The 70,206-nt window shown below is 37.5% G+C and overlaps 6 protein-coding genes and 1 long non-coding RNA gene across 9 annotated transcripts in view; 5 read left to right on the top strand and 2 right to left on the bottom strand.

Moving 5' to 3' along the window:
• Positions 1-10,880: 10,880 nt before the first annotated feature.
• LOC126700807 (uncharacterized) lies at positions 10,881-12,900 on the top strand. The gene is made up of 4 exons (XM_050398991.1): positions 10,881-11,022; positions 11,725-11,817; positions 12,567-12,650; positions 12,779-12,900. Exons 1-4 carry the CDS (start codon positions 10,881-10,883, stop codon positions 12,898-12,900), a joined length of 441 nt encoding a protein of 146 aa, XP_050254948.1.
• A 2,293-nt stretch (positions 12,901-15,193) lies between these two features.
• Positions 15,194-18,423, top strand: LOC126699619 (uncharacterized). Its single transcript, XM_050397546.1, has 5 exons — positions 15,194-15,355; positions 16,354-16,419; positions 17,013-17,096; positions 17,219-17,397; positions 17,973-18,423. The coding sequence occupies exons 1-5, from the start codon at positions 15,325-15,327 to the stop codon at positions 18,066-18,068; spliced, it is 456 nt and encodes a 151-aa protein (XP_050253503.1). The 5' UTR covers positions 15,194-15,324; the 3' UTR covers positions 18,069-18,423.
• A 5,525-nt stretch (positions 18,424-23,948) lies between these two features.
• LOC126699530 (uncharacterized) lies at positions 23,949-27,265 on the top strand. The gene is made up of 5 exons (XM_050397415.1): positions 23,949-24,195; positions 24,391-24,417; positions 24,537-24,659; positions 25,071-25,317; positions 25,747-27,265. The coding sequence occupies exons 1-5, from the start codon at positions 24,140-24,142 to the stop codon at positions 26,533-26,535; spliced, it is 1,242 nt and encodes a 413-aa protein (XP_050253372.1). The 5' UTR covers positions 23,949-24,139; the 3' UTR covers positions 26,536-27,265.
• A 1,830-nt stretch (positions 27,266-29,095) lies between these two features.
• LOC126698420 (kinesin-like protein KIN-14R) lies at positions 29,096-36,293 on the top strand. Its single transcript, XM_050395628.1, has 19 exons — positions 29,096-29,392; positions 30,344-30,645; positions 30,763-30,934; positions 31,033-31,103; positions 31,186-31,369; positions 31,559-31,668; positions 31,750-31,849; positions 31,923-32,009; positions 32,107-32,283; positions 32,726-32,999; positions 33,137-33,298; positions 33,437-33,652; positions 33,729-33,766; positions 34,032-34,195; positions 34,362-34,613; positions 34,702-34,767; positions 35,105-35,179; positions 35,451-35,519; positions 35,641-36,293. Exons 1-19 carry the CDS (start codon positions 29,206-29,208, stop codon positions 36,121-36,123), a joined length of 3,189 nt encoding a protein of 1,062 aa, XP_050251585.1. The 5' UTR covers positions 29,096-29,205; the 3' UTR covers positions 36,124-36,293.
• Positions 36,294-38,229: 1,936 nt separating this feature from the next.
• Positions 38,230-45,431, bottom strand: LOC126698421 (putative pentatricopeptide repeat-containing protein At3g15200). Of its 3 annotated transcripts, none has more exons than XM_050395630.1 (2): positions 43,409-45,430; positions 38,230-38,568 (listed from the first exon to the last, which is right to left on the bottom strand). In XM_050395630.1, exon 1 carries the CDS (start codon positions 45,377-45,379, stop codon positions 43,742-43,744), a length of 1,638 nt encoding a protein of 545 aa, XP_050251587.1. In that variant the 5' UTR covers positions 45,380-45,430; the 3' UTR covers positions 38,230-38,568; positions 43,409-43,741. The 3 variants fall into 3 exon arrangements, with proteins under 3 accessions (XP_050251587.1, XP_050251586.1, XP_050251588.1); XM_050395629.1 differs by lacking the exon at positions 38,230-38,568 and adding an exon at positions 42,020-42,944 and having other exon boundaries at positions 43,687-45,430; XM_050395631.1 differs by lacking the exon at positions 38,230-38,568 and having other exon boundaries at positions 43,091-43,445; positions 43,687-45,431.
• Positions 45,432-46,807: 1,376 nt separating this feature from the next.
• Positions 46,808-47,648, bottom strand: LOC126698423 (uncharacterized). Its single transcript, XR_007646457.1, has 2 exons — positions 47,292-47,648; positions 46,808-47,093 (listed from the first exon to the last, which is right to left on the bottom strand). It is a non-coding gene; the product is annotated as an uncharacterized LOC126698423 (long non-coding RNA).
• A 21,686-nt stretch (positions 47,649-69,334) lies between these two features.
• Positions 69,335-70,206, top strand: part of LOC126700808 (probable leucine-rich repeat receptor-like protein kinase At1g35710) — a 3,618-nt gene continuing 2,746 nt past the window's right edge. Inside the window, exons 1-2 of the mRNA XM_050398992.1 lie at positions 69,335-69,440; positions 69,621-70,151. Of these exons, the coding sequence (XP_050254949.1) occupies positions 69,335-69,440; positions 69,621-70,151 (637 nt within the window). The remainder of the gene's footprint in view (positions 69,441-69,620; positions 70,152-70,206) is intronic.

Below are 70,206 nucleotides of genomic sequence, written 5' to 3' on the forward strand. Positions count from 1 at the left end.
TAATGTTAATCCGGCTATAACACCGAAGAAGCAACCTCCTCGGCGCCCGTCAAAGGAACATGCAGACGATGTGAGAGAGGAGGTCGCAAAATTGAAGAGAGCTGGGGCTATCAAGGAAGTATTCTACCCCGAATGGTTAGCAAACACAGTCGTGGTGAAGAAGAAGAGCGGGAAATGGCGGGTCTGCGTGGACTTCACGGACTTAAACAAGGCATGCCCGAAGGATCCTTTCCCAATGCCGCGGATAGACCGACTGGTAGATGCGATTGTCGGACATCCCCGAATGAGTTTTTTAGACGCTTTCCAAGACTACCATCAGATATCCCTGGCTACCGAAGACCAAGAAAAAACTGCTTTCGTCACCCCAGTTGGCAACTATCATTATAAGGTGATGCCCTTTGGCCTGAAGAATGCTGGGTCGACCTATCAGAGGATGATGACTAGGATGTTTGAACAGCAGATGGGCAAAACCGTTGAAGTGTACATAGACGACATGGTAGTAAAGAGCAAATTGGTGGTTGACCACATCAGAGACCTCGACGAAGTGTTTCAAATCCTGAGAAGATACAAGCTGCGACTGAACGCATCCAAATGTTCATTTGGGGTGGGATCAGGAAAATTCTTGGGCTATATGGTAACCCACCGAGGAATCGAGGTTAACCCTGACCAAATAAGAGCCATTCATAGCATGCAGCCTCCTCGGAATCCCAAAGAGGTCTAGAAGCTTACCGGCATGATAGCTGCTTTAAACCGTTTCATCTCCCGCTCAGCGGACAGATGCAGGCATTTTTTCCTCCTATTGCACAAGTGGAAGGGTTTCAAGTGGACTGAAGAGTGTGATTTAGCCTTCCAACAGCTCAAGGAATACCTCGCCTGACCACCGATCATGTCCAGTTCCGACGCCGACGAGGTGTTGTACGCATACATCGCAGTCGCCGCTCATGCGGTGAGCCTAGTGCTAATCCGAGAGGACAACGGCACGTAGCAGCCCGTGTATTACGTAAACAAATCGCTACAAGAGGCGGAGACCCGGTACCTCCCCCTCGAAAAGGCAATATTGGCCGTTGTGCAAGCCACACGGAAGCTCCCCCACTATTTTCAGGCACATACAGTAGTTGTGCTAACCCAACTTCCACTGAAATCAATCCTTCGTAGCGCCGACTACACAGGAAGAATAGCTAAATGGGGAACCATCTTGGGCGCCTTCGACATTAGATACATGCCTCGCACCGCCATAAAGGGTCAGGTCCTCGCTGATCTGGTAGCTGAATTCGCGGAGCCCACCCTAGAAGGGGTGGAAATGTCGGGATCACCAAGTGTCGATAGGAAACTGGTCGGCACGGTCTCTCAGCAAGAGCACGATAAGTGGAGAGCATACATCGATGGTGCAGCAAACCAAAGGGGCTCCGGGGTGGGACTCGTTCTAGTCTCTCCCGAAGGGATAACCGTAGAAAAGTCGTTGAGGCTCGGATTCTCGGCAACGAATAACGAAGCCGAGTATGAGGCACTGTTGGAGGGGATGTTTATGATCCGGAAATTGGGTGGGAAATGCGCGAGCATATTCTCGGATTCGAGACTCATAGTGGGACAAGTAAATGGGGAATTGGAGGCGAAGGATGAAAGAATGTGAGGGTACCTTACCTGGGCTAAACACCTACAGACCCATTTCGACGACTTCCGTTTAACGCATATACCCAGAAGTGGGAACACCCATGCCAATTCTCTTGCAACACTAGCCACCTCCTCAGCTCAGCCCCTTCTGCGGGTTATTTTAGTTGAAGACCTTTGCCACCCAACGGAAGAGGAGCCCAACGGTATTCGGGTACACAACATCGGGCCAGGACCTAACTGGATGGACCCTCTGGTGCTGTTCTTAAAGCACGACTCCTTACTAGACGATAAGGTTGAGGCTGACAAAATCAGAAGGAGAGCTTCTCGATTCTGGCTGTCTGAGGACTCCAAACTGTACAGATGCTCGTTCTCAGGGCCATACTTGCGGTGTGTGCACCTAGGGGCTACGGAACTCATCCTGGAAGAGTTACATGAAGGGGTTTGTGGAAGCCACACGGGGGGCCGGTTCCTCTCCCACAGGGCCATGACGCTGGGTTGCTGGTGGCCGAGCATGCATAAAGAGGCTCTGGAATATGTGAAGAAGTGTGACCAATGCCAAAGATTCGCCCCGAACATACATCAGCCGGGCGGAGTGCTTAACCCGTTGTCCAACCCTTGGCCATTCGCACAATGGGGCCTAGACATACTAGGGCCGTTCCCCAAAGCGGCCGGGAACAAGAAGTTTCTTCTCGTCGGCACCGATCACTTAACGAAATGGGTCAAAGCTGAGGCGCTGGCAAACATCAGGGACGTCGATGTCAAGAAATTTATCTGGAAAAATATTATCACTAGGTTCGGGACCCCGCACACCCTGATCTCGGACAACGGCCTCTAATTTGACAGCAAGGCTTTGAGAGAATATTGCAATGAACTGGGGATTGTCAACCGATACTCCACACCAGCCTACCCGCAGGGTAACGGACAGGCGGAAGCCATCAACAAAACCATAGTGAATGGACTGAAGAAGAGGTTGGACGACGCGAAAGGGAGGTGGGTTGAAAAGCTAGCCCACGTCTTGTGGGCGTACCGCACCATGCCTCGCAGATCCACGGGAGAAACCCCCTTTTCGTTGACCTACGGAGCCGAGGCCGTCATTCCGCTAGAAATAAACTTTCCCACCCAGAGGACTACTGCCTTCAACCCCATTGCTAACAATGACCTTCTAGAGAAAAGCCTGGACCTCCTCGAAGAGAGAAGGGAAAGTGCGATGGTGCACCTAGCTTATTATTAGCAAAAGCTTAAACAGGGCTACGACGCCAAGGTGAAGTCAAGGCCCTTGACGCCCGGGGATCAGTGCTGAGGAAAGTCCTGGGCACCGCGAGGAACCCTGCATGGGGAAAGCTTGGACCAAACTGGGAGGGCCCATACCGTATCACATCCGTGGCCGGCATTGGAGCGTACTTTTTGGAAGACTTGGACGAACATGTAGTGCCACGTCCGTGGAATGTAAATAACCTGAAAAGGTACTTTTATTAATGAAGGACACCATGCTTGATGCCGTGTTACTGTACAGCTATTTGGGATAAGCGTTAAACAGAACCCAAGTCCTGCATGGCTCCTCAAACCACAGGCTTAGGGGAAATTAACCACGATACGATTCTCCCTAAGTGTTAAACAGAACCCAAGTCCTGCATGGATCCCCGGACCACAGGCTTGGGGGAAATTAATCACGATACGATTCTCCCTAAGTGTTAAACAGAACCCAAGTCCTACATGACTCCTCGGACCACAGGTTTGGGGGAAATTAACCACGATACGATTCTCCCTAAGTGTTAAACAGAACCCAAGTCTTGCATGGCTCCTCGGACCACAGGCTTGGGAGAAATTAACCGGATACGATTCTCACTAAGAGTTAAACAGAACCCAAGTCCTGCATGGCTCATCGGACCACAGGCTTGGGGGAAATTAACCACGGTACGATTCTCACTAAGAGTTAAACAGAACCCAAGTCCTGCATGGATCCTCGGACCACAGGCTTGGGAGAAATTAACCACGGTACGATTCTCACTAAGAGTTAAACAGAACCCAAGTCCTGCATGGCTCCTCGGACCACAGGCTTGGGGGAAATTAACCACGGTACGATTCTCACTAAGAGTTAAACAGAACCCAAGTCCTGCATGGATCCCCGGACCACAAGGTTGGGGGAAATTAACCACGGTACGATTCTCACTAAGAGTTAAACAGAACCCAAGTCCTGCATGGCTCCTCGGACCACAGGCTTGGGGGAAATTAACCACGGTACGATTCTCACTAAGAGTTAAACAGAACCCAAGTCCTGCATGGCTCCTCGGACCACAGGCTTGGGGGAAATTAACCACGGTACGATTCTCACTAAGAGTTAAACAGAACCCAAGTCCTGCATGGCTCCTTGGACCACAGGCTTGGGGGAAATTAACCACGGTACGATTCTCACTAAGAGTTAAACAGAACCCAAGTCCTGCATGGCTCCTCGGACCATAGGCTTGGGGGAAATTAACTACGCCACGATTCTCACTAAGTGTTCAACAGAACCCAAGTCCTGCATGGCTTCTCGGCCACAGACTTGAGGGAAATTAATTTCGCAGTCATTTTTGTCTAATTATGAACTATCGTTATTTTCACGTATTCATTTATACTTAACTTTCAACAGTAAATGACAGAACTGATATCCATTCATGATGAAAACGAAAGAGAATAAAACAACGGTAGCTGAAAGGAAATAACCTTTATCATTCAATCTTAAAAGTGGTTCGGTTCGCAAACATTAACAATGCAAAACAAAACAAAACACGAAAAGCAAAACAAATAAATTCCTATACTACTTTCCTAAGAGCCCTGAGTCAGAGCGGGCTGATTATCTGCTGCTTGGTTCTCCAGGGCAATCTCCTTGGCCTGTGCAAGGATCTCGCTGATGAGAAGGCTGTCCTCGGGTGACTTGCCCTGCGTGGCCTGCTCCGTGCCCCCAGCCTCGGGAATAGTGGAGTCTGTTGGAAGAGGCTCTGTGGAGGCAACCTCGTCAGGAACCTCGCGCACGTCCTCCGGGAAAAATATGTTCTCAACTTTCCTGAGGTCAAAATCTGCTGGGACAGCTGCCTGATCCAGGGCTACACCCCAGGACATGGCGATGTATTCCCTGCAGACGGTGGCAACTTCCTCGGCCAGTCTAACCTCAGTATCATGGACTCCACGCTCATATGAAGCTGCCACAGCCTTCTCGGCAGCTTCCCTGGCCAAGCGAGCCTCCTCCTTGGTCCTTGCAAGCTCAGCCTTGAGCTTTGAAACTGCCTGCTGCTCCGCTGTCAGTTTCTCCTCAGATTGGCGGAGCTGTATACGCAGCTCGTCAGCTTGCTTTTCAGTATTTTTAAGGCCAGCTTCTGCACCCGCATGAGCCTTCTTCACCTCCTTTATTTCATTATTCTGACGATCAAAATCCCGTTTGAGATCGCCAGCGGCCTTCTCAGCAACAGAGCGGGACTGAGCCTCCCTATGCAAGTCCTCACGAGCCTTCTTGGCCCACTCCTCAACAACAAAAATTTGTTGAGTGACCTGCGTTCGGAAGGAAATAAAAACACTATTAAAACATGACGATAAGAAGGTACACAATATAGAGACGAGATAGAAGATTCCACTTACCATGGCCATATCCCTCTTCAGTGACATGAAAAGTTCTGGCTGACGAGTCTTTCTGAGACCCTCCATATCACGAGGCAAGAGAAGAGGCTGCTGCAGGGCCTCAGCCAAGAATGATGCCTGCCCTCGTTGGGATTCCCATAGGGTCGCATCCCAGGGGATTGGGGCGCCGTCTAATTCGATCCGAGGCGACCACGTACGTTGTTCCCTAAGAATGGCCGCCTCGTCTCGGCTATTAGTGGACCTAGTCCTCTTCTCTCGGGGCTCTTTCGTCTCCTTGCCCTTCTTTTTAGGCCCGGCCTTTTCACGGCCAATCTCTCCCTCCTCCGTTTCTTCTACAGGTCTTTTTCACCTTAAGTTAGGCATAGGCTGCAGCGCCGCATCCGACGAGGGAGGGAGAGGAGGAGCAGGAGCCTTAGGGGCAGTTTATCCCTTCGAGACGTCCTTGGAGGACTGCCCCTTGGTCCTGTTAGATAGAAGGCCCCTAAGGCCAATCCTTGGCTGCAAATCCATTCCTTCTTCTTCTGTCTCTTCGCTGATATCAGGTTGTGCGATGACTAAACCAGTATCAGGAGCCGCTGAGGCGCGGTCTAGATCGGCGTCGGAGTCCGAGAGCTCTACTACTCTGACCGACACCTCTCCTTCCTCGGTAAATTGGAACTGGTCTATTTGTTCCTCTAAGGATGAATGCGAAGAACCAGCCTCCTCCTCCGGGATAACCACTGGGGGAAAGGCACGTTGGGGAGACAGCTGAATAGGAGGTAAGTCTGTTGCAGCGAGGAACCCTGGTATGGATACGTCAATGCGTGCCAATCTCGGACTGCCAGCCCTTATAGCTTGGCCGACGTCTACCAAGGATCGAGTGAGGGGAATGTAGTCCAAAATCAAAGGAGCCGACCGTAGTTGTCCGTCCTCGCTTACGAAGATCTCAGACCTCAGGAGGTAATTTAGAGCCTGGATGTTGACCAAGCTCAGCCGAGGGGATGTTCGCTCCTTGTCTGCAAAGGCCGTTAAAGGGTTTATGTTAGTCCGAGGAGACATGCAACCAAACCAACAAGTTTAAAATAAAAAGAAAAAAGGGGGGAGGGGAGCTCGAAACTAAGGTCCTCCCCACGGAATCTAGTTCTATAACACCCCACCTGGCGTTCCCGCCCTAGTCGGACAGTGAAGGCCGTCATGCCATGGTCTGGAGACGATCAAATGGTCGTCCTTCAAGCCTTTGCTGGACTTGGGAAGGCAGGATATCAACCTCACTTCGTCAGTCCTGGACTTTAGGTAGTATGAGTCGCCGAGCTTATGGCATTCATAAAGATGAACCACGTCGTGCCATGAAAGGCCGAGGTTCATCTGGTCGTTTAAGGCGTCGGCACACCCCAGGATCCGGAACAGGTTCGTGGTGCATTGATGGGGGGCCAATCTATGACCACGTAGGTAGTCCCTAGTTATTCTCCCCATTGGAATTGTCATTCCTCCTTCCACGAAGGCTATCATTAGAATTACGACTTTCCCTGTTCTCCTCTTGAACAAAATGTCCTCCTGATGGCAATACTCTAAACCTACCTCCGGTGGAATACGATACTTCGCCCTGAAGCCTGCCATACCGGCCGGAGAATCTACCATTTTTTCAAGCCTACCCATCCCTTCTAATCCTAGACAACGTGAAGGCAGTTTGACTAATGAAGAGTAACGAAGAAGAAGCGCGCACTTACGGGTAAGAAGCTCAACGGAGTCTTCAAGAGAGTGGCGGCGAAAGTAAGAATGGGCTGAAGGAGAAGGCTCTGAGACGTTCTGGATACTGGAGTGTTCGTCAAAAATGAGGAATGAACGCTTTCAAAACATTATATACTCAGAGGGAGTGGGACAGACATACTCCCGTCCAGAGCAAATGAAACGTTGTCCACCGTTGATCCGGTTTCCAACCGTTGGATTGAAAGGGTGTAGAACCCCAAAATGCTGCAATTACCTTCCCCCGGGTCATTAAACGCCTTCAGCATTAATGAGGCACGTGAGGGCGCGCCCCCCCCACACGTGTGAAGCAGGAATCCACAACAAACTGTCCAGTAGGCATCAAAATCCCGTCTTTCCTCCTCGGACAAAGAAGAAAAAGCCGGAATTTTGAGGGGCTATTGTGGGGGTAAAATTCGCCAGTCAACGTTGGGCCATGATACTCGTACTAAGCCCAACCACAATAGGAAGCGAAGACACGGGCAAAGGACCCCCCAGCCCAATCATGTTGGGCCGGGCTTGCTTAAGGGGCGTCCGAGGAGGAGTACCTCCACGGACGCACCAAATGGGAGCCCGATTCACACCTTTTACACGGTGAAAGGTCATCCAAATATCAAAGGAAAATGCAGGACGTTCAGGGGGCAACCACAATTGCCGCATTAAATGCAAGGAAGCTACTTTTCCAGCCGTATTAATGTGGAAAGGACAGGAGAACAGAATTATCTTGGCCAGTGCAACTCACAAAAAAGATGGAGGATGTCCTATGGGACAGGCACTCAAGTAGAGGCCTAGATGATTAACAAGTGTAGAGTCATTATCGTTCGAAGGATGCTATATAAGAGAAGAAAATCCCCATGGCCAGGGGATCGGGAAAAAAGAGGAGAAAAAAGGGAGAAAGAGAAAGGAGTTCTGTGAACAAAGCATAAGATACAGCCCCACGGACTGTTATCCCAAGAAGCTTAAAGGAATATCCCCACGTCCAAATGGTTGCATGGCTTGCTTATAATTACGTTTACTCTGTCAAAACCTAGTTCTGTAACCTACTCTCTATAAATTCATTGTTGAGGGTCTTTTGGGCCAGAATCGCTTGCCTTTTGGGCCAGAATCGCTTGCCTGTTGGGCCTGAGCCCCAAAAACCGCCCTTACAATTATTATATCATAATTGTGTTAGAACATATAGACTAGTGTGTGTATCCAACTTACCAAAATTGACTCGATTCAACACAATTCGTTAGGTTGGGTTGGTTTCTAAGAGTTGGTGAGTTGGATTGGGTTGTGAATTTTTATTATTATTATTATTTACAGTGGGCCGTATTGAGTTTGGATCATAAAATTTTTAAATCTGCCTAATCTAACTTGACTCACCTATATTTAATATATATTTTAAGTTTAAAAATATACTATTATACAATTGTGTTATTCACTTTTTTATAATCCAAATCCTAAGTTCTCCTCATATAGTTTGTGTTGGTTTTGTGTTGGTTTTGTGTTATGCTCGGAATTATTTAGTAATAAATTTGCTCTTATTTGTGGGGTTTTTATTTTTTATTTTTTTTATAATGCTTAATTTAATAATAATAGTAATTTGTAATATAAAAAAACTATCCAACCCATGGATCCAACCTGATCCACTTGGGTTAGGTTCGATCCCTTAGATGGGTTGAATTTTTTTTTAATCCACCATAGTGGGTTGGGTAGAAAAAACCCTCAACTCAACTTATGCACACCCTTATAAATATAGATTAATTGATATGTAAGAGTCTTCTAAAAAAAAGGGTATTTAAGAGCAATAAGTCAATAACAAAGTCCTCCTTAATTTAGGATAAGACCCCAATTTTGGGAGGAAAACCCAAAAATTCTCACATTGGCTAGTTCTTTTTTTTAGAAAAGGGTTTTATCATCGCATGCACTTAGAGCATTAATTAGTAGACCATTTAAAGAAACTTTTTAATGGAAAAAAAAATGATAAGGTAATTAATTTTTTTGACAATTTTTTAAATTTTTTTATAAAATTGATGATTAATGCATGCCCTTAAAAAAATGTCTTAGTTTCTTTTTATCTATGGATAATATTATTTTTGCATTATTTATTTATTTATATTTCTCTCTTTTTGGGTTGCTCTTTTGGTAACAATGGTGCAAGGCACATCACAATCCCAATCATCATCCTCCTTGACCCCAAGACCTAGCGATATGGCTCCATGCAACTTAGTGGCTATTGTCGACTTGGTGGAGGGTCTAGTTTAATTCATAAGGCAATGTAAGCTTGGCGGGTTTTGAGCTTAGAAGAAAATAATAAAAAATAATTAAGAAATAATATTTAAATAAAATAAGGTGTAGAGTTTAGAATATGGAATAATGCAAGTGTTTTGAAAAATTAACAACTAAATTGTTAATGGATTTTGATTAAAAAAGAAAAAAGAAAAAATAATGTCATCGTTACAAACTATTTTATAATATTTTTACAAATTATTGATGTGACAAATTCTTATTAGTTCTAATATGAGTCTATCACTAACATCACATTGAGTAATACTACAGTCACAAACTATTTTACAACACTTTTACCACCTATTGATGTGACAAATTCTTATTAGCTTTAAAATGAGTCCATCACTTACATCACATTTATATTTGTTAATGATTATTTGAAAATTACTAAAACTACATTAGCAGTTTATAAAAATATTATAAAATAATTTGTATCTATAGTATTACTTAAAAAAAAAATGATTAATGAATGGTTTCTAAAAAAATAAAGGTCATTAGTAAATAATTTAAAGATAAACCTTTTAAAAAATAAATAATTAATAAATATCTTAATAGCAACTCATCTAAAAACTACGAATAAAAATTTAGAAAATAATAGGAGAAAAGTTATCCGAAACAAGTTTTGTAGTTACAAGCCAACTATTGTGAGCCACATAACTAATCCAAATTCCAATGTTTTTAGGAGATAGCCGTGAAAGTGCCCTATTTAAAAAAATCTTTTAGCTAAAAGCCTAAAAAGACAATTTCTAAGCGCCACATTTATAAATAAAGCAGAATCTTCTATATTTAATTAGTATTTTACTATTTATTTAGAAAGTAAAGCAGAATCTTCCAGAAGACTTCTTGTCCAAGCAGCTCACGCTCTAACTAAGTGGTCCTGTTTTGAAATTATCTTTTAAGGATGAGGATTTTGTATCCTTTTTGTTCTTCTGTTTTTGTATTGTGAATAAAATTCTTGTTCATCCCAAAAAAGAAGAAGAAGAAGACTTCTTGCCCACGCAAAAACAAACTCGTATATAAAGCAAACTTTCTCGCACTTTCATCACATCTGCGATTTTCTCACAAAAAATAAAAAATAAAAAAACGCTCACACTTTTATTGCTCTCAAACGCTTTTGCTTGCTTTCATACTCTCACAAAACAATGCCTCGCCGAAGCTCTGGTGGTCGTGTTGGTCGTGGTCCGTTTCGAAACCGTTTCTTTCTTTCATTTTTTTTTTTTTTTTTTTGGTGTTATATTTTCTCTTGGGTTGTGCTTGGATCTGACGATTTCTTGGTATAAATTTTCTGATGATATAAATTTTACTATACTGTGATGATTTGAGTTTTGAGGATTTTTTGTTCGAAGAAAAACACCTGATATAATCAAGATCAGCTCTATATTTAAATATCAATTAAATGAATTTATTTAATACTATCCCAATCAAGTTTAATTTGATGAATTAAATGTACAAATACTAACCAAATCAAGCTTTTAGATGTGGGAAAAAAAAAAATTTCTGTAATGAGAGCGGTGTCTTTTTATAAAAGGGATTGGGCTTTTTGCAATGGCAGCCTTAGGCCCAGGCCTAGAGCTGGTCTTGGATATTATAGATTTGTTGAGAATTATTTGGATATTATACATTTGAATTGATGTCTTAAAGTTAATAAATCTTAATAAATCTTGATGCGCTTGAAGCAAATCCCAAACAAACGTGTGCTTCATGTCTACCGTGAAACTCATCAATGTGTGGATGCTTTGACAAAGCTTGGAGCACAAACCGACTCTAATTTTGTAGTTTTTTGTAATCCACCGCCTGTGGTGGGAAGTTTGTTAGCTTTTGATAAAGCTAACATGTTTTGTAATAGACTTATTAATTACTCCCTCCGTCCCACTTTGTTTGTCCTATTTGAAAAGTCAAATTTTTTAAGGGAACATCATTTATTATCTTGTCTATTTTTTAAAAATGTATAAGTTTTCAAAACTACCCTTAAATAAATTTATCAAAAAATTGAATTAGTAAATTAATAGGGGTATAATAGGAACATTAGTAAATTAATAACTTTTATTTTTAGAAATGAGACAATATTTTGAGACATCCCAAAATGGAATAGAGGACAAACAAAGTGGGACGGAGGGAGTATTAGTTAATATTATATCATGGTTTACCGAAAAAAAAGAAAAAAAAAATCTTGATGTGCTCATCACCTGTGTCCTCAAATGTGTTGCGAGGATTTTTATTTTTTAAAATTTTCTTTGATTTTTTTATATGTTCTAAAATAATATGATAACTAGTTTTTTATTTTTTTTGATAACTTAATATTAAACATAAAAATGTCTATAATAATATGAAATATGCCTAAAGATTTGTATTAATAAATTTCTCATGTGTCATTGTTCATGTTCAAGCTTTTTAGATTTTAAATCAATTAATATATTTTTAAAGTTAAAATTTGTCCATGAGTTTTATTTTAAAAAAAGAAAAAAAGTCATTTTATACTAGCAGCTAATTTGTGTTCAAACTTCAAAGTCCAATCACAACATACATTGTATTGTTATTTTGCAGGAAGGTCAAGTTCCCGCCGTGCAGCCCGTGCCACGGCAAGTAATACTCCTAAGCGAGGTAAAATGATGTGTGGATTATGTGAACCTTCTATTGTGCATGACTTGTTTGCTTAGTTTTATAGAGGGTATTCCTTTCTTTCTTATGTTACTTTGTTTTTGCTTTTATAGCCCTTTCCTTTGGGTATGCCAAAATGTTTTGTTTTAGCATTTATATAAGGGTCCGGTTTTAGCATTTATAGCCCTTTTTCCAAAATTAACTATCCATTTTTGGAAATATTTTTTCGAGAATTGAAAAAGTTGTCAATACTTTTTTCAAATATTGAGAAAATTTTTTCCAAAAATGAAAATTATTATATGCCCTTATGACATACATTAGCAAAATCTTTTATATAATGTAATCCCAGTGACATCTTCTCATGGAAGTATTCACTAGTCACATAAAATAAGGAGAAGTCAGAATCTGTCTTTTGGGATCTTTAATTTGATTATTTTCTTTTATACCAAACACAATTTTTGTTTGTGTTTTCTGTCAATTCAGTGTGTTTGACAATATAGGGCGCTCAATCATTGTGTGGTGTGCTTTTATTGTCTTTACCTTGAACATTTGGGTAAGCACGTGCTATTCTTGGGAATGAGAGAATTCCTGTTTGAGTAGTTGGGTTTGGTGTTTTTGGTATAATGAGGTAGATGTCTAATATTGTCATATGTAAGACAATGAACATTCTTATCATTTTGATGGTATTACTTAGTGATATTGTCTTTCCTATTTAATTTTATCATAGTGTTTAAACTGTTTCGTTTCTACAGCGGCTGCTGCTCCTCCTCATACAGTGCCTGCACAAGGTCAAAGTGGGTCTGAAAAGGGATCACTTGGTGCCACTTTTGCAAGTGGTGAGTATTAAGTGTTTCTGAATGCCACAATTATCTCTCTTATGAATTGGGAGAGAGAGAGAGAGAGTGTGTGTATATATATTTATGAGTTCCTGGAATCTTATAGCACTTTATTTGTTGATGCATAGGCTTGGTCTGGGGTACTGGTGCTTATATTGCTTACAGTGCTGTAAATTCTTTGATGGGTCCTCGTGTCGATGAGCATAAGACTGTTTGTGCTAATCAATCCAAGGCCTTTATTGATGTATGATTCTCCTCCTCATACCACGTTGTCTATGATTTTTTTTTTTTAATAAATATAATTGTTTCTCTAATTGAACGATTTGGTTTCAAGTTGTTTTCCCTAGTTCTGAATAAATTCTTTTCTTTTCCTTTTGAGCCTTTTGGAAATGCTTTTGGTCTGAATGCGGATATCAATGCATTACAAAACAATTCCTGTTTATCTGCTATCTTCATTGTTTGACTATGCTACGAGAGTTATTTGAACTTGATGCTGAATTGGATCAAACTGCTCATATCTAATAATTTGTCTCTATCACACCTTCAGCACATATCCCATGATTTAGTCAATAAAATCTTTACTTACCTATCAAAATATATACAGGGCCGGCTCAATAAATTTAGGGGCCTTAGGCGAAATATTAAAATGGAGCCTTTTATTATATTTAATTATAAATTTATATATTTTTTTCAATTAAAATTTATTTTTCTTGCTTTTTGAGAGGCAAAATTACTAATTAAATTTTTGCATTCAAATTCCGCTAACATTTCCTTTTTAATTGGTAATATGGTTAATCCACTTAATTTTTCTTGTGACATAGTTGATCTTAAATATGATTTTATTAATTTTAATTTTGAAAAACTTATTTATGCGGAAGCAACTGTAACATGTATGGTTAGTAATATTCTGAAAGCAATACATGTATTTGGAAAAGATTCTAGCCTCTTTATATAATTTAGTACATTAATTAGAGAGTTTTCATTTATTTGCAAAACTTCTTTTAAAACTTTTAGTTTTGAAAATAAATCTAAACCATCAATATCGGAATAAGTTTCATATGTGAGAAAATATTCAATATTAAGACAATTTTTTTTCAAACTATACAATTTTTTGATGGGATATTATATAATATATTATTACTATTTGGGGGCCTCTTTATCGGTGGAGGCCTTAGGCCACTGCCTAAGTGGCCTATAGCTTCAGCCGGCCCTATATATATATATATATATAATTCTTCAAGTGCTTCCTTCTATGTTTCTCACCCTTTTTACCCATTCTCATTTTCTTTGCTACCTAGCTATTTAGGTATAACTTATTTATATATAAAAAAAAGAAGCTATTTGTGTTTAACATGTTTTTCAAACTGTTGGGTACTAGTTTCCGAACAGTTGGAAATCTTGGTGGTGGTATTGAGTGGCCATAGTTTCTTAGCAAGACTACAACATTTTTTTTTTGCCTTGCAGTGCCTGGAAGCTAACGGAAGCGACATAAGAAAGTGTCAGGGCTTCATGGACGTGCTGCGCCATTGCCGCCAAACTCAGGCACCTTGAGTGCTTGAACTTGATCATGATGAAATCTCCCTTTAAATCACTGAAGAATGCTAGTAGTGTCAGGTTATTTTGTGTGTTACAGTTAAGAGGATGGACCTGAATAATGAATATTCTCTGGTGGAACTTTATCATGTTCCGAAGAATAACTACCTAGAAACTCTTTTGAGTCTATTTAGTAGACTTTGCTTATGTGGTATTTCGCCTGAATTTTATGAATCTTGTCCAGCATGCCCAGCATAACATTTTTTAAGGGACCTACTTGATGTTGAGCTGAAAAGCAAAACTAGGAACTTGTTTACAGGAGGAAACAAGAGAGTAGTGAATGTTTTTAATAAATTTACACAACTTGATGAAAACACTTGCATTGGAAAATGTATTTTAGGACTAAGGAAGTTAGGCCTATTAGCTGTGAAGAGGCCAGAAATACTGCCTATATTGTTCTCTGTTTTGAATGAGGGTGAGGTTGCAATTTTTTCGTCACTGTTTCTGTCATGAAGAGAAAGGATTCCTCTCGAGTTAAAAAAAAAAAAAAAAAAAAAAAAAAAAAAAAAAAAAAGTTTTAAAGCCTCCTAAAATTATAGGTTGATGAGAGTTTAAAACGAAAGTGTCAAAAGCCTCCCTAAAGTTATAGGTTGATAGGATTACTGTAAGAGCAGTTATGCTCTAAGGTACATGATTATTTTATATTGAAACAAACGGAACGTAAAATAACTCATAATAAGCATTAGTAAAATCCATAAAAATTACCCCATAACTCATAAAAATTATGATAAAAATTTAGAAAACAATAGAAGAAAAGTTATACATAACAAGTTTTGTATTTACAAGCCAACTATTGTGGGCCACGTAACTGATCCAAATTCCAATGTTCTAGGAAATAGCTCTAAAGCGCCACGTTTAAAAAAAAATCTTTTTAGCTAAAAGCCTAAAAAGCCACATTTATAAATAAAGCAGAATCTTCCAGAAGACTTCTTGCCCACGCAAAAACAAACTCGTATATAAAGCCTAAACTTTCTCACATTTTCATTACATTGCTGTTCTCTCACCCAAAAAAAAAACTCTTCACACCTTCCACGTTATAGCTCTCTGACGCTCTTTGTTGCTTTCACACTCTCACAAAACAATGGCTCGCCGAAGCTCTGGCGGCGGTGGTGGTAAGTTTCGAAACCGTTTCTTTCTTTCATTTTTTTTTTTTTTTTTTTTTTTTTTGTGTTATATATTCTCTTGGGTTGTGCTTGGATCTGAGGATTTCTTGGTATAAATTTTCTGATGATATAAATTTTACTATACTGTGATGATTTGAGTTTTGGGGATTTTTTGTTCCAAAAAAAAAAAAACTTGATATAATCAAGATCAGCTTTATATTTATATATCAATTAAAATAAATTTATTTAATACTATCTGAATCAAGTTTGATTTGATAAATTAAACACATAACGTGATGTGTAGATAGTGATTTAGAAGAAATAGTGCACAAACTTTTTATATAATGAGAGTGGAGCCTTTTTTATAAGAGGGATTGGGCTTTTTGTAATGGGAGCCTTAGGCCCAGGCCTAGAGCTGGTCTTTGGATATTATAGATTTGTTGAGAATTATATGGATATTATAGATTTGTTGAGAATTATATGGATATTATAGATTTGTTGTGATGGTTTTTATTTTTGTAAATTTTCTTTGATTTTTTTTTTTTATATGTTCTAAAATAATATGATAATTAGTTTTTTATTTTGATAACTTAATATTAAAAATAAAAATGTCTATAATAATATGAAATATGCCTAAAGATTTATATTAATAAATTTCTCGTGTCCTTATTTTTTAAGAAATGTTGTGTCTCGTGTCATTGTTCATGTTCACGCTTTTTAGATTTTAAATCAAATGTATTTTTAAAGTAAAAATTTGTCAATGAGTTTCATTTAAAAAAAAAAAAAAAAAACAAAAGGCATTTTATACTAGCAGCTACATTGTGTTCAATCTTCAAAGTCCAATCACAATTAACCAATTGTTTCTTGAATTATGTATTGTATGAATGCTCCTCTCGTCTTTGTTTTGTCCATATGAATAGATTTATTTTAGATTTGTAATATCATTAGCTAGCTGTTCACCAAGTGATCTGAAACTCTAAAACATACATTGTATTGTTATTTTGTAGGAAGGTCAAGTTCCCGAAGCTCCCGCCCTGCAGCCCGTGCTGCACCAAGTAATACTCCTAAGCCAGGTAAAATGATGTGTGGATTATGTGAACCTTTTATTGTGCATGACTTGTTTGCTTAGTTTTCTAGAGGGTATTCCTTTCTTTCTTATGTTGCTTTGTGTTTCCTTTTATAGATCTCTTCCTTTGGGTATGCTAAACGTTTTGTTTTTAGCATTTATAAAATGTAATCCCAGTGACATCTTCCCATGGAAGTGTTCACTAGTTACATAAAATAAGAAGTCAGAATTTGTCTTTTGGGATCTTTGATCTGATTATTTTCTTTTATGCCAAACACAATTTTAGCTTGTATTTTCTATCAATTTGGTGTTTTTGGCAATTTAGAGCACTCGATTATTGTGTGGTGTGCTTTTATTGTCTTTACCTTGAACATTTGGGTAAGCACGTGCTATTCTTGGGAATGAGAGAATTCCTGTTTGAGAAGTTGGATTTGGTGTTTGTGGTATTGACTTTGCACTGGGGGTTAGAAAATGAGGTAGATGTCTAATATTGTCATATGTAAGACAATGATATTCTTTATCATTTTGATTGTATTACTTAGTGATATTTTCTTGCCTATTTTATTTTATCATAGTGTTTAAACTGTTTTGTTTCTACAGCGGCTGCTGCTCCTCCTCGTCCAGTGCCTGCACAAGGTCAAAGTGGATCTGTAATGGGATCACTTGGTGCCACTATTGCAGATGGTGAGTATTAAGTGTTTCTGAATGCCACAATTATCTCTCTTATGAGTTGAGAGAGAGAGAGAGAGAGTGTGTGTGTGTCTGAGTTCCTGGAATCTTACAGCACTTTATTTGTTGATGCATAGGCTTGGCCTGGGGTACTGGTACTTCTATTGCTCACAGAGCCATGGATGCTCTGATGGGTCCTCGTGTCATTAAGCATGAGACTGTTGCTTCATCAGCTTCTGATGTTCCACCAGCTCCAAACACAAACGGTGTTGGAAGTTCTACTGTTTGTGCTGATCAATCCAAGGCCTTAATTGACGTATGGTTCTCCTCCTCATACCACCTTGTCTATGATATATATATATATATATATATAAATTTAATTGTCTCTCTAATTGAACAATTTGGTTTCAAGTTGTTTTCCCTAGTTTTGAATAAATTCTTTTCTTTTCCTTTTGAGCCTTTTGGAAATGCTTTTGGTCTGAATGCCAATATCAATCCATTACAAAATAATTCCTGTTTATCTTCTATCTTCATTGTTTGACCATGCTACGAGAGTTATTTGAACCTGATGCTGAATTGGATCAAACTGCTCATATCCCATGATTTAGTCAATAAAATCTTTACTTACCTATCAAAATATATATATATATATATATATATAATTCTTCAAGTGCTTCCATCTTTGTTTCTCACCCTTTTTACCCGTTCTCATTTTCCTTGCTACCTAGCTATTTAGTCATAACTTATTTATAAAAAAAGCTGTTTGGGTATAACATGTTTTTCAAACTGTTGGGTACTAGTTTCTGAACAGTTGGAAATCTTGGTGGTGGTATTGAGTGGCCATAGTTTCTTAGCAAGACTAAGTTCAACATTTTTTTTTTTGGCTTGCAGTGCCTGGAAGGTTACGGAAGCGACATAAGCAAGTGCCAGTTCTACATGGACATGCTGCACCAGTGCCGCCAAAACTCAGGCACCTTGAGTGCTTGAACTTGATCATGATGAAATCTCCCTCTAGTTTTAAATCACTGAAGAATGCTAGTAGTGTCAGGTTATTTTGTGTGTTCCAGTTAAGAGGATGGACCTGAATATTCTCTGGTGGAACTTTATCATGTTCTGAAGAATAACTACCTAGAAACTCTTTTGAGTCTATTTAGTAGACTTTTGCTTATGTGATATTTTGCCCGAATTTTATGAATCCTGTCAAGCATGTCCATTGTCCGGCATAACATTTTTTAAGGGACCTACTTGATGTTGAGCTGAAAATCAAAACTAGGAACTTGTTTACAGGAGGAAACAAGAGGGTACTGAACGTTTTTAATAAATTTACACAACTTGATGAAAACGCTTGCATTGGAAAATGTATTTTAAGACTAAGGACGTTAGGCCTATGAGCTTTGAAGAGGCCAGAAATACTGCCTATATTGTTCTCTGTTTTGAATGAGGGTGAGGTTGCAATTTTTACATCACTGTTTGTGTCATGAAGAGAAAGGATTCTTTTCTTGAGTTAAAAAAGGTTTTAAAGCCTCCTAAATTTATAGGTTGATGAGAGTTTAAAACGAAAGTGTCAAAAGCCTCCCTGAAGTTATAGGTTGGTGGTATTACCGTAAGAGCAGTTATGCTCTATGGTACGAAATTTTTTATGTTGTTAAGAAGCAACATGTTGAATGTAGCCAAAATGTGAGATGGACGATGATATTGGGGTGAAATTATCCCTACCTAAATTGTTCAAAGGTAAGGGTGACTCCTATTGATGAAAATAATTTAAAAAAAAAAAAAATTTATTTCAATACATTATAAGTGGAAGGAGGCCAAAAGGGGAGAAATTCAAATTTTGGATGCCCCAATTGGAAGTATTAGGTGGTGCCAATTTACCTATAGGTCATTGGCTTCTCTTGATTAAAAAATGTGAGAAAGTTGCATAAGATTGTTTGCAATGAAGGTTGATTAGTACGTTGGTTAAAATGATTAATGTAAATAGAAAGTAAAAAGAAGAAGGAAGAATAACTGAATGAGTGACCTAAAATAACACCTATAGAAGTAGTGAAGATGTGTTAATTAGGGATGTGACTAAGAATATGATTTTGACAGGATAGAATAGTAGACAACTTAAATGTGGCCAATCCCAAGTAGTTGATGAGAATCGGTAGCCAATTCGAGTTAATTGGGATTAAGAGTGCGTTTGGATTCGGCTGAAAGTTCCCTGCGTTTGCGTTTTGTCTGTTTTTTTTTTTTTTTTTTTTTTTTTTTCACGAGTTTTGGAGCGTTTTGGGTGTTGCGGCTACTGTTCATGCACTGTTCAATGAACAGTAGCCGCAAACTTTGACTTTTCAAATTTTTTTGGACCAATCACAGCACATCGTGTACTGTTAACGGACCCACAAATTTCACTTTTCAGCAACTTTTTCATTAAAAATGGGTCTCACGATACTATTCACACATTTAAAAATTATTTCGCTACAGTGTTTTTCAGTTTTCAGTTTCAGTTTTCAGTTTTCAGCTGTATCCAAACGGACCCTTAATCTTAGTTGAGTTATATCTTAACATTATAGTTTGTTAAAGTATTAACTGTAGATAATAAGTATTATGCAATACGATAAAGATATGAATAAATAATTTTACGAAAGATGTGGAGGATAGGTAAGTTAGCCTCTTTTACGTGAGAGAGTGATCAAGAAAGAAATTACTCATATTTCTTTTAGTAGCAAATAGTTTATTTTCATGTACTTACCTTTTATTTTAGCTATTTATGTACTTGCTGTGGATGGTCTGCTACTTTGCATATTTGTCATTGTTGCTCTTTTGGTTGATTTTTATTTGGACACGTGCTGTTAATGATATGCATTTGATTTGTTGTATAGTCTTTGTATACACAACTTAATTGATAATGTTGTCACATTTTATGGTTTTGATTTGTTTGGATATGTGGAGGAAGGAGTTTGTAAAGCTTTTGGAATGTGGTGGTGAAAAAAGAGCGTGCGAAACATTCATGTTGGTTTTTTTCCTACAAAATAATGTGGTTTGAATTAGGTTGGTCACTAGAACTTACCTTTTTAAATGGGAGTACCACCGGGCTGCAAAGTCATTGGACTTTAGTATATGCTGTACTTTGGTTTACCTCATTTCTAGTCTTCGAAGGGTCTTACATATTTTAGAAGGTCTAAGTATTGTTACAAAACTACAAAAAATGCAGGTTTAAGCTGCGTTTTACAAGGTCTAAGTATTGTTACAACACTACAAAACACGCGGCTATAGGTCAAACTTTGAGCCGCTTTTATGGAAAACACAGCTCCACCCTGGACATGTAGCCGTGTTTACTAAACGCGGCTATAAACTAGCTCTGAAGCCGTGTTTTCTGAGGATGAGGTTGCGTTTAGATGGGTAGGACTTAAGCCGCGTTTTTAACTTCAGACCCATCCGGATTTTTTTTTTTCTGTGTTTGATTAAACGCAACTTCTACATGTCTGGAACTGCATTTGTTTAAATGCGGCTTAAATATTTAGTATAAAAAAAAAATTCCCTCAATTCCACACAATTGAAAAAAAACCCTAAGCTCTCGATCTCAACTCTCAAAAAACTTGCAAGATGAATGATGGAGACTTTGGCAAAAGAGCTGGAAGAAGTATATTTTATGTTGTACATTGTTGTAAGCCAAGCGAGCTATTCTTATTACCTCATATATGAATGTAATATGTTACATTTTGAATATATCATGTGGTAGAAATGCTATCTCCGAAGGCAAGGTTGTTAATGTTGGATTTATGATGCTTAGAAAATGGGTCCATATTTTCCCACTAATGTGGCATCTATAACCTTTTTTTTTTTTTTTGGTTTGTTGAGATAATGACATCTATAACTTGATTTTAAATGCTTTCATTTGCTTTATAAATAACAAAACTGTATACTTTATTAAATAACCACTCATATCGTTGTCATAAGCTTGATCTTTAGAAAAGAATATTAAGGGTACGTTTGGTACACTGAATGAAAATTACAGCATGAATTGTAATATTTATTACTAGGAATAAAATATGTTGTAATGTAATAACTAAACCTATTCATAAATTTGGTTGTGAGTTATAACATTAGAATCAAATTTAAGATTTATTTTCGGAAATATCCTACTCATACAATTATATCTCCTTAAAAATTGTTATTTTTTAAATTTAAGAGAGATATATGTTATTTTTTATGATTTTTTTTATTTTTATAATTATTAGATGTATATGGAAAGTTTGTTTATTTGGAAATATGTTAAATTTTGAAATTATTGCACTTATTAAGGAATAGCTAATACAACCCTTTAAAGAAGAATATTTATTCCTCATTTTAAAGAATAGCTATTCACAGGGAATGACTATTCCTTATAATAAAAATATAACCAAACTAAAGAATAGTTAAACTATAGAAATAACTATTATATTATAGTGCTTATTATAATTTACCAAACATGCCCTAAGAGATCGGCGAGTCCTTCTTCAAGGGTCATTTGCATTATGTGTACACATTGAAACTTTTTGTGACTTTTATGATTCTACCCTATATGGGTTATAAACTCAACTTCTTTTTTAATAATGAGCTCTAGTTTAACCGGCACCTTCTCCCCATGTAAGTACTAGATGGAGGGTGAGGTCGTGGATTCAAGATTTACTGGGAATGTGTAACTTACCAATCAAAAAAAAAAAAAAAAAACTTGGACTTCTTTTTTGCCATTAGATGCAATACAATTAGATATATACTGTGTACACGTTGAAACTTTTTGTGACTTGTACGATTCTACCCTATATGGGCTATAAATTCAACTTTTTTTTTTTTTTTTTAAATAATGAGCTCTAGTTTAACTGGTACCTCCTCTCCATGTAAGTACTAGATAGAGGGTGAGGTCGTGGATTTAAGATCTACAGGAAGTGTGTGTAAAACTTACCAATCGAAAAAAAAAAAAAACTCGTACTTCTTTTTTGCCATTAAGACGCTATACAATTAGATATATACTGTTTATTCTAGAAAGGTTGGTGTTGGAATCGGTCTTAGCATATGCAAACTATTAGTAGTCGTGATCAACCGTAACCATTTCATCCTATTCATAAGACTAAGGAAGAAGTTAACTTTGGATACCTTTCTTGTTTAATTTGAGTTAGGAGTCTTACCTGCGGTTCTTCTTTCATGTTGAGGTCATGAAGCTTGACCTCTAATTACATTGTTTATTTTCCCTAAGCTAGACTGTAAGAATTGAGTTTTAGAATCTATAGCTATTATTTATTGGCTTTTTTTTTTGGACCCTACAATGTGTTCTGGTCTATGTTACAATTTTATTTGAAATTTGGTAGAATGTACCCTATGTATTTGTCCCTTCAAAGCAAACACTTGGTCATACCAGATCTGTCATTGCATGTTCTGTGATATCAAATGAGGGAAGCCAATTGTAACCCAAATAGATCAATTTAGTGTTTTTTTGCTAGAAGTATGTTAAAATGAGTAAAGTACATTTTTGTACCTTGAAAAAATTAGAAAAAAATCGAGAAAAAGTAAAGCTTTAAAAAACTATACATTAAAAAAAAAAAAAATGCAAAAAGTTGGTGACAAACACGCTCTTAAGGTGCTCCCTGTTCTGATCTAACTTCTCGTATGCTGTCACATTCAATTTATGTGTTGCATCCTTTGCTTTGTTGAATTTGATTTGGAGTGTTATGGAGTAAATATTTTCCGTATGATTGGCTTCTTGGATCGTAGTGGATGCTCCTCTAGAAGCTTGGACCGATGAAGTTGTGCTACTAGTGAACTAAAATGTAATATCTTGAGTTTGGATAATTATTTTTATTTTTATTTTTTGTGGTTACAACTAGTTTAATGTGATAAATTTATAAACTGATAAATTTATTTTAACAATTTAAAAACCCAGTTCCCAAAATTCATGCTCCACTAACAACAAATTACTTAATTCACTTTTCACAACTGAATTCTTACCCCCCCCGCCCCCCCCAAAAAAAAAAAAAAAAAAAAAAAGTAAATTTGCAATAGAATTAAATCAATAAAATTATCCAAATATATGGTACAAAAATGAACCAATTTAATATCAATACAATTTTGTTCCTAACAGGTGGTACTTTAAAAAGAAGAAAAAGACCAAATAAGTGGGAAAAGGAGCCAACCTCAAACATCGCACTTGATGACTGCACTGCCTTTTTGCAAAAATCAACCCATTTTTTTTTTAAGAAAAAAGAAAAAGAAAAAAAATCATATGCTTTGAGCTCTTGGATTAGTATACACTTACACATAATATCCATAACTTTACCATATTATCCATATTTTCAAGTATATTCCACTTATGAATTATTAATATTTAATAATTTTAAAAAAATGTTATATTCATAATATTTCCACAATAAATTCTAAGTTGTTAATTGTTATTTGTTGTTATGGTTGGACAAAAAAAAAAGTAATTTTAAGTTGTGGATTCAAATTATAATCAATAATAATTTATCATCTATTATTTATTGTGAAAATGTTGTAAACATTAAGCTTTTCATAACTCTAAGATTAAAAAAACATATATATATATATATATATCAATAATACCATGTGACTTATGTGAGTGATTTTCTGCTTTATTTTTTATTTTTTTTTTTGCTGGGAAAAAAGAAAAAGAAAAAGAGAAAAAAAGAAAAAGGAAAAGAAAAAGCACATATCAGATATAAAATTCATCGTTCTTTATGAAAAGAATTATTATTTTTGTTCCTATAATAAGTATCTAGCAAAAAAATAATAAAGTATTCCTAGCGTTCGGAAAGCAATTTGGAGTTTAGCAAAAAAAAAAAAAAGAAAAAAACTAGTGTTCGGAAAGCTACGAGGTGGACTTTTCCGTGTTCTTAAGGAACATATGAAGACTGAAAACATCCTTGGAACTTTACTTTGGACCTTTGGATGACTTCACAGTTCACACTTCTGGTCTTCCATACCTTGTTTCTACTTCCTTCATCTTCACACCCCCATTTGATACACACAACGAATATAAGAAAGTGTTAAATTCCTGCTAAGCTAAGCTACCGAGACACACTGGAGAGATGGGTTGGGGAGCTTTTCTCAAGCTTTTTGCATACTTCTTGACTCTTCTATCTTGGTATGACTTTTGACCTTCTTTTTTTTTTTTTTTTTTCCTCTTTTGGGTTCATATATTTGTTGATTGATTTGCTTTATGAATTGTTTCTTCTTCTATGTTTGATCCATAATTTTGGTAGATATATATAATTTTACCAATAAATTTACAATCTTTTTATTGAGTTTGATGTGTTATTTACTTTCTTTTGATCTACAGGCCTTCATTCACTTTGCTTTATTCTGTGTAAGTAGCTTTCGTCCTTGCATTTCTCATAGAATGGTTATGTATATGCTTCTTGGGTCTACTTGGTTCTCTGTCTCTCTTTTTTTATGTTCACTTTTAATTTTAACATCATGGTACAGGTATGCTTCGTTCCTGGCAATAGAGAGTGGTTCCAGCTCCAGAAATCGGCAATGTCTCACCTATTGGGTTCTGTTTTCTTTGGTTAAAGTCTTGGAGTCTTCGTTTGTAAATCTTTCTGAATGGTAATTTTAGGCTTTGTACGTTGCTATAATTGCCTAAACTGAACATTGCACATGCCCATATGGTTGTTTTTTGTTGCATTTGATGTGTTTAGTAGTTCTTTAAGAATATGATAACTCATAAATCTTGTTCCTTTCTCACTTCTGGGTGAATAATTTAGAACTTTTTACAGAATACATTGCTTGAGCATGTCAAAGTAGATTGATTTAGACGGAGTGTTGGCCTAGAGAAAATAATCTTTGGTCATAGTGAATCCAGTCTGGTATTGTTGACCTTTACTCAAGCTTATGAGTTTGAGCTTGACTGATCACTTGTGTCTCTGTACGTGCGTGTGTATGAAAGATACTAATTTCTCTATGTCCTTTCACCATGTCTTAGAAGGTCCTTTGATTTAAACTTGTGTTTCATGACAGGCATCCATTCTGGTCTTATGCCAAGGGTACAGCAACTTTCTTGTTGGTGATACCTTACTTTGGTGGTGCTTCTTATGTCTACAAGCATTTTATTAGTCCCTATATTTCTGAGCAGAAATGGAACATTTTGTTCATATCTAGAAGGGAGGGGTTCAGAGTGACTGAGCAGGACACCTCTTTTGATACCACCGAGGGAAACGATATCAAAAATGAACTGGAAGAAAAGGAGAAACACATCATATGTCAGGTAGGCTTCTAACCCGAATTTTGTACTGATGGTATTCCATAAAGTTTGTTTTAAGTGGAAGGTAGGTGCATTTGAGAACTACAACTTTTTTACAGTTACTAAACATCATGTGTTTAATAATTTTCAACTTATGTGTCAAATTCTGCCTTGGGTTATACTATTTTGATGCATTACTCTAAGGAGTGAGCAAAGGGCAATGTTAAATTAGATCCCAAGTCGGCAAATTAGATTTCTTTAGTTATTGACCATGACATCTGTTGGCACATTGGCTCAATCCCCACTGCAATGAATGAGCTTATGAAATGCAACGTTACCCCAATTCCTTTCTCTTTTCTTGAAGGGCTGCTTTCACAAGCTAGAAGTGAGTAATTAGCTTACTGCTAATATATTATTCAAGTTTGATTTAAAATTCTTATTTTGCTGTATCAGGGAGTACCAGATCCCAGTTATGACAGTATAAAAAGAAATGTTACTCAGCCTACCAGTCCAAAGAAAGTTCAGAAGGAGTGGAGCTGCGCTCTTTGTTTGGTAAGCACTTCTAGTGAGAAATCTTTGAAGGAACACCTCCTAGGGAAGAAGCACAAGGCTAAGCAAGCAGAAGTGAAAAAGTTCCCAATGAAGAGTGAAAGCAAGTCTTCTAACAAGCTGAAAAAAAACAGTGAGACAGTTTTTTTCCAGAAGCTCAACCAAATACTGATGCTTAAATCAATTAGACTGTGTAGATGGAAAAAGCCAGAGTTTGGATGGACAAAATTAAATACTGATGGATCTGTAGATCGTGAAAATGCTGGCTTTGGAGGATTACTTAGAGATTACAAGGGTGACCCAATATGTGCCTTTGTCTCTAAGGCACCTGGAGATGATATCTTCTTTGTTGAACTATGGGCTATATGGAGAGGCCTTGTTCTTGCTGCAAATATTGGCATTAAAGTGATATGGGTCGAGTCTGATTCAATGAGTGCTGTGAAAACCATTAATAGAGAGCAGCCTTTAAGTCCAAAGGTTGCTATCTGCTTGAAGCATATATGGAAGCTTCTAAGAAAGTTTAATAAGTATAAAGTTTCTCATTCTTGGCGTGAGACTAATAGAGCAGCTGATCATCTTGCAAAGATGGCTGTTTTGGGAAGTGATGTGGTTTTATGGCCTGCTAATTTTCCGAGGAGCCTTTGCAACATCATTAACGATGATGCACAAGGAAAGATTTACTACAGAATGTGACTTCTTTGTCTAGTCTGAGACTACCATCCAATTAACAACTCCCTCCCCAACTCATCCAAAAAAACTAGAGAACAAGATGGCTTTCCTTTGATAAAGGCAAAAGCTTGGGTATCCAATCCAGTATTATAGGTGAGGCTGATCGGAAGTTGTGTGGTGTTAAGGTAGTATGTGCGCAATACGTGCCTTTTGGACACAATGAATTGCGACATGGATGAAAGCAGAGAGTGTAAAAATTCTGTGGTCTTGTCAAGTAAAAAAATGCTGGACTGCATTTTGCTTCAGACAAATGTACATTGCAATTTGTAAATGGATGGTAGCATTTTGTTTTGAAATGGAAAATGATGAGTTTTCCTTTTAGTTTGTATTGACTTTTAAAGTCAGAATGTCAGTTTCTATGGTACATTGGAGAGAGAGGGAGAGAGTTATATTTTAAACCTAGTTAAGGGTAAAGCTTTAGCGTGTTTAGAATGTCCTACTTAGTAGTACGGACTACCCAAACCCCTGCCCTCCCTTCAATAGTTCAACCCCCTAGGTAGTACCTAGAGAGGTGCCAACAGACCATCCAGGTGGTCTGTGTACAATTCCTTAGGTTTGGTAAATTAGATAACATTGTTCATTTCATTGGGTAATGCAACAATTTGTTTGGATTTAAATGGATAACCTAATGTATTTGTTTGATCAATGCAGCAATTTGTTTGGAAATGAAACTAAGTTTTGCTATTTGCTTGAACTTTGCCCGTATTTACACTAGTTATGAATTATGTGTCTAAGTGCGTAAGGTATTTGGATGTGTATATCTTTTCACATATTTTACTTCAAAAATAATTTGTACTTAAAAAAAAGTGGTATTAAAACATATAGTTGCATTGAATTTAATTATTTTTGGAAAAGATAACATTGTTTGTGTTTCACTGGTCGATCCAACAATTTGTTTGGATTTAAATAGATAACTTGATGTACTATAGGGAATGAACCTAAGTTTTTCCTTTTGTTTTAACTTTGTACCTGTTTGCTTTTTTTTTTTTTTTTTTTTTTTTTTTTTTTTTTTTTCATAAAAACAAAACTAACTTCTTTGAAAATAAGCTATTTTTTAGTTTTTTTTTGTTACACATGTAACATAAAAGTTATCAAAACTATATCTTTTAATAGATACTATGCTAGAACCATAGGGCCCTGTAGCCTGGTGGTACTCGGTACCATATGTATCTTTGAGCTCGAGGGTTCTATCCCCCATAATTACCTAGCAAAAAAAAAAAAAAAAAGATTCTATGCTAGAAAAGCTATTGAAAACTATAGATTCCAAAATAGACACTTGTTTGTATTTACACGAGTTATGACTTATGAGTGTAAGTGTGTAACATGTTTAAATGAAATTATTTACGTTCACTTATTTTACTTAATTTGTACTTAAAAAAGTGGTACTTAAAAAAAAATTGGATATAAATCAAAGCTAACTTATTAATTAATGTTTTTTTTTAGAGATAAAGGTAAGGTGCAAACTTATAAATGTGTTTTTTTTTTTTTTTTTTTTTTTTTTTTTTAATTTTTAATTTTTTTTATAGAACTTAGTAATGTGATTGAAGTCATTGAACATAGAAGGTAAAGGTTATGCCTTGTCTTCATTGAACAAATATTCTTTATGCCTTGTCTTCATTGAACAAATATTCATTATGCCTTGTCTTCATTTTCATGCCAAATGCTTTAGGAACAGTCCATTTTTAAATAAAAATGGACTGTTCCTAAAGCATTTGGATTAAAAATGGACTGTTCCTAAAGCATTTGGCATGAAAATGAAGACAAGGCATAAAGAATATTTGTCATCAGCTCCGATTCCAACATCATTTGCAAATGGCAATGGTAGTGTCCAAAAAAGTACTATAAACCTCTTAAAAAAAAAAAGTACTATAAACATAATAAAAAAAAGAAAAAAAAAAGAACCTAATAGGACGTGGCCCACATATCTTGTTATTAATCTTCCCTAATTGTTTGGAAATTGGGATGGGACCTACAAAAGAAGTTTCCTCTTTATTGCTGAATGAAAAATCATTCAAAATATGCTAATAAAGATGCACATGCTTTGGTCTTATGGAATTAATTATTTTAATTGCAAAATGATAGTATTTTTTTAAATCTTGATTATGATATTTTTATGGGATAAATCAAGAATCATAATAACCGTAATCATTCTCTATTCAATAAAATAATTTTTTTTTTTGGTAGTCTAAACATTATGTATAACTTTAAATTTGTAAAAAAAATAATGAAATTGGGTATCTTTTTTTTTGGAGAAAAATATGAAAGAGATCTTGATTCATCTCCATGGCAACTATATATATATAATAGAATATATCCAAATAATTCATTTGACAAAAATAAAAATAACTTCGACTAAACATTAAACATTGTGTAAAAGTATTTTTTTTATTTAAAAAAACAGAAAATAAATTAAAAGCATTTCACTTTAATTTTTTATACCCTACATTTCATTGACACCACAGGGAAAAACCCAACGGTCAAATAAAATTTTGAAATTTGAAAAACAAAATCAAACACAATTATTACAAAACTCTCTCTCTCTCTCTCTCTCTCTCTCTAACAAGCTTTTAGATTTTTCATTCGCTCACAGTCCCAAATCCCAAAGCTTTTGAAACAGAGCAGCTCCATGCAATTATGGCACGCGTACACCAAGACCCATTAACCCAAAACCCTGATTCTTGCAATTCTTGTGGCTTTCTTGAAGTCAGAAACGACCCAAGAAAGCTCCACATGGAGTACGATGCGGATTCGATCGACTCCGCACTATGTGTTCCTGGTTCGAGGTTGCTTCGAACTGGGTTTTCGTGTACTAGTTGCACAGGTTTGTGTTTATTAAATTTTCAATCTTTTTGTTTGTTTGCTTCTGTTTTTTGTTTTTTTTTTTGTTTTTTAGTACTTTAGTTGTTTGGTTAAAAATACATGTGGGCAGACACTGACTAGTCTGTTAAGGTTCAGACTGACTAGGTGGTTCAGAATCCATGGCCGACCCCAAAATTTTGGGACTAAAAGTCTAAAACCTGGTTGTCGTTGTTATTGTTTGGTTAGAGAGTGAGGGAAGAAACTATGATTATGAGTATTAGATTGGAGGAAAGTTGTTTGGGAAGGGTCAAGAAAATGGTGCTGAATTGAATTCTTGACGGGTTTTTATTTTCTTGAAAATCAAAGACAATGTGAAAGTTGCTATATAAGGTTTTGAAAATGTTATACTATTGGTTTCCTTTTGTTTTCTCAGTAACCAAACGAGGGGTTTGAGTTGTTTTGCTGGTATGGAATTTATTATTATTTTTTTAAAATTGCAAAATGGGTATCTTTGTGTCTTAATTATGAGTTTCATTCACATATATAAGTTTCTCTTTTTAATTATATATAAATGATCTTTGTTTCATTTTTTGTGATCTATTTTGTTGCTCAATAATTGGAGGGAAAAAAATTTTAAATGAAAAAAAAAAGTAATGAATTAACCTCAACTCTCCAACTCTTTGTGTAACCATTCGAGAGAATTTAAATTGAATCCTTGGAAACTAAATGGCAATAAGTTATAATTTAAGATTTCTTGAAGTGTAATAGCAATTGACAATCAAAATTGGATTTTTATTAGTTTAGTAATTGTTGGTTCATAAATCTCTGCATTCTATTTTCACTCTGCCAAGTAAGTTTTGCATAACTATGGTATCTAAGAAAGCAACAATTATATCTAAGTTGCTGGCTCAAGCACCATATTCTCGGTCAACATTCAGTCATTCACAATGTTTTGTTTTGTCTTGTTAACCAGATAATCCAATAATGTTTATAAATGCTGGAGGTGGGATCGTAAAGGAAGAAGGAAATCTTAGCATTCGAGTTCAGCCTGACAGCTTTTTCCAAGGAGGGGATGCTCTAAGAACTGAAGAAACTATAATTGAGGGTGGCAATATACCATCTCTTTATCAATCAGCTCGGGTTGGAAATTTCTGTTACTTGTTCAACAACCTATCCCCTGGGGACTATTTTGTTGATCTTCACTTTGCTGAAATTATAAACATAAATGGTCCTAGGGGAATGAGAGTGTTTGATGTGTTCATGCAGGAAGAAAAGGCAAGTAAACTTAAATGAAAAGTTTGTCAGCACATTAGTGTTTTTTCCCTTAGCTTTTTCTATCTTTTACTTATCTATCAATTCTGAGAAATTTTCTTCATTTGGTGAAAATTATAGGTTCTATCCAAACTTGATATCTATTCCATTGTTGGAGCAAACAAAGCATTGCAGTTGGCAGATGTTAGAGTTTCTGTGGGAGAGGGGGGGACAATCATAATAAGGTTTGAGGGAGTTAATGGAAACCCAATGGTTAGTGGGCTTTGCATAAAGAGGGCAGCAAGATTACCCGGTATCTTCACTTTTGTTCAAGTTTAACTTGCTACATCAAACCTATGTGAACAAGAGTTAGTTTTGATACTAATGTCTTATCTTATGACCTGACTAAAGCATCCCAGGTTAAACAAGGATACGTCATATGTAACAATTGTGATGCTGAGATAGAAATTTCATCGGCTCAGGTTAGATCCTGCTTTCCATAAAAACTTCAACATTGGAGCTTTTGACTTCTTTTTTACATAGACTTGGAATTTGATGCGGCAGAATAAGTATCTGAGGATGATGGCTACTGTCAAGTATGAAAAGAAGATAGAGGAGCTGAAGACCCAGTGCCAGCTCAAGACAGATGAATGTCATGAGGCATGGATGTCATTAACAGCTGCAAGCGAGCAGCTTGAGAAGGTTAGGATGGAACTTGACAACAAGTTCCTTCAGAATCTTTATTTAGGTAAGGAAATATCCTATATATTTCTTGAGGCTTTATATCATATTGACAAAAGAAATCCTTTAGAGTGAATAATTACTTACATTACATACATCATCTTTGTGGATGTTGTTGAGTAGTGGACTGCTTGTTTGGTCCAATTTATGGTGATTTGAAGATTAGAATTCCTAATTATGGATAATCATTTTTCAGATCAAGCTATGGAAAAGCAAGCAGCAGATTTGAGGGATATTTGTAGTAAGTACGAACGTGATAAGAGGCTGTGGACTGCAGTTTTAGACAATTTAGAAAAGAAAGTTACGGTAAATTCCTGGTTTCCAAGGTTAGACTTGTTAACGTAAGTTTTGATACTTGTAACTGTAATATTTATTGATTTATTTCAGGCCATGAAAAAGGAGCATTGTCAGCTATCTCATGAGGCACACCAGTGTTCTGATTCTATTCCTGAATTGAACAAGATGGTGTTTGCAGTTCAAGCAATGGGTAAATTTTCATCAACACTTAAATGTCATTGCAGTTTAACTTCATGTATTCTAACATTCTATCCAAATTGCAGTTGCACAGTGTGATGATCTTAAATTGAAGTTCAGTGAGGAGCAGGCAAAAAGAAAGATGCTTTATAACCAAATTCAGGAAGCAAAAGGTATAATCTTTTCTTGTGATGCCTAAAAATATAATATTCTTTTTACATCTTTGACTTGTGAATGAACCAACTCATGCTTTTACTGTGTACATTACAGGGAACATCAGGGTGTTTTGTAGGTGTCGGCCTTTGAGGAAGGAAGAGATATCAGCTGGGTATCCAATGGTTACAGATTTTGATGCAGCTAAAGATGGAGAACTTGGGGTATTTGCAGGTGGATCGACAAAGAAGATCTTCAAGTTCGATCGGGTTTATACACCAAAGGATGATCAAGGTATTCATGGATCAGTCAGATATCTCTGAATTTGTGAGAACATCTCAGATGTTACCAAAATTTTCATGGAATTTACTTAACCTGGATATATGGTCAACATACCATCAGTTTCTGATAAAATTTGAGATAAAATTTTGAACTGTCAACATCAGCCTTTTCTTTGGTTTTCAGTCTAATATGCCAATCATTCCACTCCCAATTTCTGTTTTTCGTTCTCTTTTCACTTTCTTTGTCCAGTCATGAGTTTTTGTTGAAAAGTTTTTATCATTGTTCCAGACCTAATGAATGTTCTTTATTGAAAATTCAAGATCTGGATGGAATGGTTTCTGATTCCAAAAGATGTTTGGACAATGATTTGTCTGAAAATATTGAACATGTGATATAATTGAGTTGTGAAAGTACCTGCTGCTCTGGACTCAAATGTATTCTCTTTCTGTAACAGTTGATGTATTTGCGGATGCTTCGCCAATGGTAGTTTCGGTGTTGGATGGCTACAATGTATGTATATTTGCATATGGGCAAACAGGGACAGGGAAAACTTTCACAATGGAAGGCTCAGAGCAGAACCGAGGAGTCAATTATAGAACCTTAAAGCAGTTGTTCAAAATTGCTGAGGAAAGAAAAGATACTTTCACATACAGTATATCTGTCAGTGTCCTTGAAGTCTACAATGAGCAAATCAGGGACTTGCTTGCCACTTCTCCAACATCAAAGAAGTAAGTATTTTATCCCATGCATTGAATATGGGATATATCTTTTCCTAACCCAAAAATATGGCTAACTTAACTGGTTAATTGGTTATGTCCTTCTGTATTGACCACCCATTGCAATTTCAACTTGCTATGTGTATCAGGTTGGAGATAAGGCAAGCTTCTGAAGGGGTTCATCATGTACCAGGAATTGTTGAAGCGAAAGTTGAGAACATTAAGGAGGTCTGGAGTGTTCTGCAGGCTGGAAGCAATGCAAGAGCTGTAGGGTCAAACAATGTGAATGAGCACAGTAGCCGATCGCATTGGTAAGTATTAGCTTAAACATATTTTGCATGATGTTTAAATTCAAAATGGTCTTTGCTGAAAGTGGGTGTGCATATCAGTGCCATTAAAATATTGTGTTTTAGCTTGCAATATATCACTGTTCTTTTTGTCTTTTCTAGCATGCTGTGCATAATGGTAAGCACAAAGAATTTGATGAATGGCGAGTGCACCAAGAGCAAGCTATGGCTTGTGGACTTAGCTGGCAGTGAGAGACTAGCAAAAACTGAGGTGCAAGGGGATCGTCTCAAGGAAGCTCAAAACATCAATAGATCTCTTTCAGCTCTTGGGGATGTGATTTCTGCTCTAGCATCCAAAAGCTGCCACATTCCATTCAGGTTTACTTCTATCTTTCTTTATTCAGACTTCTTTTGCTTATATTCATTCCCTAATTTATGCATTGGGATTTTGCAGGAACTCTAAACTCACACATTTACTTCAAGACTCCTTAGGTGAGCATTTAGACACCAGTTTTATATCAGTAAAAGGAAGCTTTCAGACCCAGATGGTAACAAAGCTATTTTGGTTTATTTTGCTTCTAAGTGCGTAGGAAATGAGTATCCTTTCTTGAATAGTTTCATCACAAAGGGTGGAGTTGTTCGGATAATAAGTCACATACCTGTTCTATTGATGGTCACGTTTCATGACTCTTCAATTAGAAAGTGCCATCAGGAAGTATAAGTGTAAAACTATCTTTTATTTGTTTATGTGCTGCAGGGGGTGATTCCAAGACTTTGATGTTTGTGCAAATTAGCCCTTCCGAGCAGGACTTAGGTGAGACTCTAAGTTCATTAAATTTTGCGACTCGGGTTCGTGGGGTGGATTTGGGTCCTGCGAGGAAGCAAATTGATTTGGGTGAGCTTCAAAAGCTGAAAATGATGGTAAGCTTGAGGATAATCAATTTCAGTGTTAGTTTCATTAATATTTTGCTATCAGTGCACATGCACATCTGGCAAACTGCTTATATTTTTATAAATGGAATAAGCCAGTACTCAGGTTCTTTTTTTCTTTTTTTTTTCTCCCTTTTTTCCCCTGATTCTTTTGAAGCTTGATAAAGCCAAGCAAGAATTGAGATCCAAAGAAGAGGCTTTGAAGAAATTAGAAGAGAACTTGCACAATTCAGAAGGTAAGGCCAAGGGCAAGGATCAGCTTTGCAGAAGTCAACAAGAGAAGGTCAGCGAACTTGAAGGGCGACTTGCATCAAAGACACAGTTTTGCAGACAGCTGGAGAAGCAATTGTTAGAACTTGCAGACGAAATGAAGGAAAAGGAAGAAATTTGCTTAAATCTTCAGCAGAAGGTTGCCTGGCAGATAATTTATTTACTTATCTTTTGTCATACACAACCAACAATATGTCATCTGACATCCGGCTTGTATTTTGCCAAAGGTGAAGGAGCTTGAGAACAAGCTGAAAGAGCGGGAGCATACAAAGCCTATGACTCTTCAACACAAGGTGCATGCAATTTGAAGCTATCTCCCTTATTAAATTTCAGTTCCATTCTCGTTCATATATGCATAGATATCTTGGATTCACTAGGATCTCCACAAATACCATATGCTTATTTGAAGTTCTTCACATGATACAATGGTCCATAAGATGTTGTGTATCATGGCAAGGCAATTTCTGCCATCATATATGCCAGAAAATAAACTCGCTTGGTGATGTGAAATCTTACTTCTGACAAGATGGCAGGGGGCGCTTTCAACTTGTCAAACTGTTAGTTGAGCAGAATTCTTATTCCTGCTTTATAATCAAAGTGTAAATCAGTTGCTTTCTTTATGCTTCACAGGTCAAGGAGCTTGAGAACATGTTGAAAGATAGAACACATCAATTTGAGCATCATTCTGCAATGTTACAACAACAGGTTATCTTGTTTAACAAAATTGTTAAATTATTCTTGACTTTCCTCCATTATCACTAAGCAGACAACCCCTCCCTCTCGTTTTCTAGGAGCTCACCTAGATTGATTCTAATAGTAATGAAAGCTCAATTTTATCTTTGTTGTGCTGTTAGTTTTTGTCTATTTCTTTCTTCAAACCAATGTGTCAATATTCTAAGATCCATTTCCACACACAATAGACTCAATCTTACATACTACAAAAGTAAATGCTTTTTTTTTTTTTTTGCTGTTCTAGGTCAATGAACTTGAAAACAAGCTGACAACAGAAGGACGCAACCAAGGATTTCAAATGCTTCAACAAAAGGTTCTAAGTGTTGGCATTTTATCATTTTATGTTGTGCATGAACAAAATGTTGTTTTGCAAATTGTATACACTTCAGGGAGCCTGCAATTGCTCATCTTTTCTCCCTACATGTTAATGACAGATCAAAGAGCTTGAAGGACAGTTGAAACTGCAAGAACAACAAGAGTCTGTGCTACCAGTATGTTGTGCAGAAAAGTTAGGAGTCACCCCTAATCAAACAAAATCCAGGATAAGAGTACAAGTTCTACAAGAAATGGATCACCAAAGTACGAGGAACTTAAACTCTATGAACCAAACAATTAACCAAGAGTCTGTCTTGCTCAAAGGCACTGATTCTCTACACAAGATAAGGAGAAGGAGAGAACTCCAAAGCACAGGGACAGAGAACAATATCTTATTGTCAACTCCTGTGCTTAATAAGAGGATACTATCTACTGAATCAAAAAATGCAAGGTCTATTGATCAATCCAGAGCATTGGCAAGGCTTACTAGAAGTACAAAATCGGCAGCTACTTCTCATAGAATATTATCCAGCAATAAACTTTATAAAGATCAGGTGCAAGGGAATAAGGAGAGTAACAAGTCAAAGATTTGGTTAAGATAGAAGCAAGTGCACTTTCATTATGTTGCACTTCAATCTTTATTAAGTTCTTGAATTCTTTTCTGCCACTCTTCGTGATTTTTTTTTTTGGTCTGCATGTTGTGAATATCTGAGAATATAGAATGTGAATTGTTTGATACCGGTATCAATGATTACGTTACTACCTTTTCCCCTTTTTCTGTGTTTCATCATGTCAAAAGCATATTCAATTGAGAAAATAGACCATGTTTACAATGAGAATATCCATATAGATAATTGATGCTAAGGTTTTCAGGAAGCAGAATTGTTCTGGATCATATATGAATAACATTCAGATTTTGTGCGATACAGCCTTAGATGGCGCAACATTTCCAGGCCTATGCGACAAGCAGCATTATGTACATGCAAACAGTAAAAGCAAACCAAGTGGCCAAGTTTGAGCTCAAGAGTGTCCACTTTAATAAAACTTAAGGTTTAGAAGTCGTAGATGTGAGGGATACCCTCCCTTCTAAGTGTATGAATAAATAAATAAAAAATTGTTGCCATATTATAAACATTTAATTTATTAGGATAATTCTACTCAAGATGAAACTCTATTACCAAAATTTCATTAGTTTAAATTACTATTTTGTTTAAAATTCTTTTATTAAAATATGGAAAAATTAAATAAAATCATTTTATTTATTTTATTCACTTACCATAGTTTTTAGTTTGGATTAAAAAATAATTATAAAAAAGGTCCAAATCTTATATGACAGACTTTTGTCAAATAAAAATTTCCTTGCCAACCACTTTGCCAACGCTATACCACTGAGGAACAAGATTAGATCGCAAAGTTCAATTCTCGTTCGCAACCCCAAACAAAATATTTCTTGCCTCCAACTATTAGGGATCCCATTACCAGCCCAAGACATGCTCACTTAGCTATCATTGAGGTATTCGTGCAAATTGGTATAGTCCATGTAAACATGAAATAATAATAAAGATAATGCCAATAGCTACAAGTATAGGATAGAAAAAGAACTGAAAAAGAAATCTAGATACAATTTCTAAGGAGCAGTATATTAAGTTTCCCATTAAATTTTAACATATGATTACCTTGACTAATAAATTACAAACAATGTTATTTTTTCTGAGAACAATATAATACAACATAAACCATATGTGAATATTTAATTGGAGAACCTAATATACTACAGTAATGGAAATGTACCTAAGTTTTAACCTCTCCGTTGAAGAATAACTCATGCCACTCACTCTCTGTTAAGGAGTAACTCTTGTGCCATTCATATTGCTAGCACAGGAACTCTTTCAGTTACTTCAAATTGGAAGCAAATATTGGAAAGCTTGGGCAATTCCTGTCTCATAGTACATGAAGCCTACAGTAGGTAGCTCTACATTAATAATTGTTTAGGTTTCTTTAACCTTTGGTAGTTCTTTTTGCATCCATGTGAGATCCAAGACTGCCACACAACTCTTCAATAATATGCGCTTCTGCAATTTTCGTACCCCATGTCATTGTTTGATGCCAAGTATAAAAAAAGTCTATGGTGCTCGTTTGTTGGGTGCTTCACATATAGTTTGCAATTTTCTCTCTTCGGTTTGAGCAATTCTTCTTTCTCACACAAACACACAAATGCACAAACACACACACACTTACATTCCTCCAGATAAACAAAATGGGCTACAAAAAAAATCGCTAAATTAATTTTGTGTTATTGCAGGATTCCACAGACCAAAGTGCAGTGGATTTGAATGTTCCATTTCATGTTGGGGCATTTGCTACTACAATGATCCAGACCAGTACAATTCATACCAGACCCAGAGCAAAATGAAGCTTGATACTGAGATATTCAAATAGAATCCAGGCCATTGATATTGACCCAAATTTCAACCATTTACACCTTTTTACATCTTCAAATGCTGAATGAGACAATGAGATGTATACAAAACTACATGGAAATCATCAGGAACTTTCTCCATAGTGGTTATTGAAGAAAAACTTTACTTCCAAGATTAACTAAACTAGTCAACAAAGCTTGTGATTGTGAAGCTTAAGAATTGAAGAGTGAGAAAGTGACAGAAAGTAAGGGAAAAGGAAAGAAAATGAGAGAAACGAAGAGAGAAAAGTTTGAGAGAAAAAGCTGTGTTCATTAACAGTAAAATCACAATAATACACATCTGAGCTTGGTGCTCTGTATTTATACTACATAATAAATCATAACTGTTCAACTAATCCTCCACATTATGCGGATCTAATGCCCATAAATTCTGGAATTTCTGTTTAGAAACTTCTACAGACTTATGCACCTATTTTAACTAAACTTTGAACACCAAAACACCCAGTATCACTATTAAGACTTCTTTTGATGAAAACGGTGCGTTTGACACTTAACCATTTAGTGAAACGGTGCGTTTAGCTGAATACAAAAACACAGTCATCTTCAACCTCTGTTTTCCTTCTTCAACCTCTGTCGTGGTCTCTGTGGAGTCTGAGTAGTGCTATCTTCCACATCCCCCCTCAAACTAATGGGGGAGGAATCAACCAGATGTTTGGCACGATGGAACTGAAAGCGAGGAGCAGGGAGAGACTTGGTGAAAATATCAGCAAAGTTATCCTTGCCAGAAACAAAACCAATTTTCAGTTGTTTACGAAGGACCTTCTCGCGAGTAAAATGATAATCAACTTCAAGGTGCTTAGTCCGAGAGTGGAAAATAGGATTTGCAGACAAGGCAATGGCAAAGACATTGTCACCCTAGATAACAGGTATATGATGAAGAAAGATGCGAAGCTCCTTAAATAGAATGCGAAGCTAGGACAACTCAGTTGCAGTGGTGGCTAAGGCGTGATACTCTGCTTCTGTGGAGGAATGAGACACAGTACGTTGTTTTCTTGGCAGACCAAGAAATTGGATTTGGCCCAAGAAAAACAAGCAGGCTAGTAGTAGAGTGTCAGTCAGAAGGGTCCGTAGCCCAATCTGCGTCTGAAAAAGCAGTGATAGACAAAGGACTAGGAGTGAAAGAAATCCCAAAAGATAAGGTGCCCTTGATGTAACAAAGAACCCGTTTGGTAGCTTCAAGATGAGTAGAGGTAGGATGACTCATGAAATGACACAGTTGGTGAACACTAAAGGCAAGATCAGGACAAGTGAAAGTTAAATACTAAAGTGCCCCAACCGTACTCCTATATTCTGTGGGGTCAGAGAGAGGCACACCATTAGAGGGAACCAAACGTGTAGAAGGACAACAAGGGGTCTTGGTTGGCTTGGCATTCTCCATGTGAAATCTATGAAGAACGTCTAAAGCATATTTGGACTGAGAGAGGAGTAGACTATGAGGAGATGGAGTAATCTGAATGCCCAAGAAATAATGAAGATCACCCAAGTCCTTAAGGACAAAAACTGTGCTAAGAGAAGCAATGAGAGAAGCAATCTGACTTGAATCATTCCCAGTGACTATAATGTCATCAACATATAAAAGCAGATAGATGATAGTTCTGTCTGAACAAAAAATGAATAAAGAACTATCTGCCACTGAAGCAATGAAGCCCAAATGTAGTAGATGAAAAGCAAATCTCTCAAACCAAGCTCTTGGAGCCTGTTTTAGACCATAGAGAGACTTATGCAACTTACAAACATAATCTGGATGGACTGAATCAACATAACCTGGAGGTTGATGCATATATACTTCTTCTTTAAGATAGCCATGAAGGAAGGCACTTGAAACATCAAGCTGCCTCAAGGACCATTTGCAACTGACAGCAATGGCTAACACAAGCCTCACAGTGGTTGGTTTAACCACAGGACTGAAGGTCTCATGAAAATCCACACTAGCTTGTTGATGAAAGCCCTTAGCAACTAATCTGGCTTTATACTTGGAGATTGAACCATCACTATTGAGCTTAAGCTTATAAACCCATTTACAACCAACCAAATTCACATTAGGAGGAGCTGGAACAAGAGACCAAGTGTGCTGCCTTTGAAGAGCAAGAAATTCAGCATCCATAGCTTCACACCACTTAGGGTATTGAGAGGCAATTCTGTAGGAAGGTGGTTCAGTGAAGATAAAGTCCATAGCAACTTTGTAACAAAGCTTGGATTTTGGTTTGGAAATGCCACTTTTGGACCTGGTTTGCATAGGATGAGTATTGACTGGCTGTGAAGGTTGAGAAGGAATGGAAATAGGAATAATGTCTGTGGGAAGAGAAGATGGTGAGTGAAGGGGTGAAGGTGTAGAAGCTGCAGGAACTGAAGGAGCAGAAGGTGTAGGATCTCTAGAATCTAATGTGGGAGAGTGATATGAAGTGGTAACAGGTGATGAAGTGGGATATGCACCAAGTAAGGAAGGCTGATTAGTGGAATGTAGGTAGAGTTGATTGGAAAACCAGGAGGGAATACTAGAAGGAGGAAAAATGGAAGTAGACACAGGATTAAGGGGAGTGGAGAAGGGAAATTTTGTCTCATTAAAATAAACATGTCTAGAGGTGTAGACACGATTTGTGTGCTAATCAAGACAAAGATAACCCTTTGAATGAGAGGGATAACCAATGAAAACACATTCCCTAGTTTTAGGCTCAAGTTTGTGAGTATTGTAGGGCCTAAGGTTTGGATAGCAGGCACACCCAAACACTTTTAGCTAAGTTAGGTCATGAGTGGTAGAAAAAAGTTTAGTCCAAGGTGAGACCCCAATTAAGCACAGAAGTAGGAAGAATGTTGATTAGATTAACAGCATTCTGGGCTGCAAAGGACTAGTAAGAGGAAGGCATGGAAGACTGAGATAACATGGTTATAGTTGTCTCAACAACATGCCTGTGCTTTCTTTCAACCACTCCATTTTGTTGAGTGTAGGGCAAGACAGATGATGAGATATACCATGTTGTGACAGATAGGACTTAAACTCATTAGAAGTAAATTCTCCACCACCATCTGATCTAAAACATTTAATAGTGGCATAAAATTGAGTCTTAACCAGGGCATGAAAATGAGCAAATTTAGAAAAAGCTTCTGTTTTAGATTTCAGAAGATAGAGCCAAGTAAATCTAGAGTAATGATCAACAAATAATATGTAATATCTAAAACCATTCACAAAATTAACAGGAGCAGGACCCCACAAGTCAGAATGCACAAGTTCAAAAGGTGCAGAAGCTGTAAATTGTGAATTAGGAAAAGGAAGATGATGCATTTTGCCAAACAAACAATGAGTACAAGGTTGAATATCAGTGTTTGACTTATTGAATACAGATTTGTCATGAGAAAACAAGGCATTGAGAGCTTGATCATGAGGATGACCAAGTCTCATGTGCCACAGTGACCTAGTGAAGACAGAATTTTTAGAAACAGTATTACAAGTCTTGAAAGGTAAAGTAAGATGAGAAGCTTGATGTGGATAGATTGGGTAAACACCATCTTTACTCCTGCCCTGGTAGAGAATTTTCCCCATGTCCAAGGCTTGAATAGAAAGAATGTTTTCATCAAAGTAATACCAGCAATTGTTATCATGACACAACTTATGAACAAAAGCAAGATTGGATGTAATTGAAGGCACTCTAAGGACATTCCTAAGTTGAAGATTAGATAAAGAAGATGGAATTAGAGCAGCACCTATGTGTGTAATGGGTAAGTTCTGACCATTCCCAACAGTGAGGTGATCTTGAGCTGTGTAGAGCTTTGGGAAACTAAGATGATTAAGGCTAGCAGTCACATGACCAGTGGCTACTCTATTGGCAAGCCAAGGCTAATCTTGAGTAATGCAAGCATTGGATGCTGTAGCCATTGCAGCAAGCTTGGTAGGAGGATGCTTGCCTTGATAGGCATAATCCATCCTATGATAGCAATCAATAGCCAAATGTCCAGCCTTTCCACATATTTGACATATTGGTCTCTATGATTTTGCTCCACCAGAACCAGAAGGAAATTGTTGAAACTAATTGAAAGGACTGAATTGAGAGGGACTAAAATAAGATTGGCTATAAGAGCCTCTTCCACCTCTACCACCTCTGTTGTTGAAGTTTCCTCTACCTCTTCCTCTATGAGAGGGTTGATTGTAACCACCACCATGTGGTTTCTGATTAGCTGATGCAGCCATTGCAAAGATTGTGTCTTTGACCTCTAGTCCCTTATTGAGTGACTCTTCTTCAGCATTCAACATAGTAGAAAGTTCATCAAAACTTAGATGAACACTTCTGGTTCTAATAGCAGATCTGAAAGCATTATACTCCTTAGGAAGTCCCTTTATTGCAATGTGGAGTAGTTCTTCATCATCAACAACCACTCCAACTGCTAACAGCTTGTCTCTTACAGTTTTGATCTTCTGCAGATATGTATCTACATTATCATTCCCTTTCTTCAAATTATGAAGCTCACCTTTAAGGTTCATGATGTGAGACCTTGAAATTGAAGAAAATCTATTCTCAAGTACCTTCCAAACTTCAATGGCAGTAGTACATCCAACAGTGAGTGCTAGAATAGAAGGAGTCAAGGTTGAACTTATGAAGGTAAGTAAAGCTTTTTCTTTTGATTTCCAGTCCAAGTAATTTGGATTCACAACCATCGTGTAATTTCTAGAAAGATCTCTGAGAAATTTCTCAGGAATTAGTTGAGGCTCTTCAAGCAACTCAAACAAAGAATAGGTTTCAAGAACCATGGAGATTTGATGTTTCCAAACAATGTAATTGGTATTATCTAACTTCACTGTCATCATATTTGACATATTAGACAGAAGCAAGAGAGGTTGATTTACCAGATTCACAGCAGAACTGGATGAAGAAGAGGATGAAGATGATGAAGCCATTGTTGTGTTTGAAGCTGCCATTGTTGAAGTCTGAGTAGCAGCAGCAGTTGCTTGCTCTGATACCATGACGAAAAACTTTACTTCCAAAATTAACTAAACTAGTCAACAAAGCTTGTGATTGTGAAGCTTAAGAATTGAAGAGTGAGAAAGTGACAGAAAGTAAGGGAAAAGGAAAGAAAATGAGAGAAACGAAGAGAGAAAATTTTGAGAGAAAAAGCTGTGTTCATTAACAGTAAAATCACAATAATACACATCTGAGCTTGGTGCTCTGTATTTATACTACATAATAAATCATAACTGTTCAACTAATCCTCCACATTATGCGTATCTAATGCCCATAAATTCTGGAATTTCTGTTCAGAAACTTCTACAGACTTATGCGCCTATTTAACTAAACTTTGAACGCCAAAACGCCCAGTATCACTATTAAGACTTCTTTTAATGAAAACGGTGTGTTTGACACTTAACCATTTAGTGAAACGGTGCGTTTAGCTGAATACAAAAACGAGTCATCTTCAACCTCTGTCGTGGTCTCTGTGGAGTCTGAGCAGTGCTATCTTCAACAGTTATATTTTCAGCATCAGTCAAAATCTTGATAAATATATAATAGACAAAAATTAGCATGACATTCTGAGGATAAATTCCAGCCTAGCTTCCAATTGCATATACATGATTAATTGACAATTTAACTCCATGTAATAATCTTGTCCATGTCATTTCTCGAGTATTAACCATTTAACATGCGCATGTCTAAAATGTTTAAGGAACCATATTTGTTCAAAGTCGAGGAATCATTACCTATTTTGTTAAATGGGGGGAAAAGATGAGACCCACGAATGCAAGTCATAAACCATCATCCATCCTTATTCCTTAACAATGTTTCCTCTTTCTGCTTGCTCTCCAATTTAATGTTCATGTCACGTACCAATATTTCAGTCCTTGGTTCTGGCACCATGCCCTTTGATGTCATCTCACTAAAATAGCGCAAAGCATCTTGTATTCTTCCCTTGTCATAAAGGCCATGTATCATAATGGTATAAGATCGTCGATCATGTCCCAACCCATCTCTCTCCATCACATCCCATGTATATCTTATTTTTTCCTGATTATCCCAATCCATATACAACCTCAAAATCAAGTTGTAAGTGTCAGCAGTCATCCTGCACCCATTTCTCTCTATCCTCTCCAAGATCTCAGGTACTTCCTCAGGATTCTTCGAGGACTTGAGCAAGTAGTTGAAAGTTACAGCATTTGGCAAACAACTTCCTTTCTTCTGTTCCATTTCATCCAAAAGCTTGTAAACCTTTTCCATCCTCTGAATCTTACAAAGGTGCTTAATTAATGAGTTATAAGTTGCGGCATTTGGGGGACAACCTTGCTTCTTCATTTCCTTAAAAATTTTCAAAGCTTCAGGAATCCTCTTCTTGAAACAAAGTGCATCAATGATACAATTGCAGATAACCACATCTGGGGTACCATTCTTCCACATGGATTGAAACAACTTGATTGCCGTGCCTAATTTTCCCTTCTTTGTCAAGGCGTTTATAAACGTTCCACAAGTAAACATATCCGGCTTACATTTAGATGCAATAATTTCATTCCAAAACCTTTTTGCCTCATACACATTCCCCAAAACACACCAACCGTTGAGAATGATATTCCATGTCTTGATATCGCAACCAAACTCATTTCGGTTAGAGTGAAACAGAGTTTCTGCAGCTTCCACGTGCTTATACCGACATAACCACATTAAAAGCTTTTGAAATGCAACCAAGTCAATCTCCAATCCGAACTCTTTCCTCTTATTGAATATGCCAATTGCTTCCTCCACCTTATGAGCAGCCGCAAATCTATTAAGTAAAATACCATACGTCCCTTCATTGACAAGTCCCTTTCTCTTTGACATTTCATCGAGCACTTGGACCACCTCCTCAAAACGTTGTGATTTCCCAAGGATGTCAAGAATCTCATTGTAAACACTAGACCCAGGTGAATACTCGCTTCCTTCTCCTCCGTTTCTACAAACCCAGTTGAAAAACACATAAGCCAGTCTCCAATCTGAATGGTGTCGTTGAAGCACACTCAGCACCAAGTCCTCGGTCAGCTTAAGCCCGCATAGATTGAGAGCTTGCTCAATTTTCTTCGCCGGTTTGTCCCTTCTAAACTTAAGGAGGTTTTGAACAAATATGATTGTTTGGTCATTTGGCTCTTGTTGAAACTTCGTGGGATCATCAGAATTTGCAATTGAGTGCACAAACCGAGTTGTTTTGGTTATGCCCAAGAAATTACATTTAGATACTTTGGAACACGTTTGAGCATTTGGGTTATTTGCACTATAAGAATCAAGAATGTTGGCCAAAAAATGAAGGGGCTTGTATGAAATGGGAAGTTGGGATTGGGAGGCATGGTTTCTAGGTGGGGTTTCGAATTTGAGATTGAATTTTTGTTGGAGTCTGGGAAATTTTCTGAACGGTTGGAGAGTGGACTGCATTTGGGGCTGTTTAAAATGTTCTCAACCGTTTATTTAGGTTAGGCATTAATATAACTACGAATTTTAAGGCCTACAAGCCACTCTACAACTATATATTTTTATAATTATTTATTGAAATTCTACTTTAGGTTGATGTATTTTTAATAACTCTATTTTGAAATTTGGGTAGATACGTTTTGGTGTTGTGCTCTTTTAGTTCCTTATCACAAATCTTTTCTCTCCCTCTCATAACTTTTGTTTGATATTTTTGAGTTAATCCTTCTTTAGTTTGTAAGTGAGAATTTGAATTTATATCAAAACATAATTTACATGGCTATGTATTTGAACGTGCCTATCAATTATTTGAGTAATATCAATATGTAATTATGTGATAAGTTTTGACTATTATGATATTTTCTTAAGAAAATGAGAAATTTCAATAATAAATTTGAAACTTAAAAATTTTAGTTCTACCAAAATAAATTAGAAAAATTTAATGCATAATACTAATAGTTAGAAGAATATGGATAACTTAAAAAAAAAAAAAATCAATAAAAATTTCCAAACATTATAAAATTATATATTTGTAATAATAGAGAAATAGAAATTACTTTTAAAAATAGTTTAATTTTTAGGGAACACATATTATTTAGAATAAAATTAAGAGAGGAAATTAAATATCATACAACATCTAAAAATAATTACATATTCTCATGTATAGTATAGGTTTGCAATGAGTAGTATATAAAAGCTGAAATGTAGCATTTATTGTTGCTACACTAATACACTCTTATTGAGCCACACTAGCATAACATTTCAGTCCATTTGGCGATATTTTGGGAGTAGAAGTTTGCATAGAAAGAAGAATTGCTTCATTGACAATTATGTCACTTTTTAGCATAATATCGATAGGTTTTTGATAAAATTACATTTTTATTATGTTATTAAAGTCTTGTATTTTTTTTTTCTTCCTAATATAAGTGATGTATTTACTTCTATGTATGCTTATTTCTTAAGCTATTCAAGATATACTGTGTATGAATCATTTATAAGGAGCACTAAAAATAAATTCAAACCATATATTATATTATTTACAAAATATCTTGCTTGATCTACTAATTTAATGTACAATGCGTTATGTTTTCATGAATTAAAAAAAAATTAAAAAGTGAATACGTACAAATTTATTTATTTATTTTTAAATTGAGTTAAATTTTCTTTACATGGATCAGCAACTAAAATTGGATTACCAAGTAACAAGGGCAAGAATAAGTCAAATCCAAATTATATAATACCACCTAGAAATATCTGTTTAAATCAAGCACTAAGAAAAAAAAAAGTTTGTTAATAACATAATCATACTTATATCCTACTAGTCAATAACACACATAATCCTACTTAAACCATTTTTTTTCCTTTCGCGAAAAATATTGAAGAGACAAAAAGGTAAATAAATAACTCAATAGCTATATTGTTTCAGTGAGCATAATAGCATATTAGTCATAACGTGATATCAAACAAGTAATATGAGAAATATCAATCCCAAACAAACTACTACACAAATTTATTCATAAAAAACCATCTGTCCCCAATTCCCTAATAAGCTAATCAGCAGGGGCAAGGCAGTGGCAATGGCAGCGGCAGTAATAGGGGGTAGCAGTGGGAGTGGGGGCAGCGGCAGCAACAGGGGAGGCAGTAGGGGCACGGGCAAGGGCAGGGGCACAAGGAGGCAAGGCTGAAAAATTAGTAACAAAAAAAGGTTAATCAAGCTGGAATACTTTACATAATTGAATGAAATGCTTACAAATAAGAGATGAAACTATCAATATATTGACAGAGAGATTAGAACAAAAACAAAAAACAAAAAACAAAAAACAAAAAACAAAAAACAAAGGAAGATGCAGTGAAGATTAAGAGTTTGAACAAATCTGACCTATCCACTTAAAATTGGCTCTTGTAGTAATAAAAATCTGATCATGTGGTTGTGCTCTTGTCTACGAAGCACGGGTGTGCTGATTGGGTCGATGCACTCGAGTCGGATACGCACCGTGTAGCCATGGATGTGGGTACGTCCGTGGCTGAACTTTTTTTTTTTTTTTTTTTTTTTTGGGTTTTCGATTCAGTACAAAATTGGCCGAAAACAAGCTCCAAATCGGTTTGATACGGGCCAAAATAATTGTTAAAAAAAATGTAAAAATAATTCATCAAAACACACTGTTTTGAGAGACTATAAAAATGCCAATTTATTTCCTTATTTGTGAGATTGCATACACGGTGGGTGTAATCCTAATGCCCAACAGCCCATGTGATGTGATGTTTTGTTCATATTATGCAGTTCTTTTCTTTTGTTTGTTGGTGTTTTTGTAATTGTGTATTAGAATCAAGATATTTTTTTGGGTAAATAATTAAAGAGATTATTTGTAATTTTAAAATTTATTGGTTAATTGTTGAGTGTTTGTGTGCATAGTGCTTGTTTGTCTATTGTGAATAATGGACCCACTTCATAGAGAGAAAAAAAATATTAAAATAAACTTTGGAAGTACTATTATATCTTTTTCTTTCGTTTATCTAATTTTTTTTTATTAAATAAGACCCACATTACACTAGTTTATCCATTTTAAAAAATATTTCTTATCTTTTTAACAAGGATGTAGCTTGAGCTTGACCATTGTATGATGGCCTTCCACTACAATATTCATTATAAATTCAAAAGTGGCTTTTGTATTGTGCTACTTAATATATATAGAGAAATAAGTCATTACCAATGGATCCCGAGCCCTTTTTATATACCTATTTAAAAAACAAGGCTTCTAAGCCTTTTTTTTTTCTCCTCCCTTTTGGTTACAACTAGAAAATAGAGGAATGCCCTCAAACATACTAGATGTATGGAAGGTGAGAGTCTGGATCTATCAAGTAGCTTGTGCTTCCACATTATCTTTTTTAACTTGCAGAAAGAAAGAGAAATGTATTTACTACCTATATCACATGTAAATTATTGAAATTAGTGATGATATTCACAAAGCATATTAATCAAAATGTTGCATTCAAGTATGATTGTTTTATAAACGTTTATTTATGTTCCACTACTATTATAATAGATAATTAATAGACATATAATAATATAGCATTTATGTATATCTTTTGTTCCGAATGCAGCTTTGATATATTGAGGTCTGACTGTAGTGATCCCTTATTTTGTTCCTTGTGACTCAACATGTAATAGTACTTGCTTCTGTGTCTGATGATAACTACAATTTTTTTTTTTTTTTGTTGTTACATGTGTGTGCATTGTTATTATGATATAATAACCATTTGTTATAAAAATAGAAAAATTCAAGAAAAAAAATTGTAAAATTAGTGATTGTTTAAGCATTTGATTAGTTAAGTAGACACGTAGTATATTATTTTATGTATAAATAAGTGTGGTTGTGTGCGTCAATAATTAATACAGAGCCAATGAATTGAGTTTAAAATATTTTTATAAAAACAATGACAAATAACAACTGCATAAAATTTAAAAAGGTAGACAAACTTAACAAAATAAAATGGTCATAGTTACCCACATTGGCAATAAATACTTATAATAAACTATCATGTAATAATTTAAAATTTGAAAACTTGTAGAAGGAAATTGTAAAACTCTCTTCTTCTTGTTTTTTCTTTTTTTGTTTTTTGTCGATAACTAGACATATTCAAGTTTTCTTTTTATTAAAATTTGTTAATTAAAATTTTTTAATGATCCCTTAAACAAAATTCCTAGAGCCACCATTTGATTGCATTACAATGTGTTCAGCAGGTTGCTACTCCACACCTTTCCTCATAATTTTTTTTTTCATTCTTTATAGGCCAAGACACAATAGCGTTAGACATAGCATTAGTGGGTTATTAGGGCTCAAAAACTTACAATTGTAATTATATTCTTGCTGTCAATCAATGTGCTCATAAAGTTCTTCTTCTTCTTTTTTTTTTTTTTTTCTTGAGAAGACTCATAAAGTTTATCATTTTAAGATTTTGGAACTATAGTGGACTTTGTAATAAAAAGTAAAGCCGAATGTTTTTTAGTTTTTGGATCCGATTATGTAATCTTTTGTAATGGTATAATTTATATTTTGTAATATGTAGTTCTTTATTCTTCTTAGTATTCATCAAATAAAATCCTTCTCGGAGTAGGGACAATCAGTCCTTGCACCACTATGGTTTTTCTTCCCAATTTTTTTGTGGTTTTTCACGTATATATGCTCTTATCTTTACACTACAAAAAAATCGTCCTGTCCCAGCGTCTTTTTCCCAGCGTTTTTACAAACCGCCGTAATAGATAAGTCTGTACCAGTGCTTTTTGAAAACGTTGGTATAGGAAATCCTATTACGGCGGCTCAAAACCAGCGCTTTATAAAGCGCTGCAATAGGAGGCCTATAATGGCGTTTTTCAAAAACGCTGGTATAGGAAGCCCAAAAACGCTGGGATAGGGTTACTGATTTCCCTTAGGGGGAAAGACCTGTCCTAGCGCTTTTTGAAGCGTTGGAATAGGGTCCACCTATTCCAACGCTTCAAAAAGTGCTGGGACAGGTCCTTCCATTCCCTTATGAAGAAAGGCCTATCCCAGCGCTTTTGGAAACGCTGGAATAGGTCAACCTATTCCAGCGCTTCAAAAAGCCCTGGGATAGGTCTTTCTCCATAAAGGAACGGAGGGACCTATCCTAGCGCTTTTGAAAGCGCTGGGATAGGTGGACCTTATTCCAGCGCTTTCAAAAGCGCAGGGACAGGTCCCTCATTCCCTTATGGAGAAAGACCTATCCCAGCGCTTTTGAAAGCGCTGGAATAGGTCTTTCTCCCTAAAGGAATGGAAGGACCTGTCCCAGCGCTTTTGGATAGGTCACCTATAGTTTTTTTTTTTTTTTTTTTTTTTTTTTTTTTTTTTTTAATTTTTTTTTAACACAAGATAGAATTTCTACTATAGCATAATTTAAGTGTATATGTGTATGGAACTTCCTCCTGGAGACTTGAACCCCGACGCTTGCCCCTCACATCCCACAAACACTTATACTTGTGAAGGGATTTGTTAATTATCAAATGACCAATACTCTCCTAAACCAAAAAAAAGACCAAAGTACCTCCCAAAACATTGAAAAAGAGTAAAAACACCCCGATACCTAGAAAAAGACCAATATACCCCCGAAACCTAATAAATGACTAAAATAACCCCAAAACATCAAAAATGACCTAAGCACCCCCTAAGGCATCAAAAATGACTAGAGTACCCCTTGTGTCTAAAACTAGCCAAAATACCCTCGATTACTTAAATAAGAACAAAATACCCCTATAAGTCAAGTAAATGACCAAAATGCCCCTAGAAAGACAAAAAATGTCCAAAACACACCTGACACCCATAAAAGGATTGATACACCCCCGAAACATAAAAAATGACCGAAATACCCCCAAAACATTGAAATGAATCCTAAAAGCTAGAAAATGACAAAAGCACCCCCCATGCATATAAAAGGTGGAAAACCCCTTGATTATTTGAATAACACTAAGGGTGGCAAGATCAACCCAAATCCATTTGCCCACCCAAACCCACCTACTTAAATGAGACTCAAACCCACTAAATTATTAATTGGGTTAAATGGGTATTAACCCAATTAAACCCAATTAACATTAATGTTTATTGCGTTTTAAATGGGTACCTAATTATGATCCAAGTATCATTTCTACAAATCAACCAACTTTAAAATACCCCAAAACCACTAAAATGAGCAAAATACCCCTTAAACATAAAAAATGACCAAGATAACCTTAAAAAAAAAATAACAAAATAACCCCGAAACCCAAAAAATTACCAAAATACCTCTAAAACCTAAAAATAAAATACCCACGAAACATAAAAAATGACTAAAATACTCCCTGAAACAAAAAAAAAAGAACAAAATACTTCCAAAACCCAAAAAATGACCAAAATACCCCCAAAGTCCAAAAAATGACCAAAATATCCCTAAAGTCCAAAAAATGACCAAAATACCCTCAAAACCTAAAAATTACCAAAATACCCCCAAAACACAAAAAATGACCGAAATACCCCTGAAACCGATAATATGACCAAATTACCCCCAAAACCTAAAAATGAGCAAAATACCCCTGAAGTCCATAAAATGACCAAAATACCCCTGGTCGTTTTTTGGGTTTCGGGGGTATTTTGGTCATTTTATGGATTTTGGGGGGTATTTTGGTAATTTTTAGGTTTTAGGGGTATTTTTGTCATTTTGTAGGTTTGATGATTATTTTGGTAATTTTTCGGTTTCGAGGGTATTTTAGTCTTTTTTAATGTTTTAAGGGTATTTTGGTCTTTTTTTGGTTTTTGGCGGGTATTTTGGTCATTTTAAGGTTTTGGGGGGGGTATTTTTGTCAATTTTTGGTTTTTGGAGGGTATTTTGGTCTTTTTTTTTGGGTTTTTGGGATATTTTGGTCATTTTTTGATTTTGGGGATATTTTGGTAATTTTCTTTGGGTTTACGGGGTATTTTGGTCATTTTGTAGGTTTCGTGGTTATATTTAATATTGTTGGTCCTCGAGTCACATCTTACAAATTTTTTTTAGCTATTACATTATATTTTAGTAATTTTTAGTGAGGAATTATATTTTATTAATTTGAAGTATTAAATTAAAATATATTAAATTAGTTTGAAGTATTAAATTCAATTTTGTTAAATTGAATTATTAAAAATTATTTTATTAATTAATATAATTTATTAAAAAATATTTTTATTAATTAATATAATTTTTATTAATCAAGAAAATAGTAATGGAAAGACCTATCCCAGCGCTTTTAAAAGCGCTGGAATAAGGTCCACATATTCCAGCGCTTTTTAGGCCTCTCTCCATAAGGGAATGGAGTGACCTGTCCCAACGCTTTTGAAAGCGCTGGAATAGGTGGACCTTATTCCAGCGCTTCGAAAAGCGCTGGGATAGGCCTCTCTCCATAAGGGAATGGAGGGACCTGTCCCAACGCTTTTGGAAGTGCTGGAATAGGTGGACCCTATTCCAGCGCTTCCAAAAGCGCAGGATAGGATCACTCATTCCTTTATGAGGATAGACCTGTCCCAGCGCTTTCGAAAGCGCTGGAATAGGGTCCACCTATTCCAACGCTTCCAAAAGCGCTGGGATAGGTCTCCAAAAGTGCTGGGATAGGTCCCTCGTACCACTTAAAAATTTTTAGACTTCCCACTTATTTTTTTCACCTTCCCACTACTTTGGTCTCTCAATTTTGGTCTCCCACTTCTTTAGTTCGGATGTTTTCCTCTCACTCACATTTTTTCTCCCTCTTCCTTAACCCACTTCCCCTCCTCCTCTCTTCTTCTTTACTCAAAACCCACCATTTCTTTTCCAAAATTTTAAGCACAAAAATACTACCCAAAACCACAGACCCTATCCAAAGCAAGGTAAGTCTCTCTAGCTCTCATTTATATTTCGTAGCAATATTTGTATATATATTTGTTGTTAAATTTCTAGTTTTTTAGTTTGATTTTGGTTGAAGTTTGGCTTGGGTTATGTGTATATTTTTGTGTAACTATTGGTTGATTGTGTGGGTTTTAGTTTTGGATTTGCTTTTGGTTAAAGTTTACCCAAAGCAAGGTAAAGGCCCATGGGAGCGTGGAATTGGCAAACGGGCCGAGGAAGCCCAAAGAAAGCAATCGGGTTGTGGATGCCCAAAGGGACATAGGAGCCCATGAGTAAAAGCAAAACAGTACCCATAACAGGCCACTGAGGAAAGGGATAAACAGCTGGCCCAAAAAAGAGGTCCAGCAGGATTAAGTTATTATGGCAGAAATAACAATTCAACGTTGCAGGAAATAAAGAAAATCAAGAGTGGGCCAAAGAAACGAAAGGCCCATCATCATACTAAGCCCAGCTTCTGCATGGAGCGGGAAACTAAAGAAAGGCCCACATGAAAGGTCAAAAAACACAGACGGAGAGTTTCTAGATCACGATAGACGCATGAGCAGCAGGCAGACTCTTGGACATATCTGAAAGGGAAGCACGCGCAAGGCCCATGTCGCTTTTCTCAGTTATCTTCATCGTATAAGCAAGCTCTAAAAAAAGAAGAATATTATGCCAATATATTCATATGATCTATATGTTCTATATTGATTGAACAAATAAGTACATTACCTGGTGCAACATATCCATATGTGCCGACAAGTGAAGTCCAATTGGATGAGTCTTGGTTAAGAATCTTAGCAGTGCCAAAGTCTGAAACATGAGCCTCGTACTCTAAATCTAGCAAAACATTTTTGCTTGATATGTCCCTATGAACAATTGGCGGAGAGCAATCATGGTGCATGTAAGACAACGCGTGAGCCACACCCTTGACGATATTCACCCTCTTATTCCAATCCAATTAAAACTGACCCAGCAGGAAGTCCAAAGAAACCCACTCCCAAACCACAAGGGAAAGGGTGTAGCAGCAGTAGTGATACGTGCAGACCCGGGAGAAGACGAGGAAGAAAACTTGGCCCTGCCTGCCGTGGCGATTACCACTCTTCAGCAGAGTGCCAAGTTCAAAAATCTATTTGACCAGTTGGGACTTACAGCAAAAGAAAGAAAAATAGCCATGGAGGCTTTGGTAAGCATCGCCTCCGGAGCAGGGGTGGAATGCCTGTCAGCAAAGATGCCAGAAGACAGGGTCCTCCTGCAGGAATCAATAGAAATCACATTTAGCAGTGAGGATATGGAAATGGGGCACCCAGATCATAAGAGGCCTCTCTATTTAGCAGCATCTATAAATCAAATCCCCATCAAGAATGCCCTGGTGGATACATGTGCTTTCGTAAACCTCATTCCGTTGAGCACCCTGCAAGCCACGGGAATTTCAGAGAAAAAGATCCAAGGATGCCCGATGGAAGTAACGAGATTCGGTGGAAGAGGTGAGTACACCACAGGCCACATTCAGTTATGGTTGAAAGTAGGCCTTATAGCCTCTTTAGCTCGTTTCCACGTGGTCAGAACGGAAGTATCCTACCATGTGCTTTTGGGAAGACCTTGGTTACACAAATACCGACTAGTCCCGTCCACCTACCACCAATGTGTGAAAGGAAGATTGAATGGCAAGATGATACGCATAGCTGCGAACCCCTCACCGTTCGAGCAGGTAGAAGCCCACTTGGTGGAAACCATGTTTTATGACCAATAGGCTCCATCTGGAGAAAATGCGGTTGCAAAGCCACGAGGCACCTTTGTGCCTAGGTGGGAAGATGTTCAAGATGACCCAGAACTTGATTTAAGAGAGCTACTGGCGTGAAAGAAGAAAAGGAAAGAAGCGCCTGCAGTAAAGCCAAACGAAATACCTCGATGCATCAGGGTCCGAGGCCTTGATGGCAGGATTGTGTATAAATTATGAAGGTGCGTGGGGCCCACGGGTGAGATGCAAATGGGTCCCACCCAAAAAGGGTAACACAAGAGTTTGGCGTGTTGCGTTGCTGAAGGAAGTTTGGGAAAAGAAGAAGAAAAGGATGAGGCAGTTACAGCAGAAAAGGACATCTAGGTTATGGCAGAGGAAGAATTGGAAGAGGTTGACTTAGGGTCTGACTCGCAAGAACCAAGGCCCATCTCAATTAGTGCAAGCCTGACAGAAAAGGAGAAGTCAGAACTCATACTGTTGCTGGAAGAATTCAAAGACGTTTTTGCCTGGGATTACAATGAAATGCCAGGGCTCGATCCCTGGCTGGTTGCGCATACATTGAATGTGGACCCAGAGGCCAAGCCGGTGGCCCAGCCTGCCCGGATATTTCACACAGAAATAGAAGGGCAGATAGTCAAAGAGGTGCAGAAGTTGCTAGCCGCAGAATTCATCAAGCCTATCCAGCATCCTCGCTGGCTATCCAACATAGTACCAGTAAAGAAGAAGAACGGCCAGATAAGATGCTGTGTAGATTTTAGGAATCTCAACAAAGCTTGTCCAAAAGACGAATTCCACCGCCAAACATGGATTTACTGATAGATTCTGCGGCAGGAAGTGCCATATTCTCATTCATGGACGGTTTCAGTGGGTATAATCAGATCAAGATGGCACCAAAGGATGCAGAGAAAACTGCCTTCAGAACACCCATGGGCAATTTCTACTATACTGTGATACCCTTCGGGTTAAAAAATGTTGGTGCAACTTATCAACGAGCGATGGCGGTCATATTTCACGACATGATGCACCAGGATGACATAGTGGTTAAGTCAAGGAGAGGAGAAGAACACTTTCGGGTGTTAAAAAGAGTATTTGAAAGATGCAGAACTTTTAAGTTAAGAATGAATCCCCTCAAGTGCACATTCGGAGTATCTTCTAGGAAATTTTTGGGTTTCCTGGTTCACAGCAGAGGCATAGACATGGATCCAGCCAAAGCCACGGCCATAGCAACTATGAGGCCTCCTGCCACAGTAAAAGAATTGAAGAGTTTCTTAGGAAAAGTCTCATATATCCGGAGATTCATCCCTGGGTTGGCATCAATCACCTCTGCCTTCACCAAGTTGCTTAAGAAGGGGCAAAGTTTTGAATGGGGGGAAGCGCAACAGACGACCTTCAAGAGGTTACAGCAGATAATGATGAACCTCCCCACGGTGTAGGCCCCTATTTGTAAAAAACCACTGCTACTCTATCTGGCCACCAACTCGTACGCCATCGGCACACTAATCGCTCAGGAAGATGGAGGTGGTACCGAGCAGCCAATATACTATATCAGCCGCGCCTTAGAAGATGCAGAAACTCATTACCCAAGGGCAGAGAGAGCATGCCTAGCCATTGTATACGCTTCACAGAGGTTGCGTCACTATTTCTTGGCCTACGAAGTGTGGCTGATGACTAAGTCACATGCCATTAAAGCTCTGTTACAACAATCGATTCTCTCCGGCAGGATATCCCAGTGGTTGCTACAGTTATCACAATACAACTTGAGAATGGGGACACCTAGGGCAGTGAAAAGTTAGGCTATAGCAGATTTATTGGCGCAGTTTTCAGGAGAGGAAGAATTCCCACTAGATGATGAAGTTCCAGAGGAAGTAGCTATGGTAGAAGAAGTCAGGGAATAATGGGTGATGAAATTTGATGGGTCTTCTACTACCCATTCTGGAGGGGTGGGAGTAGTTCTGTATCATGAAGAAGACAAGGCAGTAGCACTGTCATTTAAGTTGGAATTCCCCTGTTCGAACAACACGGCGGAGTACGAGGCCTATCTAACTGGGCTTGCCACGGCGCTCGAAATGGGAGTTAAACATTTGAAAGTACTAGGAGATTCGAACTTGGTCGTCTGCCAGGCCAAAGGAAGTTTTTCCTTAAAAGAGCCCAGCCTAGCCCCGTAAGCGATGGCCCAGAGAATGGAAGAGAAATTCTCAACCTTTGAAATAGAACATGCTCCGAGAAACGAAAATCGGTTTGCGGACGCATTAGCCGCATTGGGTTCGCAAATAATCTTCAAAAGGAGTAGCACTAATATAGAAGTCAGCAAGAGGGAAGAATCCATCATTGAGGTGTTGAAGGAAAAGTTCCGGGAGGAACAGGGCGAAGGGGATTGGCGAATCCCCATAAAGGAAACCTTGGTGAAGGGAGACGATGCAGCAGAATTGAAGATATTAAAAGACTATGCCTTGGTAAAAGAAGAGTTGTACCGTAGGATGCCAGGTGGGATTTTATCCAGATGCGTGGGCCAGGAGGAAGCCCAGAGAAAATTGAAAGAAATACACGACAAGACTTACGGGTATTGCGGGGAAGTCAGTCTTTACCGCAGACTCCAGAGGGTAGGCTTCTATTGGCCAAGCATGGGTAAAGATGCAAATCAAGTCCAAACCCAGTGTGGGACCTGCCAGCTTGCAACAGACAGGGAGGAAAGTTATGCTGTGTTCATCAGCGAGGATTGGAGAAGCCCTTTCATACAGTACCTAACAGAAGGCGTTCTGCCACAAAGGCACAGTGAAAGGTACAAGCTTAAGAGGTTGGCAACACGTTATTTCTTGTATAACACGGTCTTTTTCAAAAAAGGATATGATGGAGACCCCTTGAGGTGTTTGGGTCCTGAAGAGGCTAAAGAAATGATGAAGTACATTCAGGGGAATGTGGTGAACATCAGGGGAAGAAAAAACTTTACAGATGCCTATTGCAGATGGGCTACTACTGGCCAACCATGAAGAAAGATGCGGCAGAATTTGTAAAGAAGTGTCACAGTTGTCAGGTACAAGCCAACTTGATTCATACTCATCCATAAGGCTTGCACAACATGGTCACCCCATGGCCCTTCCACACTTGGGGGCTAGATTTGGTAGGGCCAGTCAACCCGCCATCACGTGGATACATATGGATATTGGTAGCTACAGAATATTTTACTAAGTGGGCGAAAGCAGTACCACTCTGCAAGGCCACAGGTGGAGCAGTGGCAAACTTCATCAAAGAAAATATAATTATGAGGTTTGGGGTGCCCCACAAGATCATCAGTGACAATGGCACATCATTTGTCAACAGTGATGTAAGGAGAATGCTAGAATTCTACCAAGTCAAGCACAACAGGTCATCACCCTATTACCCTCAAGGGAACGGGCAGGCAGAGGCAATAAACAAAATTCTCATAAAGATCATCAGCAAGATGAGCCAAGAGTATGCGGGAGGATGGGCAATGCACCTGCCAGATGCTCTCTAGGCATACAGAAATTCATCAAAGTCAGCCACAGGCTTTTCACCCTTTTCCTTAGTCTACGGAACTGAAGTAATGAGTCAGGCAGAAATAATGACACCGTCCCTAAGGGTTATGCAGATGCTAGAAAAAGAAAAAGAGGGAGAAGTCTTCACGGCAGAAAGATTTGAGGACCTGGAAGAACTTGATGAAAAGAGGGAAGAAGCCCAGGAACGCAGCCGGAGATACAGGCAGAAGATGACTAAAGCCTACGACAGGATGACCAAGGAAAGAGTGTTTGCAGAAGGATAACTAGTGTTAAAAGTGGCAGACTACGTTAGGCGAGGTCTGGCAGGACCATCCAAGTTTGCACCAAAATGGGAGGGACCCCTTGTGATAAGGGAAGCGCATCAAAGTGGGTATTATCGCCTAACTCAAATGGATGGCAGGGACTTGATGGATCCCATTAATGGAAAATGGCTGAAGCGTTATTTTGCTTAGAGAAGAAAGTTATGTGGTTGACTCCTTTTCCTTAGTTTTTTGTGGCAAACACAAGCCAAGTAACTACGGCAGGAAACATATAAGTGTTCTGTGTGACATAACAAAAACAGAGAAACAAAGAAAAGGAAAGGAAGCGGCGCCATCATCAATGAAGTCCGGAAATGAGACTCTAATCTCTAAAGTGACTAGGCCTACTAACATCGGAAAGAAGACGCTCATGGCAACCCTCCAAATCTACCACCTCTTTCTTCAAAGCTCAATCTGGGCGTCTATGGCCTCAACGGCTGGCTGGACTCTCCTCATGAAAAAGGCTCGGGCAATCTCACGTAGATGATGAAGAACAAACTCCACGGCGAAACCCAAACTGATGAGCTCTTGAATCACGACCCTCCACTGCAGGATCCTCTCGGCAGAAACAGAGTCAATGAAGTTATGCTCGATGTCATTCAGCACACACCCCAGCATTTTCGAGAAATGCTCCCTAGAGGAACGACCAAGACGAAACTCCTACATAAAATTGCCGTGACGGCTGTAGATCATCACTAAGTGTGAGACGCAATCCTCAGGAACTCGGAAGCCATAAAAGTCTATATAAGGAGGACCGGAAGCCCAGAAGTTTGCCGGACCAAGGTCGTTAACCTCCGGCTGGTCAAAGCAGACAAAGAAGGATGCAGCATCCTCCGGGACGACGGCAGAACTACTACCCGCCTCAAACTGAGAGGGGATAGTAGGGGGTGGACCTATAAAAAAAAAAAAGGAAACGCAAGGCAAAATGAAAAAAAAAAAATGGCACAGGAAGAGAAGACTTGTAGAAAAAGAAGGTGAAATAAGAAGAGAAGGAAAATTGCCAAAGTTACCAGGAATGGGGGCTACGGGTGTAGCAGAAACAAGCACTGTAGGCACAGCAGAAGCAGGAGTAGTAGGTACGGCTGAAACAGGTACTGAAGGTGCGGCAGGAATAGGTGCTACGGGTGCGGCAGGAGCAGTCATTCCCATGCCTGCTGCAATTTCTGGCCCCTCAGAAGTCTCTGCAGGTGGGGGGATAAGTATGCAAATGAAACGCAAATACAAAAAAAAAAAAAAAAAAAAAAAAAAAAAAGGAGATAAGGGGAAGAGAGGTACATACCCATGAAGTTAGGCTCGGGCGAAACACTCCCCTCTTCATCAGAGTCGGAAATTCTCTTTTTCAACACGGGTGCATCATTAGGATCCTCAAAAATGTCATCAGACCCCTTTGAGGATAAGTCCGAATCAGGGCCACGGGTAGCGGAGCTGGGAATAGAGGAAGGAGTAACAACAAGTGAGGCGCCACCCTTTGCAGCCTGGGAGATGGCTGTAAAAGGGTCACTAGTCGAAATCACAAGTGGCAGAATGGGAGAAGTGGTCTTGGTTTGAACAGCGACAGGAGGAATGGCTCCCTCTGAAGGAGTGGGTCTTTCGGCAAGCAAAGGAGTAGTCTCACCAACCCCTTCGACATGAGTACCCTCTCTAGGTACCGGCTCGGCAGAAGGGGTGGGAGTTTTGGCAGGAGTCTTATGTGCAGCAGTAGAAAGGGCAGGCGTTGCTAATACTGCCTCAGCCCCATCGAAAAAGCCTTCCATAGGTACACTCATGGAGGCGGAAATCTCCTCGGTAGTGGGGCGATATATGGATAGAGGTTCAGACTCCTCCTAAAAAGAAATTTTTTTTTGTTAAGTAATAAAAAAAAAAAAAAAAACAAAAGACCCGTGGCAGAGGCGTGCGAAAAAGAAAGAAGAGAGAAGTGGAGAAAAGGGACTCACCTCAGATTCAGGTTCATCAAGCAAAATGGGGCGGGTAACGGATGAATCTTCCTTATGCTTGGACTAAAAGGAAGAAGCAGAGGAAATTAGCGAGTTAGCCACAAGAAAATTAAGAAGTTTTGTCAAAGAAGAAAAAGGGAGAAATAAAATTACCCTCTGTTCAGTGGCAGATACGGGGTGGGGAGTAGTTTTCCTCTTGCTACCGCGAGTCCTGCTAGCTAGCGGAGCACCTGCAGGAGGCAGTGGCGTGGCAGGTTTGGTTTTGCCGGCAGACTTGGGTTTGGCAGGCGCTTTCTTGATCGGTGCAGAAATGTTTATTACTCTAACTCTTTTCTCCCAACCAGGGGGATAGTCACCAACATGCCAGACCATCCTTTCTTCTCTGCGTCCCATTCAAAGATGGCTGACCGGCTTTGTTTTCTAGCATACGCCAAAACAAATTTGGAAGGAAGCAGCAGGCGAGGGTTAACTGAGACAACCATACCTAGCCCTTCTGAAGGAATAAGGGAGAAGCCACGACTCCCCGCTAACTCAGCCACAAATGAATCCATCACTGTGTGCCAGTAACCGTGCATGGGAAAAGTACAGACGCCCTCCCTTAGTGAACCAGGAACTGTAATAGCGTTGAAACGCTTCTTCCAAAACTCAAAGACAGTGTGCCGCAGGAAAGGACGGACTGACGTAGGAGACTCCATGAGTAAAGAAATGTCATCGGGGATGTCTTGATCCAACCCAAATTGCCTTCTCACCCGGTTGGCAGGATAGTGAACAAACCTAATGCCTTTATCGGCTAGGTAAGGTAGCCATCCGGCATTGGTGGCAGCAAGATAGGTAATCCCAGTTTCATCAAAGCTAACCAATGGGGTAGTGGTCCCAATGGTGTCAACGAACAGACCCATGACAGAATCTTCACAAGTATAATCTGTACCCAGATTTCTATAGGCTCTCTAAGAGAAACCCACGCCCTCATCAAAAGATTCAACCACAGAATAGCCATTCGGCTTCAAACCAGGCCAACGAAAAGTAAGCGGAAAATCGGATTCAAACCTGCCACAAAAGTCGGTAATCAACCCCGGACTTGTCTGGTGCTTTTCTCTGGCAAACCGAGCGGGTCTACATTTTGCCAAGTACTGAGCACAACGCTCAAACAATAGCTGTTGAAGAATGGTATAGTGAACGGAAGAGGTAACAATTTGGCAGGACCCAGCTTGACTCTCATCACCACAGAGGATATCTAATTGAACATACAAGTGCCCCAGGAACATAGGAGCCAGTGGCAGGCTCACCCCAGTAGATATTTTTATAGCCAAACGAAAGTACAAAGGTTTTATGGCGTAGTGGGGGTGGGACCCAAAAACAAACTTGCAAAGCCAAAATGCAATAAAAGCCGCACGGCGAGCAGCAACAGAAAACTTAGAGGAAGAACTCACCCAGCAGGACAAGTTGGCGTTTCCGGTCATCCTTTTCTTCAATTCAGCCTTAATGGCCTCTTCCTCAGGAGAAAGCTCTAGGGCGGCAGGATCGGCATCGCCGAGAATGGGCAAGAGCAACTGGTTAGCCACATCCTCAAGGGTCACAGTGAGTTCACCACATGAGAAAAAGAAGGTGTGGGTAGTGGTGCACCATCGCCGGACTAAATGACGGAGGTTATAGAGGTCCCGAAAATTCGACAAGCAGCGAGATGAGACTATAGCCTTCAAGACGTCGGCTCATTGCAACAAACCCATAAAGCCCGTGTTGAAAAGCTCACTGTCAACCCATTCCTTCCAACTCGAGGTTGTGCCAGACCCAAACTCAAAGTGAAGGGGTACGGGAAGCGAGATACCTTGGCGAATGGACAGATTGGGGATTGAAGACGCTAAAGGAGCCCAAGAAACGTCGAGGTTTCGCCGGACAAGGGCAATCAATACACGATCCGGTGGCGGTGGTACATAGTCACTAGGGATTTTTGGGAAGTGAGGATTGACTTCGTACCACGGGTCAATTAAAGGAGCGCATTCGCTGTCAGGGTCTCGCTGCGTCTCTTCCTCAGCGGACCACTCCGAATCAGAACGTTCCATCTCTTCGCCCACATCAGGAACGGCAGGAGAATCGGAAGCAACCGCCTTCCTTTTATGGCGGGAAGAACCTTGGCTTTTCACCGGCAACATGGTGAGGAGGCTTAGTTGGAGAAAAATGGGTATGGGTGTTTGAGAAGAAGAAGGAGAGTAAGAGACGGAGAGTGTATGTTCTAGGAAAAGAAAGAGTTTGTGATTAAAGTGCAGAAGGATTCTTCCTTAAATACCTAGGTCATTAATAACAGCACGAAAGAAGGTGACAGGTCAGCCATCAGAATGGAATGAAATTAATGAAGCGGCGGCTCTGTTTTGAAAATAACTGCCAAACTGGGAAATTCGAAGAGACAACCCTATTCGTGGCAGGAAGGAAAATATATATGTATGAGAAGGGGTCCACAGCTTAAAAAAGACTAGCAAAAAAGAGAAGAAGAAAAAAGATGAAAGAATGGCAGAAACGCCTTTTCATTCACATATGAATCGTAGGAACGTCTCATATATTTAGGGGGCTAAATGTTGAGGGCCATTTGTGGAAGCCCAGGCAGACAGAAAAGCCCAATAATGAGGGCTACAAAGAATTTTTTTTTTTTTTTTGACCGGAAAGGTAGATACAAAGAATTGACAAGATAAATAGCAAAAAACCCATTAGGCCCAAGCGGCAGGAATAATGGATCACAGGCCCAACAAATAAATAAATGGGTCTTGAAGAGGCAAGCGGGCTCAAAGAAGCCAGGAAAGAAAGAAATAGCATCCCATGGGCAGAGTATGAGGTAGAAAAGTGAGAAAGGGCCACCGCAGGCCCAAGGCAATGCAAACTAAGAGAGTAAGGGATTTATGGCAGGCTCATGAACCCTAATGATAAGAATGATTTGTTGGACATACGCCTTCCACCTCCCACTCTTGAGGTTGAGAATCAATTGATACTCATCATAAAGTTGGCAATTGCATGCTTGCATGCTAATCCAGAATCTAGACCATCTATGCACATGGTCTCTCAGGTATTATCAAGTTGAAGTGCACTTTCCTGGAGCTATCACAGTCTAACTAGGACAAGCAATGATATGAAATAAGACACTATATTTTGTCAAATTCATGTTACTGAAGGAAGTTGTTTGTTTAAGATTATGTAATGCCTAGAGTACTACTAGATGTTCAATTTCAAGTGTTAATAATGTGCATTTGGTAACACAAATTTCAAGGCACTATGATTGTACACGTTTGATTGCCTATGGTTAGGGTTTTAGGCTTTGGTTGTAACAAAGTTAACCTATTCTTAACCAAGTAATTAATTATGCTTTTGATTGGAATTACATAACAACACATAAACATGGATCACATAAATACACCAAAACAATGACCCAAGAAAACCAATGAAATAAGCAGTTTCACTGTAAAAACTTGGGGGGGATTTAATCTTCAATTTCCATGGTAATAAATCCACTAGAATAAAATTGAAGTTTGTAAAAAAAGATTTAAACTCAAATCTAATGCTACCTTTTGTAGTATTTACTGATGTGACCACACTAAGCTCTGAGACCATGAACTCTTCTATTCTAAACTTGTTGCACATGAATGACCCCTCACAACTTTGACAACACCTCTCAAAGATTTTTACCAGTAACTTGGATTTAAACTAGATGCATAAACTTCACTTTGATCACTGGATATTTTGTATAAACATAGGTCTCAGGTTTTTTTTTTTTTTTTTTTTTTTTTTTTTTTTTTTGAGAAAGAACATAGGTCTCAAGTTAATGCTCCAAGAAAGCCTGGAAAATTGTAGATTTGCGTACAATACATTACTTTCTTGTAGTCATAGAAAATGTGCTCTAGGGCTTACTTATATAGTGTACACGAGATGCAAGTAGCCCTAGATCAAATGGCTAAAGAAAAATTTTGAGAATCCAATCAACATGATTCTCGATCAATTAAGCTATGTAGTTCAACCAATCAACTTAAGTAATTCTCGACAAGTCAAGCTTGTAATACCTTGATTTTTATGATCATCAATCATCATTTTTATTATAATAGGGTTGTGGTGCTATACTTGTGCACAGTAAGATGGGAGTGGACAATTTTGTGATGCTACAAAATTTGTGAGAAAATTAAAGTTCTATTGCATACAATTTTGTATGGCTTCTTAAAATAAAAAGGAAGATGTAACGTGGAGGGCTACTTTTCCGGTTATGCATATAATACCTTTAAATTTCATTCTTATCAATTAGTGAAAAGATAAGAGAATAAAACTTAGTTGGAGAAGAAGTTTAAGAGTTATTAAAGTCCCTTGGAGTTCCAGCTTATCTAAATAAGTCAACAGTTAATAAACCTTACATTAAGGTTAATTAGAAACTATAAAATCAGAGAAGTATATTAAGCAAAGAGGGTAGGAGGTGGATTTTTTCCCTTGGAGTTTAGAAGGAATACAATTGAAGAAGCAACCAATTGGTTCGAGGTATGATTTCTCATTATTAGAAACAAAGAATTAAAAAGGTTATATTTTTATCATGGAATTAGTTAGTGATGTTAGATTGTTTAAAATGGTAATTTCAGTCCTAGAATCTTTGTTTACACTATTACGTAAAGTTGCCTTCAGTTTGTATTCTAAAATAGAAGTCACGTTTACAAAGATTAATTTATGCATGACTTTACGTTTTCATTGGGGATATATTAAATCCTATGTCTAGAAAATATTGGCTACTGCCTCTCTGATAGTAATATGAGATTCAACCCAATGCAAGGAAACATTTTTGGTTAGAGAAACTTTGCATCAATGTCAAGTATTATTAGTCTAGCTAAGTATAATCCTAGTAAGTCAGTTTGTATAATTCGATAAGCTTTATCTTTTGTAGAGGATATTAAGTAATTTTCATGGATGATTATAGGTCCTATTTAAGAGTTTTTTTAGACTTTTTGAAGGATGTTTTAGCAGGACTTTTAGAGGAATTCAAGTGTTGTAAGTAATTATGCATAATATGCACAAACTTCCTCATCTTTATGCTCCATTGACTATTGTATTGTATATGTTTCTTGGAATTTCTTCCCAGTTATTGAGATATAATGAGAGACTTAGGAGACTTACCACGTTGGATCTTCCTTCTTTTTTCTTGACTAGGAAAATGACAAAGTCTTTCCACATCAAACCAGTCAAAAAGTAAGTCATCCATTATGTCAGATCCCTGTTTCTATTCGCCATTAACAATGGAAATTGACCTCAGAGACTTACCAAATCTTAGATCCATTATGTCAGGAGCTTTGATATATAACGGTTGGATATGTATGCAATTTGTAAAACAAAGATCAAGGCATTGTCTACCTTAAATAAGTTACTTTCCCCTGTTTCTCTAGTCGTATTGGCCATGTTACATTCCTCATTTGTTGCTGATTCTGTTTCTGTAAATAAAGAGGCGGAGACAGATGCTTTACTCGATTGGAAAGTCAGTCTTCAAAATGAAACCCAGCCACCCCGCTTTCATGGACTCTCCCTCCTAATAATGCAACCAATATATATTTGCAACCAGTATATATATATATATATATATATATATATATATATCATATCATATCATATCTGATAGGCCAAAAACGAATTGACCCCTTGTGATAAATTAATTAATTAATTAACCTAGTTTATTAATTAATCAAATTAACATGCAAAGCGTGTTTGGCAATTTTTCCTGGGTGGGGTCACCCAAATTTTGAAATTTTTCTTAACACATATAAAAGAGTTTGTATCAAATATGTTTGGATTTATTTTTTTTTAACATAGCAATTAAGAAGTTATTAATTCATTAAAAAAATATTGTCACAAAAATTACACATGAAATGTATCTTTAGTTGCCACATAATGAGTTATAGTAAAATAGCTTTAACTATATTAGGAACCTAATTTATTCTTCCAAGTTTTAGATAATTCATGTTTTTGAAAATTTCATTAGTTTAATTGAAAGATTTTTCAATTACTTTAGTATAAAATTTAAATATTTAAAATGAAAATGAAACTGTTTAAGAATTTTCACTATGAAAATGGTAAAAATAAATTTTATTTTATGAAATATTGCCAACAAACATAATTTTGATTAAAAATACTAAGCTTTTTTTTTTCTTTTTCTTTTTCTTTTTTGTTGAGTATGTGTATATATATATGTAAGGTTGAATTTATTCAACCATCTAATTGGCTTTATTCCGTGCCAAATTTGCTTGTAATTCAGCATTTAGTAACCCTGTATTTAGGTGGGTTTGCTGTAAGGGTAGTGAGTGAGATAGAGTGAAGATTGCTCAAGAGTGTGCAAGAAAACAGAGACTCGTGGCTGGGACTCGCGGGTGACTCGCGGCTGCAAGCCGCCAGAAGCAGCACACGTGCCAAGCATGCTGGAAGATGAACAGTCATGCTAGCTGGAGCACTACAGGACAAAACAGGACAACTGGCCATACGGTTAACTCGCGACTGGATCTCGCGACTTAGTCAAGCCGCGAGCCACCCCTGTTTTGTAAAACCTGACGTTTCACATTCCTCTCCCACTCCAGTATAAATACCCCTTTTACCCACGATTGAAAGAGAGCTTCCAGAGAGAATTTTGAGAGAGAAACCCTAAAGAAAAACAAGATTGTTTCATCCACAATCTATACCTTAGAGTCTCTTCAAATTCCTCTACTCTCTTCCTCTCCATTGTCAAATCCTTGAGAGGCATTATACCAAACCTGGTTCTCACCATCATCATCACTGTGAGACAGTTATTTGGATTTCTGGGAAGCAGTTAGGAAGGAACCAATCTTCATTGGTTGATGCTACGGTCTAGTAGCGGAATCCGGGAAGTTAGAAAAGAAAAAGGTTCGGCGCAACCTCGTTGGAGCAAGAAGCTTGGAGGGCTTAGGTGCACTGGGTAGATTAGGCTTGGAGTGTTTATTGCTGTCCTTGTATCCTAACTATATTTTCTAGTGGATTGTTTACCGCTTGGAGGGCGGCGGAGAGGTTTTTCGCCGAGGACTTCGGTTTCCTCTTTGATAATACATCGCGTGTTGTCTTTGTGTTTGCATCTTCCTTCCTCTCTATCTTTGCCTTTTTATTATCTGCTGTGGTTTTATTTTGTTATGGCTTAGATAGTCTTTAACCAATTTCGTATTATAGCATGTGTTAAGTTTCCGCACACTAGTTGTTTGACATATTGCTTGTATTGGTTAAGTTGTAATTTGGGGGTCTAAACGTTCAAAGGTGTTTTGTACACGTTTTTGAACTTTCAATATAACTTATCAAATAAAAAAAATGTGTATGTAATAAAAAAGCGCACATGTGCGTATATATGTGTGTAGGATTGTTTTGATAAATATATTAATGCTGTAATTTGGTCCTCAAACAAAAATTCTTAGCTCTACCCTTTCCAAAGTCAATGATCATGTTGAAACCCTTCTCTTCCCATTAACAACAGCACTTGACTTTATTGGTATTTAAAGAAAGAAAATGATGAAAATTGATAAACAAAGATACTAAATCAGATCCTATGAAATTCCAAAATCTTAGCTAGGGTGATGAAAAGGGGGGTTGTTGGTGTTATGGGCACTAATGCGCGTGGTCGCTTGGGGAGTATGCCTCAGGTGAGTGGACCGGGGCAGAGAAAAGGAATTGCCACCTATTTTTTATTTTATTTTTTTATTTTATTTAACAAACAAGAATATCTAAACCTCTTCGAGTATCTGACTAATCTCTTGGACATGTGTGCAATCCCCTTATCCCACACATACTAGGTTATTACAGAAATGAATTCCATGGGAGTAGCCCCAAGATGCTGGCAACAGGTTTCAAATCTAGAATCTCATAGATATATATCATAAGGCCTTAGGAACTACTAAGTTAAACCCTTGAAGTTATATTTTCAGAATAGTTGAATTGACAAAATTTTCACTAGTTATTATATGGCCAACATTGACTAATTTTTTTGCATGCTAATAACAACTTAATATTTGGACGATTCATTAAATTTTTATGATTTTTTTTTTTTAATTCTAGATTACTTATTGATAGCTGTCCCAAAAATTGAAATATTAGTCTTTTGAAACACATGTTTTTGCAGAGAGGAAATTAGCTACTAATTTTCCATGCGAATCCGAGCATAGAGTCAAGGTGAAGCAGAATTTACATAAAAGTTAAAACTAAATCAATTTCCTGTACACACGTCGTAACTTCCAAGTTCCAAGTCTTACTTTTCATCACGTTCAAATGTCCGATGTCCCACATTCAAAGCTTTTTTTCTATATTTTCTTTTGTGAGTACCAACTCAATGATTGGGTAATTTGTGGGCCATTTGGAATAATTGCAAATGCACCAATTTTTCCAGCCAACCTCTTACCAAATGTTCCACATTCAATGCTTTTCTCTCATTTTTATTGTGTCTAGGAGAAAAGATCACTAAGAGGAAACATAAAAGTCTTTTTCTTAAAGTAAGTAATTTGATTGGTAATTTGAAAAAGTTTTTTTCCAAACTAGTTTGTAGATACACTATTCAAAATCCTTCTATATCTTTTTATTAGATGTGAATTTTAAAAAATTAACATTAGATTTCATGTTTTTATTATATCTTTTATGCTTGTGAAATTAAAAAAAAAAAAAAAATCAATAGCTATATCATCAATCAAATTTTTTAATTTGGAGCCTAACTTATTCTTCCAAGTTTTGGATAATTCATGTTTTTGAAAATTTCATTAGTTCAATTGAAGGATTTTTTTTTTAATTACATTAGTATAAAATTTGATAATTTCAAATGAAAATGAAACTTTTTTATTTTAAGAATTTTACTATGTAAATGGTAAAAATAAATTTTATTTTATGAAATATCCATCAAACATAATTTCGATTAAAAATACTAAGCTTCTTTTTTTTTTCTTTTTTTTTTTTTTTTTTTTTTTATATGTATATATATAACTTATTCAAAAAAAAAAATTGTGTATATAACAAAAAAGCATGCGCGTATGTATATATGTGTGTGTAAGATTGTCTTGATAAATATATTAATGATGGAACTTAGTTCTCAAACAAAAATTCTTAGCTCTACCCCTTTCAAAGTCAATGATCATGTGGAAACCCTTCGCTTCCCATTAAGGACAACACTTGACTTGATTGGTATTTAAAGAAAGAGAATGATGAAAACTGATAAACAGAGATACTGAATCATATCATCTATTTTCACTAGCTTCCAAAAAACCATGGCTCTCACTAGCTTCAAAAAAGTATTTTCTCCCGTTTCTCTATTCATGTTGGCCCTGTTACATTTTTCCTTTATTTCTGATTCTGTTTATGCAGATAAAGAAACCGAGACAAATGCTCTTCTCATTTGGAAAGCCAGTCTTCAAAATAAAAACCAGTCACTCCTGCCTTCATGGACTCTCCTTCCTAAAAATAATGCAACCAATTCTTCCAGCAATCAAAATGCAAGCTCAAATGCATGCAGTTGGTTCGGTGTTTCTTGCAACCATGCAGGAAGTGTTATTAGATTAAACTTGACTAACTCAGGCCTGAAAGGTACGCTCCATGAATTTTCATTCCTGTCACTCCCTAACCTTTCATTTGTTGACCTCAGCATGAATGAACTCTTTAATACGATTCCTATTGATATTAGTTACCTGTCTAAACTCAAATATCTTGATCTATCCTTTAATAACTTATCGGGGAAAATCCCACCCCAGATTGGCCTACTGATCAACCTTGAGGTCTTGCACCTCGCCAAAAATCAGTTAAGTGGCTCAATTCCTCCAGAAATAGGTCATTTAAAGTCTCTTAATGACCTTTCTTTGTATGCCAACAATTTCTGTGGATGCATTCCAGCTTCATTAGGTAATTTGAGCCATTTGACTGACTTTTCTCTCAATAGTAATTTCTTTTCGTGTTC

This window comes from Quercus robur, chromosome 9 (assembly GCF_932294415.1).
Source record: "Quercus robur chromosome 9, dhQueRobu3.1, whole genome shotgun sequence".
NCBI classification, from domain to species: Eukaryota; Viridiplantae; Streptophyta; class Magnoliopsida; order Fagales; family Fagaceae; genus Quercus; species Quercus robur.

Bases quoted from the DNA above. Each gene is read 5' to 3' on its own strand.
- LOC126700807 (XM_050398991.1), top strand. From the start codon at position 10,881: ATGCGCTTGAAGCAAATCCCAAACAAACGTGTGCTTCATGTCTACCGT. The intron at 11,818-12,566 runs GTAAAATGATGT...TCGTTTCTACAG, and splicing joins AAGTAATACTCCTAAGCGAG to CGGCTGCTGCTCCTCCTCAT. The intron at 12,651-12,778 runs GTGAGTATTAAG...GTTGATGCATAG, and splicing joins TGGTGCCACTTTTGCAAGTG to GCTTGGTCTGGGGTACTGGT.
- LOC126699619 (XM_050397546.1), top strand. From the start codon at position 15,325: ATGGCTCGCCGAAGCTCTGGCGGCGGTGGTG. The intron at 16,420-17,012 runs GTAAAATGATGT...TTGTTTCTACAG, and splicing joins AAGTAATACTCCTAAGCCAG to CGGCTGCTGCTCCTCCTCGT. The intron at 17,398-17,972 runs GTATGGTTCTCC...TTTGGCTTGCAG, and splicing joins AATCCAAGGCCTTAATTGAC to TGCCTGGAAGGTTACGGAAG.
- LOC126699530 (XM_050397415.1), top strand. From the start codon at position 24,140: ATGGGTTGGGGAGCTTTTCTCAAGCTTTTTGCATACTTCTTGACTCTT. The intron at 24,196-24,390 runs GTATGACTTTTG...TTTGATCTACAG, and splicing joins TTCTTGACTCTTCTATCTTG to GCCTTCATTCACTTTGCTTT. The intron at 24,660-25,070 runs GTAATTTTAGGC...GTTTCATGACAG, and splicing joins TTTGTAAATCTTTCTGAATG to GCATCCATTCTGGTCTTATG.
- LOC126698420 (XM_050395628.1), top strand. From the start codon at position 29,206: ATGGCACGCGTACACCAAGACCCATTAACCCAAAACCCTGATTCTTGC. The intron at 31,850-31,922 runs GTAAATTTTCAT...TCCAAATTGCAG, and splicing joins GTTTGCAGTTCAAGCAATGG to TTGCACAGTGTGATGATCTT. The intron at 33,653-33,728 runs GTTTACTTCTAT...GGGATTTTGCAG, and splicing joins AGCTGCCACATTCCATTCAG to GAACTCTAAACTCACACATT.
- LOC126698421 (XM_050395630.1), bottom strand. From the start codon at position 45,379: ATGCAGTCCACTCTCCAACCGTTCAGAAAATTTCCCAGACTCCAACAA.